Source organism: Malania oleifera, chromosome 8, assembly GCF_029873635.1.
Source record: "Malania oleifera isolate guangnan ecotype guangnan chromosome 8, ASM2987363v1, whole genome shotgun sequence".
In the NCBI taxonomy this organism is placed as follows: Eukaryota; Viridiplantae; Streptophyta; class Magnoliopsida; order Santalales; family Ximeniaceae; genus Malania; species Malania oleifera.
The window spans coordinates 71403592-71475680 of NC_080424.1; positions in this window are offsets into that span (position 1 = coordinate 71403592).

The window sequence follows — 72089 nt, forward strand, 5'->3', positions numbered from 1 at the left end:
TTTGAGAGTTTTCATTAGTTGATGAGGTTTTTCTAAGAATTCGGGCAAAGTAGTTGTTTAGGTTGCATTGCATTCATGCATAGTCATGCATGCATAGTCATAACCAATGGATCCTTGCTCATGTTCCAGTTGCCTACAAAAATAGTGTGCCAGGATGGTAAAACTAAATTCTAGGGTTCTAACATTGAGTCCATTGTGCATCCCTACAATACCAGAAGAAAGACCAAAATCATGAGTGAGCACTTAATAGGCCTAGAACAAGGTCGTGAAGAGATGAGTAATGATGTTAAAGAGATCAAAGAACAAATGAAAAAGATGATGGAGTTGATGGTCACAACAAATAAAGGGAAGGCTGCACAGATTTCGCAACCCAAGATAAAACCAAAACCTCTATACCTATCGGGGTTCACTCCAGCTTATAGGCAACCCTCTGCCTAACCCGCTAATATACCAAAAGGCCTAGGTCCGAGTGCACAGTCGTTTGTGCCCACCACGCCTACTCTGAGGTTCCCAACTGCGAGTACAACCCCAATTGTGTTCCCAGATTCAGGAATAGCTAAGGACCCTACTATCAAATTAGAAATCTAGTGGATGTATGAGGTACTATAGGAGCGCCTACAAGTGATGGAGGGGACCAATTTTTTTGGATCAACCGACGCTTTTAACTTACCTAAAGCGGTTCCACATCATCACTCTCCAATAATCTCACTGACCTCCACCAGCGCTTTGCTTCCCCAATCAATTTAAATGTAGCAAATAACACCCTCTGCTTGTCTGTACATGAGAGGACTACCAGCATGTCCTCTATGTCCTAGACCCAATCCTCTACTACTAGTGGGTCCGCTCCTCCAACAAATGATGGGGGTCACATATGCGTGAACTGCTCGATCGTGCAGCTCTGCTCCTCCGAGCTACTAGCCATCTCAACCATCACCTACTGGGTGACACTATGCAATACTGCGTTAAGGTCTCTGTCACTCATACTGGAAGGTCTTGCTCCATCACCTCCCACACTCGTGTTACTATTCCCTGGATCCATTCTACAAAGGGAACAACTAGTCTCAGCATCCAATTACTATCACACAACCAACACACTGCTATAATTCATAAATTACTCTTCTACGACCATTTATCTCCACATCCTCAATCTCCATTTAAGATTCAATCCTACCACTCAAAAACAAGACCAAGTGATAGTATCCATTGTTTTCCTGGAATTGTTACCCTAGGAAAAATAAAGAAACAACCCCGGTACTCCTGTATCTAGGTCGCAAGATAGAACCCTAAATTCTCATCTCATCCTCTAACAATAACTAACTCATTTTCCAATCTACCCGTCTCCTATTTTCCTCAAAATTCATTCCTATACTCTGGTATTGTATTCCACTGTTTATTAAGGTCTGCAGAACCTAGCAACCTAGGCTCTGATACCAAACTGTGACGCTCCAATTTTTCATACCATTTTTTTTAATAAATAGCAAATATTCATCAACCATCACATCGGCCACGTCAACAATTCTGATACCACTCACATGACCCCACCCGCATTGGGTACCAGGTAAATAGGAATTTTATTTATATTAACCTAACAGTGAAAGACATAACATACATACCATCTAGAATACAATACCCAGAGTATCAATATCCATATACATACATTTCTATCTCATATCCAAAACAATACAACCCTAAGGGAATCACACCTCTCTAGTCTAAAAACTCACCTTGTATATCAGGGTCCTAGCTCCCTACTGTTTCAGAGCTCTATCACCTGGCCTGTCTCTATTCCTTGAAGATAATTTGGATGAGACACATCTCAGTAAGATGGAATAAATTATTTATAGTGTGTGGCAATATGAGCTCAGTTATAACACATTTTACTTTTCAAATCATCAATTAATCTGAGAAAATACACTAATATATATATATATATATATATATATATATATATATATGCTCATAATCATATAGATATAAAACACAAGCTTTTATAAGCTTTAAAACCATTTCTCAAATTCATTTTTACACAACCCATATTTACTAGCAAAGTTTCTGAGGATAGGGAAGATTGCACACCCATACATGCAGCTCCCCTCTGCTCTGATATCGTTTGTAACCTTACTCGATTAACTCGGGTTTGACTATAACTGATACTTATCGGGGCACTCACCTTACTTGGTAAACCCTCAGGCAGAGAGTTTTACTTCGCATCAATTATTTATGTTATTAACTCACACATATTCGTTTTACTATCCAGCACATGAGTATCCTTGGTTTCCAGTACCAATATCGTGTCTATAACTCATAGCTGCCCTAAGGATCTCTTTTCCATGCCATACTTCCCCCTATGGTCAGGGTTTTGCGGCCTAAAGGCTAAATCTAATCGTGGTTGGCCGACCCGGTTAGATCAAAATATCATATCATATATCCAGTGTCTGTAGTATAACTGGCTGACCTATTGCCCTAATTCGAACTCAGGGAGCACAACAAGTCAACTAAACGGCTTAGTCGACTGCCATGCCACAAGCTCCAAAAGTTTGTTTGGTTGCATTATCACCACTAGCAACGGTACCATGCTCAATATCACTACCCATCATTAGGGTTTCCATAAACATCTGTCAAGGTTATCATTACCACATACCCGAAATCATTATGCGGTATTGGCATTTCATCATTTACATTTCAATGATCCCATTGCAACTTTCACACTCTGCAATATTCACATTTTCCAGAATTTACAATCAGTATTTTTAATTTAATCATCACATTTCAATTTCCATATGACAATATTTACGTTACATTATTCACCTTTCTTTGTTCTCGTTTCAGTATTCACAGTTAACCTCATATCAGTATAATTTAATTCATCTCAATAAAAATATTCTCATCATTTTCTGTGCACATTTCATCATCTCATAATTGTATATATCATGTTTCACGTGTTTCAACATTTCTCAATAAAACATATCAATGTTTCACATAAGTTTTTCTCAGAAAATACTCGTTAATATTTATCACTTTTCATCACATCTTTTGTTTCAAAAACCAAAACACCACAATTCAATATAAATCATATGCCACACAATTTTATCTAATATTCATATCATAATAATTTTAGACTAAATATCATATACTCATTCCCACGTATTAACTAAATCAATAATTCTCAAAATAATTGTGATAATTTATTCCCCTTACTTGATTTCTTGAACTACGCTTGCATGGATCCCCAAATTACACCCGCCGCGCTCACCCGAACCCTAAATTCAATAACATAGTTCAACCCCAGAATGCCTAATATTCTAACATTTCCAAATTCACATTAATTAAATAATAATTATTCTCTAAATAACCCCCTTATCCTAGTTTTGGGGTTATGCTTACAACGATCTCATGAGAAATCCGCTCTACTAGACTTATAGAGAATCGTCCCTAAATTCTCATAGTGGTGTCCGATTGTCAATTTAACTTAATATTTAAGAAAAATTGAGGTAAGAGTGAGAATTTACCTTATTCCAAGAAATATGTCTATGTCGCTCCTACGATAAATCCACTCCAGTAGAAATGTCGGTGGCGAAGAATGGAGTCTAGTGGTATTTTCCGATTTTCAATTGGCGCCCGTTTGGCCGAAAAGAGTCGAGGAGACTAGGAGAGAGACAGGTGGAGATGAGAGAGAGAGGGAGAGAGAAAGAGAGAGAGAGCGTGAGACAAAGTGGGGGGGGTCATTCTGCTTGCGTATATATGTTATATATTATTATATTATAATAATTATTATATTATATTATATTAATATATATTATTATATTGTATTATATTATTTAATTAATAATTATTATTCAAATTAATTATTTAATTAATTTAACATAATTTATTTATTTATTATTATTATTATTATTATTTTATTTTTTTTTCTTTTTTTTATAATCACTGCACCTAAATATTTTTGGGTCATTACAAGTATAACTAAACAAATAATTAAGACTAAAAAATTGAAAATTTTATAATTCTATCACAATTTCACATCAATTTGAAATTTTTTATGTTACGTTCTTTTGCAATTTCTTAACAAATTTCTATTGTATTCTCTATAATTTTTTGTTGCAGCTTTGATGGAAACAATTGGATTGTGTTTGTAAATCAAGTTATGTAAAACAATAGCCCTTATGTGACAAATTTTTCATTTCCAAAATACTCATGATTAATATTTGTTATCCCCACACATTCTTGATATTATTTGATAAATTTGATGAGCCTTTTCATCTCCCTTTAGTTAAGAGCCCACTAATTAATTTTCTCTCTTTTCTATCATTTTGGCCTTTTATAATCCTCTCTCTCTCTCTCTCTCTCTCTCTCTCTCTCTCTCTCTCTCTCTCAAACTAGAAACTAGAAAAATCAAAAAGACCCATTTTAAATATCTTCTCTTACAATGTTTTTTAGGTAATTTTATTACGTGAATTTGATGCAAGAGACCTTGATGAAATTTTTCTAAAATGTGTAGGGAGAAAAAAATTTATTCTATGATCTGACATGAATTCTAATTTTAAAATATGATATTGACAGACTTAGGTGAAAATTCCCTTGATATATGATTAATAGTTTATATTTTGTGAATTTGAAGTAGATGGAGCTTTTAGGTATGGTTCCTTGGCTTCAAACCTTTGGTGCCCCTACCTTTACAAAAAATGGAGTTGGCTATGGTTCGTGTTTTTAGGTATGGGGAGATTTTTGGTTAATTTTGAATATAGGCATTACTTTTATAGTTAAGGTACAAAAAACAAAGCTTAATGAAGATTAGAAGATAGTAACATCATTCTATTCAATCGTAATAACAATTACAAACAAATTTAAAACATAGCTCTATGAAGAATAGAAGGCACTGACAATATTTTATTCTTGACTATGGTTCATGAGGACGTAAGTCATAACATTTTAAAACAAGAGAGTATGATGTTTATAGACACCCCAAATTGTCCGAAGTCTTATACAACAAAAAAAATAGAATATTTTTTATTTCATAATACAAACAAAAAGAAAAGAGAAATGTAGAAAAAGAAAAAATATATTTCACATTGGAAATTTTTTTACAAAAAAAAAAAAGAGAGAAAAAAAAAATGGAAGTGGGCCAGCAATCTTGAGTCTTTAATTTGGACTTGCAAAAAAAATAAAATAAAATAAAAATAAAATCAAAGACATGTGCAAAATCAAAATTGAAAATTAATTTTCCAATAAAGCTTGATTGAAAAAAAAATTGATTAATCAACTTGATTTAGCAAATTAGTTTTATTTTAATTGTTTAATTTGAATTTGATTGATTAATCAAATCACAACTTGATTTAGAAAATTAATTTTTTTTTTTATTGTTTGATTTTAATTTGATTAATTAATCAAATCACTCATCAAGCTTATAAATAAAGAAGTTTGGAAGCAAGAAGGGGACTTGAAAAAAAAATACAAGAAAAGAGGAAGAGAGAAAAAAAAAAAAAATTTGTGTTAAGAAAGGGAGAGGAAGAAAAAAATTTGTTTTTTTTTCTTGAAAAATTAATATTTGAGGTGTCTACGCAGTCAGCTTGCCCTACACTATCGGATAGTGATTTCTTATCTGATTGAGCTGATATTTTGATAGTTGCTATATGACTCATCTTTCTTCACTCTGTACGGTCTGATTGTCATTTCAAGCTTGGAAACTTTGGTTTTCTGACAACCTCATTGCAGTAGCAACTTCAGGATTGGGGGTGCCTGCATAATCAACTTGATCTAGACGATCGGGTGGTAATTTCTAATCCAATTGTGCCGAAATATTTATAGGTTATATATGACTCAACCTTCTTAATTCTGATCGGCTAGATTTTTATATAGAGCTTTTAAACTATGGTTTTGTGCCTTGGAATCAGCTTCATAGCAACAGTAGCTTTAGGATTGGATGTGCTTGTACAGTTAGCTTGATTTAGACAATCGTATGGTAATTTCTCGTCCAATTGAGCTGCAATTTTTACAAGTTGTACATGACTTATTCTTATTAATTTTGATTGATTAGATTGGTTTTTAGAACTTTGGAACTTTTTTTTTGTGGCTTGGACAACAGCTCCGTTGCAATAGGAACTTCAAGATTGGAGGCTTGTGCAGTTAGATTGATCTAGACAATCGGGTGGTAATTTCTAATCTGATTGTGCTGAAATATTTACAGGTTATGTATAACTCATCTTTCTTAATTCTGATCAGTTAGATTGTTATTTGGAGCTTACAAAATGTGGTTTTGTTCCTTAGATATCAACCTCATGGCAACTAGGGGTGAGCAAACGGTCAGTTCGGTTAAATTCGGGTAATTAACCGAATTAACTAAAAAATTCGGTTAAATAATACCATTAACCGAACCGACCGAGTTGACGAGGGGCACCGAACCGACCCCGACCGAATTGCCCATTCGAGGAATTCGGTTAACCGATTTTAACCGAAATCATTTAAAATTAATTGTTAGAAATATAATACAATTATAAATTTATTTAAAAACCAAATCCAACTTAATTAAATACCTTATTTATTAATTTTATTAATGAAAATAATATTTTACCATAGAACAAAGAATCCAAATAGGTTAATTAAACTCCTTAATGCACTTGCATAAGCAAAATTTATATTCATAAATTATATTTAAAATCTAATTAATTAGTAATTCGGTTAATCAGTTAACTGAAATTTTTTTTACCCTTAACCGAACCGAAACCAATTAACCAAAATTTTGTAAAATTATAACCGAACCGACCAAACCGGGATTTTTACCCCGAACCGAACTGGCCAATTTCAGCCAGTTAATTCGATTTTTACCGAATTATGCTCACCCCTAATGACAGTAGCTGTTTTAGGATTGGAGGTATCTGCACAGTCAATTTGATTTAGACAATCAAATGGTGATTTCTCGTTCGATTGAGTTGCAATTTTTTACAGGTTGAGCATGACTAATCTTTCTTAATTTTGATCGTTTAGATTGTTATTTCGAGTTTTGAAACTTTTATTTTGTGACTCGAACAACAGTCCTATTGCAATAGCAGCTCCACGATTGGAGGCCTACGCAGTCAGCTTGATCTAAACGATCGGATAGTGATTTCTCATCCGATTGGGCGAAAATTCTTATAGGTTGTTTGATTCATATTTTCTAATTTTGATTGGTCAGCTTATTATTTGGAGTTTTGTAATTTATGTTTTTCTCATTTAGACAGCAGTCTCATTGTAGCAGCAGCTTTATATAAGAAAAAGTCTTTAAAAGTCATATAATTTTTTAAAATATATATTTTAAAATAAAAGGAAGGCCCTGGAGAGTGACATGTGTCATGGTGATATGTATTAAGGTGACATCGTGCTAACGTCACCCTGCTACAGTACTTTTAAAAATAAATAAATAAATAAATAAAGAACAAAAATGTCACGTGTCACAAAGGCATCCACTGGTTTAATCCGATTCATTTTAGATGAATCGGTTCACCATTTTATTTATTTATTTATTTATTTGATATATTATTTATTTAATATTTTTAATTAGTTTTAATTTTAAAAAATGAGAAAAATAGCATAAAATTACAAAAAAAAATCAAGAAAGATAGATAAAAATTTGGAAAAAATATTTTTGAAGTCAAGAAAAATATTTTGAGTCATTTTTACTTGAAATGAATGAAAAAAAGTTAAAAAAAATACCTAAAAATAGAGAAAAATATTTAAAAATTTTAGAAAATTTTAGAAAAATATTTGAAAAATTCTAGAAAATTTTTACAAGGATTTTTAAAAATTAGGGAATGTTTTCAAAGATGATTTTTTTATGATCTTAATGATTTTTGTGTGGGTGTGTCTCGATGATTTCAAAAAGGTTAAAGAGATATTTCAGACCTCACCTATATTAGCTCTTAAGGAATTTATCTAACAAAATCTCCTCATTTGGAGGTCTTATTAGACATTCTTAAATCGCACTTTGATTTTCATTTTCCTTTTTAAATTTTTGTTATATATTTATATTTGTTTATTTTTTTTATTTTAAAGACCATCAAATTCAATTTAAGAATAATTCATAATTAATTAGATACCGTTCGTAGAACAAGTGTGTAGGGGGTACTGGTACCTTCCTCTCGCATAACCGACTCCCAATTCCGATTCTGGTAAAACAAATGAAGATTAAGTGTTCTAACCGTACGAAGGTAAAGAATAGGTTAATGGCGACTCCATTCAAAATTCAATATCTATTATCTCTCGCCATTTTGTACTCTTTATCCAGGATGCTGTGACAATGTTGAATATAAAAAGAGATTTCAAATGTTAGAGTTTAAATTTATTTTAAAAAATAAGAACTTACAAAAGAAATGCATTTTTTATTTTGTGTTGTGATAGTTTTGTTAACCTTCCACAATGAATAATGTAAGAGTAATTTGGTAGTCTTCCTCAATTAATTTTTCTATAGTTTGAACTCTTCATGTTTTTTTATTATTTTTCCTTCACCTTTGAATTTAATAGTTCAATCTATTACCTCATGTATTAAATTTTTTTTTTCAAAGTATGTTTTTGCATTATCATTTCATTCATTTAAGTCTTCGCAAACAAATCAAGAAATTTCAATTTAACGATTTATATAACAACAATGAGTATAATATATGACAACCAAAACTAATATAATTGAAAGTTTCAAAATCCTAGCGTAGTTTTACATCAATTTAGGGTTTTGTATGTTATATTCTTTTGCAATTTTTCAATAAATTTCTATTACATTCTCTACAATGTTTTGTTGCAAATTTGATGATTTGTTTGGGAAGAATTATTGGGGCCTTCTCATAGGCAAGTCAGAAACATTTGGGCTGGCTTTCACCCACACCCATTTGGGCATATCACCTTCACAAACAAATTGGAGATGATTCGTCCATTTAAGAAAGCCCAGATCCACAATGATTGTTCTCCTCTGTCTCCTGGTGGCCCATGACAAGATTGGGCCAGACAGGCCCAAGTAGGCAAAGGCGAGGAGGAGTCAAGTCTATGGGCCTCATCAGCCTCAATCAACTCTTTTAAAGTTGGCAAAATGGGTCAGTGGCTAGTGGATATGAGTTAGGCTTATTTAGTATTAGTAGTATGAAGCAACGCACAACGTTGCACGTGGAATCACATTTTGTTACAAATAATGTAAAGGTAGTAAATTTATTTTTTAATAAGAATCAAATTATGTCATATATATAGACACACACACACACTTTAGTAGGGGTGATCATAATTCGATTTTAACCGAATTAACCGATCGAATTCGGTAGATTCGGTTCAGTTAATTTGTAGTTTGATTCAGTTCAGTTTCAGAATGAGGTAAATTTGGGTATTCGGTTTTCGGCTCAGTTATGGAGAAAATATAATTCAGTTAACCGAATTACCTAAATTTTAATTAATAAACAATTAAATATAAATCAAATTTTTTTCAATAAGTAATTTTTTTTAATTTTAATTTTAATTTCGGCATACAAATTATACATTCATATTTTTTTTTTTTTAAATTTCAGCATTCCCATTTCCATTTCGGCATTCAAATTATATATATATATATATATATATATATATATATTCTATAATTAATTTTAATTTTATTCAGTTAACCGAATTATCCGAAAATTCAGTTCAGTCAAGTATGGTTCGGGTAAAGAGAACAATTCAGTCAGTTCAGTTATGGGGTGGAGTTAACTGAAGAAAATCAATTAATTTGCTTAATTGGCTGAATTGGTCGAGCTAACCGATTGCACAGCCCTACACTTTAGCATGAATACTTAAAAATAAAGGACAAAATATGAAACTATGGATAACTCCATTTCATTCCTCTAATATCAAGCCTCCATTTTTTATTTTTTTTTACCTACCAACTATATTTATTAACATACAAATATTTTGCAACATAAAATATTACATATCAATTTAATTGAGTGTTGTTGGAGTAATTGAGTAAATAATCAATACTAAACAAAAAGGAATAGGGGCAAAGAAGAAATTGCACTTCAAATACAAATTTTGATTTCACTGTGAACAAATGTTAATAGTAGTAGGTTAGTTGTTAATCCTATATCATGGAAGTTAATTTACTGCAAAAGAACAATAACATGGCGTAAGCTATGTGCATAATATTTAACAAAACTCAACCAAGGAACTCCACACTTGAACTTCGTGTCTATTTGATAAACCTAGTAACCACAAATTTATGAGATAAGCCATTTAACCAACATATAAAAATTACAAAATAGTAGAAAAAGTCATGACCATGACAAATTCTAAACCACTTTGAAGCAAAATTAAAAATTGTTCAAACATTTAAAGAACCTAATTTTACAACTAAAAATACTTTTCTTGTTAATTCATCACCAATTTTTTAAAGACTAACTTGATAATTTTTGTAATAATTTGCCATAATTGACTAAACAAAAGAATAGACAATTTAAAAGAAATTTTAAAAAATTGTTAAGAGCCACAATTGATTTGGGAGAGAACAAAAGATAAAACCAATACCAATATAGCTCATGTTATGGAAGGCTAAATAACATTTTAGTTGCATACAAACCAAAAGAACTAAGTACCATAGATATGTTCATCATATATATATATATATATATATATATATATATATATATATATATATATATATCTAAGCACAAGTGATAATCCAAAGAGTCCTAACAAACCATATTATAATGTAAATTAATGCAAATAAATGTACAAAAATTTGCTCAATATGAAGCTTCATCAAATATCATAAAAATACTTTTAATATATTAAATTTGAATGGTAGGTCCCTTCTTTTAAAAAATTTGAGTAATAGGTGGTGAATAGAAATTAAATCTTAACCAGATAAAAGTTATTGGGAATGTGGCTCATATTCAAATCGGGAGCTTTGAGTAATAAATTGAATATTTAAATTCTATAGTTCCAAATTAAGTACATAAATATTGTGAGTGAAGCTACTATGTAGAAAGTCAAATGAATCCACTGCCCACATTTGACTTGATCAAACGGCAAAAATCTTTAATCTGCTGGATGCACGTTGAAATTGTTGACCTCACTGGGCCCACTGTCTTATATCAGCCCGTACTGCACAAATTCGGGTTGGGCCTTTTTTAGCCCATTATCTCTACTTGTTTTTATAGGTGGCCCACTCTTCGGCTCAGTTTTCGGTCCGTCAATTCAAAAGGCCCATCCTCATGCTGGTCAAAGTTTGTGTTGGGTTTGCCCTTTTCACAAGGCTCATGGTCTTTGTCTTCCTTTGCCCTTCTTGGGCCCTTCGGTCAGTGAATTCGTAGAAGGACCCAGCCCTGTGCTAGTATGAGTTTGGGCCAGAATTAACCAAACTATGCCAAAAAGATTAAAGGTAAAATTAGTTGTCAAAGCTACAAAAGTAAAATTTCAATTCTACAACTCATCATAAATTTATAAAATTTGTAGTTTCCCATATTATAATTTGATTCTTTAGTTTCTTCCTCAACTGCACTTCATCACCAACGACCAAAACCCTAAATGCATTGAAAGTCCAAACAATTAAAATTCAAACCTTCCATTTTCATTGGTATTTTATTAAAATCCCACTACTCAATTAACCAATCCAACCTCATGTGCAACCTCACAAGCACACATCAAGGAATGCAAATGTGGTAGTCCACCTTGATTCTTATACTAAAAGCCTTTTTTTCTTTTTTTTAATAGTCCTTAGGTGACAAATTTATCATTTCTAAAATACCCATGATTAATGTTTGTTTCTTCTCCCCCATTCCACATTTTTGGTATCATTTGATAATTTTGTTCAGATAGAGCCTTTTCAGCTCCCTCTGTACTAAAAACATATTCACTTTCTACTGTTCTATCATCTTAGCCCTTTAATCTTGTATACTCTCTCTCTCTCTCTCTCTCTCTCTCTCTCTCTCTCTCTAGCAGATTCAAATGGTAAGATGATTCTTAAACTAGACACTGCAAAATTCATGGACTCAGTTTAAATTTTTTTTTTTTCGTGCAATATCCTATGGGTAATTTTTATTATGGAAAATTGATGCAAAATATCTAAATGAAATTTCTCCTTAATTTGTATGTAGTGGGTAGTTTTTATTTTGTGAATTGAGATAAATTTAATCCAAGAGTTGCCAAATTAACAAATGCAAATGAAATTTCTTTGAAATGTGCATTAAGTTATTTATCTTTAGTGAATTTGATAAAGATGGGCTTGTGGGTATGACTTCATGGTGTTAAATTTCTCCACACGTGTTATGTTCAATAACTTTCTATGTAAATTAGAAGGCACCAACATTATTATGTTCAATCATAATAATAATATCCAAACATACTTGATTCTCAGTAGCCAAGCGATCTCGGTCAATGGCTTGAGAGGGCATGGGTCATGACATTTTGAAATAAGGTAGTGTGATATGGAATATAGGAAGAGATTTCAGCGCTCATTAATTTAAATTTTTGAAAGACAAAAACCCACAAAAGAAATGTTTTTATCCGGTTAAGATGTAAGAATCCAAAAAAGGTTAATCTTTTTATGGTTGAAATAAGAACCAATAGTTTGGTTCCTTTTTTATCAAAATTGTTTAGTTCTTCTGAACTTTCCAACATTTGTACAAGGTGATAGTTTTGTTAACCTCTCACAATCTAATAGTCTCCCTCAATTGATTTTTCTATATTGCAAACCCTCAATATTCATGTTCTATTTCTCTTGCAACTTAGAATTTCATGGTTTGATTTACAACCTCATGTATTAGATTTTTTTTTTTTTTTAAATCTAAATTTGGGTTTGTATGAATTTGGGCAAAACTCAGTACAATTTTTATTTCATCTTGTCTAAATTCAAATTTAATTTCCAAGCCTCCAATTAAACAAAGATTAGTGTTTTTTTTATTAGGTTCTTTTTAATTAGATAGAAAATATTTTTTAATAAAATAAGAAAATCATTCTTGAGAGAAAAAAGAAAAAAAAAAATGCATTTTGAAAATCTCATTTCCCATTAATTGATGCAAGGAAAAATTACTTTACTATTATTATTCTAGAAAGTGTTCCCATGCAACAAATGATATATATGCTCTTGATCTATGCAAGCACCACCCAAACAATAAAATGACATTGTTCACAGATTTCTCTATTTTGAATACACCCAAGATAATAAGAAAAAAAAATTGTTAAAAATTGATAAACAAGGATCAAATTTGATACAAGATTAAAAATATAAATATATTATTGTTTTGCCTAAGCAAACTCTAAAGACTTGCTACAATCAAAGACCTTCGTTTCATCATCTAGCTTACAATGGGAGATCATCCTCTCATCATCTAGCTTCAAGTAAAAGTTTTTCCGAAATAAATTTTCGAAAAGTAACAAACCGTCTATAGAAAATGCAAGACACTTTCATTGATGTAAAGATGTCCTATATATAGAACTTGTACAAGGTATAGTTGTTACAAATTTAAATACAAATTTACTAAATCAAAGAGATTCTAAACTATCAAATACAAACAAGATATTCAAGTAACACAACTGAAGAATCTTAGATTGCCGCAGACTATCGGATATTATTAAATCTTCAACTATTAGGTTTCTCATAAATTCAACAACAGCATAACCGTCGACGGTTTGCAGAATCTATCACGGTTTGGTGAAATCGTCGACGATTTTTTCATAGAAAACATTTTGTCTCAAACCGTCGAAGCAACCATCGAGGGGTTTATTGAAACCATCGATGGTTTTCTGGAAAATGACAAAATTTCCTTTATACGCGCCCTCAATATAGGCGTGCCGTTAGTTAAGCCAATCTTGGAGCATAGAGAGTAAAATTTGTAACGAGATAGAGCCTTAGTCAAGAGGTCCGCAAGTTGATGGTGGGTACTAACATGAGAGACTTGCAACAACCCTTTGGTGACCAAATGACGAACAAAATGAAGATCAATGACAATATGCTTCATCCGTGAATGCATAATAGAATTAAGACTCGCTGGGTAGTACCAATATTAACACAAAACAAATGTGGGGGCTTAGTAATCGGAATACCGAGTTTTAGAAACAATGAGAAAATCCAAACAAGCTCAGAGGTGGCTGAGCAAGAGCTCGACATTCCGCTTCAGTGGAGGAACGAGCCACAACATGCTACTTGCGCATGCTCCATGAAATGGTACAATCACCTAGAAAAATAAGATAGCCAGAGTGAAGGATTTGGTATCCCTATCACCGGCCCAATTAGCATTAGAGAACCCTTGAAGAGTGAGATTCTTAGTGTGCTCAAGGTGGATGTCATGATAAAGAGTGCCCTTCAAGTGTTGCATAACACATTTGACAGCAGTGCAATGAAGCTGAGATGGTTTATGCATGAACTGAGCCAGCTTATTGACTGGGAAGTCAATGTCAGGCCGAATTAGAGAGAGATATTGGAGAGCTCCTATAACTCGGTGGTACTCAGTTGGATTGGTAAGAGAAGAGCCATCTTAAAGCTAAAGAAGATCCTTTGTGGCAAGTGGAGTTATCACTGCCTAAGCACCATCCATCTTGGTGCGAGAAAGAAGATCCTGACTATACTTTTGTTGGGAGCGAAACAACCCACGAATAACTGAAATCACCTTAACATTAAGAAAATAATGTAAGGGACCAAAATCCTTAAAAGAAAACCGATGACTTAGTTGCTGAACAACCTTAGAGATAGCAGCAGAGTTACTCCTGATGAGTAAGAGATCATCCACATATACCAAAAAATAGAGAGTAACATTATTACAAGTGTAGATGAACTTAGAGGAATCAAATTTAGACAGCTAAAAGCCAATTTGAAGAAGACAAGCACTCAGTTCTTGATACCAAGCACGAGGTGCTTGTTTCAAGCCATACAAGGACCACTTTAACCTGCAAACATGAGAAGGCAGATTATGATAAAAAAAAACCCGGAGGTTGAACCATGATTAATACATCCTTTTAAAGGCGTCCATGTAGAATTACATTATTAACATCCAACTATCGAAGGGGCCAATTTTTCTAAACAGTAATGGAGAGGACGACTTGAATAGTCATCGACTTCACAACAGGGCTAAATGTCTCATTATAATAAAAAAAAAACAAACTTTTAATAAAAACCTTTGGCACTAACCGTGCTTTATAACAAGAAATACTACCATTATAATTTCATTTTATACAGAAAACTCATTTGTAGCCAACGGGTTTGATTGTAGAGCACAATGGAACCAACTCCCATGTGCCATGTTTAACCAACGTAGTGAACTCTTTGGACATAGCATGCCACCACTTGGGATCTTTCAAGGCCTAAGACAAACACGTGGGCTCAACAGGATGAGGAAGAGGGTGTCTAGTGGCGCAAGGTAAAGATGTTTGGGTCTATGAATATTATTCATAAATCGGGTAGTTATACCATGAGTACGGTTGGATCGGGCCAAAAATGTAGGTGTGGTGGATGAAGGGATTACCTCTGTTGAAGAATGTGCAGAAGAGAGTGGTGAAAATCGGGAAGGGGAAGCCAGAGTTGTAAGGGCATTGTCCGTCACGGTGGTAGGAGAAGAGGGTATCCGTCCAATGGAAGGCACTACTGGTATGACAAGATCCTTTGTGTTATCACCTCAAACTGATAGAGAAGGCACATCGACATGGGTAGAGGAACAAAAGGGAAAAAGACATTCATCAAAAATCATATGCCTAGACAAGTAAATGCGAGAGGTAACAAGATCCATACACCTATAGGAATTATGAGAACTTGAGTAACCAAGAAAGAGACAAGGCGTAGATTTTGGTTAAAGTTCACCAGTGGTATATGGTTTGAGCCATGGGTAACAATGACAACCAAAAATACGAAACTTTTTGTAATTAGGGAGACGACCAAACAAACATTTGAAAGGGCTTTTATTTTTCAAAATAAGAGTGGGCATACGATTTATTAAATAAATTGTTGCTTGAAACGCATAGGACCAAAAAGAGGGAGAAACTCTGACTCAACATAGTGAGACTGGTTTCGACAATGTGTTGATGACAATGTTCACTTATACCATTTTGCTAAGGTGTATGAGGAGCAGCGATAAGCCAACTAATGGAATTAGGGGAGAGAAAATGATGAAAAGCTTGATATTTGCCCCTATTATTGAAGTACAAGTGTTTGATATGAAAACCAAATTGTTTTTTAAGTAACCCTTTCAATTGATAGAAAAAATGTTGCAAACATCACTTTTTCGTCGGATGGGAATCAACCAACAATATTTAGTAAAGTGATCAACAAACAAGTCATAAAATCGAAACCCATCAAGTGAAGTAAAAGTTGTAGGCCCCCAGACATCAATATAAATATATTCAAGGGGATGAGTGCTGACAAAAGAAGTGGAAGAGAAATGCAACTTGTGACTTTTATTGCATTAACAAATGTTGACTTTTTGAGTCCGATCCCTAATTTTGATAATGGCAAACCGCAAGTTTCTTATGTGTATCCAGTATTTGAGTAAACTTGATATGTTAGCGCACACATAAGGAGACTGAAAATGGAAGCCAGAAGAAACTCAAAGGACATGTACATCAACTGACATATTCCAAGGAAGTCACTAGAGCAAAGAAGATTGAAAACATTTAAATGTCACTTGTATTGCATTTAGTTTTTCTTTTTGGTTTGTAATATTGCATTTGCATGCATGATATGAATATAGCTCAACATGACCATAGTCTAACCATAGGAAGCCACAGGACCTTAGGATTCAGTCAACTGATGTCGGATTTTTTTGGTGTCCTCAGAAAGACCTAGACTGACCTTAGGTCCCCTATGCAATGCATAAAAGAGTGCCCTATTAAAATTAAGTTGATCATTATATGAATAGGAAAAATATTTTAAAAATGAAAGGACCGAAAATTCTGAAATTGGCATGTTCGGTTGACCGAACTCAATTACACTAAGCTCCTCAGTCGACCAAACTCCCACCGGGTCAACAGGTTGACCTCTCGATCGATCGACCATAAGTATATGGGCAAGCCCTGGTCGACCGAACCTCCTAGGGTCAATAAGTTTACCACTCGGTCAACCGAACAGAATGATATGGGCAACGCCCTGGTTGGCCAAACCCGCATGTGGGAATTGCCAATTACCCGATTGATCGAATCTCATAGTTCAAATTGATCCGGTCGATCAAACCATGTGGATTTGGAAAATAGGCCTCGAGCCTTTCAAGTTCAGTCGACCATCCTTCCAGCTCAAATTTCTCCCGGTCGACCGAACCTAGTGACTTGGTCAACCGAACCTTAAGATCGGTTGACCGGTGCTCTCGGGTTGGCAAAAATTACCGAGGTTAAAAATTTGTTATTTTTTAATTAAACTCATTTAAACATTTCCAAAAATGATAAAAAGGTCCCTAACGATTAGATTTTCTAAGGAGTCTATATATACCCCCTCATAACTTAAAATTAGTAAGATGATTAGTTAGAAAATCCTCTCAAATTTTTATATCATTTTTTTCATCTTCCTAAGCTTGTTTTTCATCCTCTCTTTGTTATATATTCGAAAAAATATTTTTAAGAGAGTATTCTTTATCTTGGGCATTTTATTTTTACAAATCATATTACTTATACTCTCATATTCTATTATTTTCAAAATCATTATCTTGAGAGTAAATCCTAAATTTTCTCCATATATTTTCATTGATAAATATCTTTGGAGAAAAACTTGTTTTTGAATCTTGCACACATATTGCAAGACTTCAAAGGCTCATATATTCTTCATTGCAAAATTATTTTTAAGCAAGAATCCTAATTCCCCTAAGTTTTATTTGAAAAACTAGTTTTTGGGAAAACTCCTAACATATTGAAAAGAGTACCTTGAACATATTCTTATTTTAATATCTTTGCTTGTAAGGTCTCTTACTCTTGTTTGTAAGAAAATCATTTTGCACACTCGGTCTTTCTTGAGAAATAATTTTTTTTAGTGAAAAATATACATTCTCACATTGAGCTTTAATTCATATCATATGTGAGTGCATTATTTGGTTGAGCATATTGGTACAAATTTGCTAAGTGTTAGAAGCACTTTACTTGTACGCAATTTATATTAAATTTGTTGTATTCCAGGCACGGGCCTGAAGAGGGAGACTAACCCTGGTAAATAGTCCCAGATTGGCTTTGACTCGGTTAGGAAAGTTAGGTGTTGGTTCTGTTATGGTGTGTGTAAGTTGAGGTCAGCCCCGTTAATTGACTTGGTTGTAACTGGTGCCGCTCCACCCGTTAAGTGAGCATTAGTGAAATCCTTGTGTTGGTGAGCCAAGGCGGGGACATAGGCATAGTTGGCCAAACCCCGATAATATATCCTGTGTCGACTCTCTCTTTCCCTATACACTTTATATTTCTACAATTTAATTTATGCACATGTATGTTTATATTTGAATAGTTATATGAATGTTGTGCATGCTTTGAATACTGTGAATGATTTGAAAATACAAAGTCTGCTGCATCTATTTTATATATCTGCTCAGTATTATTCTGTTAGGGTATTGGTATGTGCTTAGACAGACCCTAGGTTTGGAATTACTGACTTTGGAATTGAAATCAACCTAGTAAATTTTAATTACCCAATTCACCCCCCTTTTTGGGTATACATCAAAGTTAACAATTGGTATTAGAGTCTTGTTGCACTAGACTTAAACCTTTTTGCAAAAAGATCGCAATGACTCGATTTGGACATGATTACTAAGAAAAAATATTTTGGAAAATGTTCACTCATTTTGAATACTCTTCTGAACTCAATAATGATTTTATTATTAAGAGTGTTTAAATTATCTTCATAAGCTCTCAAACTTTAAATCAAATAATTTAGAGCTTCATCTTTGTGAACCTTAAATGGCTGATATAATTGTTATAGGTTTCAACATATATGGAAATGCAAATGACGGAGAAACCTATGAATGAATTTTAAAAATGAAAAGCCATAAGAACTCGTGCCTCTCACATATAAAATCATAAGAAAAGAGGCAGACATTGGCTTATCACTTAAATGAATATTCATTGTGACTTTTTGGTCCGATAAGCCTAAAGCATTCATGCCAAGTCTAAATTCATTGAAAATCTTAGGAACCTTGGCTAAAATATTTAGAGATGAAAAAGATATAAAATGAATAAGTGCATAACTCAAGGGGAGCATTTCTTTTCAAAATTTCATGACTCTTTTGAATGCTCTCATTATTATATTTCTATATGCCTTTATGAAAAGCAACACAACACTAAACTCATAACTATCTACTGTTGTTCATTGTTCATATTATATCTTGATGGATAGTAATTTGTGATTATCTAGTATTGTGAACTGTTATTGAATATACTGTCTAATAATACTGGATTGCATGGAACGCCATCTGCAAGTTTGTTGCAAAAACTTATTTACTTGCATACTTGTATAGAACGCCAACTGCATGGCTGATGCAATATGTTGTGTATTACATGCTAATAGTAAAAATAGGTTCTCGCATGCTCAAACTGAATTATTTTGAATTGATTGCTTGAATCTATCAGGTCTTGGTGCATAAAAAATTTGAGAAATGTTCAATTTACAGTTGGCATGCTACCAAAATTTCGGTGGAATTTTCCCAAAACAAATCCATGTACATAGATGATTATGATGATAAAAAAGTTAAAATATTTTTGAAAGGATGAGTGAAAATTTAAATAGAAATATCAAAATTTCATCCTAGCATAATCATCAAATAGTTAGAGGAGCTCAGCTCCATCCCTAGAGAAAGAGTATAAAAGAATTCATATGCATCATGCTTTACATTTTGAATATTGAGGTTCTTCTAAGAACCCTGAACATCATATCCCGCTTCTAAAGCTCTGTGTTTTGATATGGATTGTTCTTGGTTAGGTGTTTTATCTCAGGCCTTAATATATATTTTCTGATGCATGTTTGACCTATAAGGATGATTATATTGGTCGAACGGTAGAATGAATAAAGCTTAATCCAGTATATTTTTTTTTATAAGACTTTAAAAGAAAATTGATGATTGCTTATACTACTTGGCATACTTAATGAAATTAATCCGTATTAAGTATAAGCAGTTTGTTTCATCTAAGCTTGGATTCAATTTGAAAGGGGGAGCATCTTAAACTAAACTCTTATCTTTCTATGCTCACCACTATTGTAGGCTTAGATGTGTTTTGAAATTATCGTGGCATGTGCTTGACTGTTATGTTTATTGAATACCTTAAGTGAAAAATATTATACTTGTCATCATATAGTTTTTAATTTTACCATATGATCTTGCATGTGATTGATAAATCTTTAGGATCACTGTGGTTGTGCTTTTCTGGTTATACTTAGTGATTTGTGCCTAAATGATAAACCAGAAAAATATTGTTTGCTTGAGTTTTAAATTAAAATTTCATTTTCAGCAAGCATAAGCCCCCAGTATTCATTGATAATCATAAGGGGAATATATATATATATATATATATATATATATATATTTATTTACTTATATATATTTATATTTTTATGGCAAGAAATGATTTTAAATGATACATATCTTATTTTCTTACTTTTGGGCCTAAACGCTATATCTTTAAAATTGTTTTATATGCCCAAACACTATATAATAAAAAGGGAAAAATGTTTTGTGCTTAAACGTTAAAAAGGGGGTAAAGATTTTTCAAAAAGGGGGAGTTGTCTTTTGCTAAGTTTGTTTTAAATGACAAATCTTTATACTTGATCCTTTTTGCTGATGCTAAAAGGGGGAGAACTTTTTATATGAGCAAAATGTTTGAGTAAATGGGGAATTTTTTTGGGGATAATATTTTAAATGGGGTAAGTATCTGAGCTGCATGCATGTTTGTATTTGCACCTTATTGCTAAAAATTGAATGCATATAAGTTGAAATGTCTTCTTTGGTATTTATGCTTGAACCATATTGCTTAAATTTAATTTATACATATTATTAGGGGGAGCCTTTTCAAGGCTAAACCTCATTTTGCTCTGATGCATTTGTCATCATCAAAAAGGGGAGATTGTTGACTTTTTGAGTCCGATCCTTGGTTTTGATAATGACAAACCGCAAGTTTCTTATGTGTTTATCTAGTGTTTGAGCAGACTTGATATGTTAGCGCACACATAAGGAGACTGAAAATGGAAGCCAGAAGTAACTTGAAGGACATGTACATCAGTTGGCGTATTCCAAGGAAGTCACTAGAGTAAAGAAGATTGAAGACATTTAAATTTCACTTTTATTGCATTTAGTTTTTCTATTTGGTCTGTAATATTTGCATCTACATGCATGATATGAATAAAGCTCAACATGACTATAGTCTGACCATAGGGAGCCACAGGACCTTAGGGTTTGGTCGACCGATGCTGGATTTTTTCAGTGTCCTCAGAAAGACCTAGACTGACCTTAAGTCCCCCATGCAATGCATAAAAGAGTGCCCTATTAAAATTAAGTTGATCATCATATGAATAGGGAAAATATTTTAAAAGGGAAAGTGTCGAAAACGCCGAAATTGGCATGTTTGGTCGACCGAACTCAGTTACACTAGGCTCCTCGGTCGACCAAACTCCCACTGGGTCAACAGGTTGACCTCTTGGTCAAATGACCAGAAGTATATGGGCAAGCCCTGGTCGATCGAACCTCCTTGGGTCAACTAGTTGACCACTCGGTCAACCGACTAGAATTATATGGGCAACGCCCTGGTCGAACAAACCCCCACGTGGGAATTGCCAACCGCCCGATCGACCGAACTTCGTAGTTCAAATTGACCTGATTAACCGAACCGCACGAATTCGGAAAATCGCCCTTGAGCCCTTTAAGTCCGGTAGACCATCCTTCCAGTTCAAATTTCTCCCAGTCGACCGAACCTAGTGACTTGGTCAACCGAACCTTAAGTTCGGTCGACTGGTGCTCTCGGGTTGGCGAAAATTGCCGAAGTTAAAATACTATTATTTTTTAATTAACCTCATTTAAACATTTCTAAAAATGACAAACAAGTCCCTAACAGTTCGATTTTTTAAGGAGTCTATATATTTCCCTTCATAACTCAAAATTAGTAAGATGAATAGTGAGAAAATTCTCTCAAATTTTTATATCATTTTTTTTTCATCTTCCTAAGTTTGTTTTTCATCCTCTCTATGTTATATATTCGAAATATCATTTTTAAGAGAGTACTCTTTATCTTGGGCATTTTGTTTTTACAAATCATATTACTTATACTCTCATATTTTATTATTTTAAAAATCATTATCTTGAGAGTAAATCCTAAGTTTTCTCCATATATTTTCATTGATAAATATCTTTGGAGAAAAACTTGTTTGTGAATCTTGCACACATATTGCAAGACTTCAAAGGCTCATATATTCTTCATTGCAAAATTATTTTTGAGCAAGAATCCTAATTCCCCTAATCTTTATTTGAAAAACTAGTTTTTGGGAAAAATCCTAACATATTGAAAAGAGTACCTTGAGCATATATTTATTTTAATATATTTGATTGGAAGGTCTCTTACTCTTGTTAGTTAGAAAATCATTTTTCACACTCAGTCTTTATTGAGAAATAAATTTTTTTAGTAAAAAATACACATTCTCACATTGAGCTTTAATTCATATCATATGTGAGTGCATTATTTGGTTGAGCATATTGGTACAATTTTGCTTAGTGTTAAAAGCACTTTATTTGTACGCAATTTATATTAAATTTGTTGTATTCTAGGCATGGGCTTGAAAAGAAAGACTAGCCCTAGTAAATAGTCTCGGATTGACTTTAACCCAATTAGGAAAGTTAGGTACATCATCCTGTTAAGGTGTGTGTAGGTTGAGGTCAGCCCCGTTAATTGACCTGGTTGTAACCGGTGCCGCTCCACCCGTTAAGTGAGCATTAGTGAAATCCTTGTGCTGGTGAGCCAAGGCGAGGATGTAGGCATAGTTGGCCGAACCCCGATAACATATCCTGTGTTGGCTCTCTCTTTCCCTATGATTATTCCATAATGTTCTAGAACATTGTTTACGGTTGAATGTGGAAGCGGGAGTGCGGCGTGAGTGGTGTTCGAAGTGGCAACTAGGACGAAATTGGAAGCATTAACATTTGTAAGCAACTTCCATGGCCAACTAGCATGTGATGAAGCTTCTCAAATAATAGAGAAGTCTCACGTGCCTAAATTGGCATTGCAATCTCACGGAATTCAAGACCAAGACCGTTTAGGACATACATAGTAATGTCATCCGCTAAAATGGGAGAGTCAATCATAGCAAGTTCATCAACTAAAACCTTGATGGCATAGAGATACTCCGAGACCGAGCAAGACTCTTGCTGAATGAGAGTTAACTCCTCTTTAAGTTACATAACACGAGTGCGCGAACGATTGACATACAATCGTTGCAACTTAGACCTAGTATCATGAGCAATGGTTGAAGTGGCAATGAGCAACATAATCAATTCAGAGACAGATGCAAGGATGGCATGAAGGATTAACTAATCTTGCCGGAGCCAATGCCAGAAAGCCGAATTGGAGGCACCTACTGAAGATGAATAAAAAAAGGAGGTGTTGGTAGAAAGGGTTCGTGATAGACATATGGTGGTACCGTCAAGATAACCCTGGAGATTATAGCTACTAAGCAATGACATTTGTTGGGTGCACCAAGAAGGGAAGTTGGAAAGGGTCAACTTCAAAGGAAGCCGAGAGCCGACATTGATGGCAATAAGAGGAGAGTTGCCATTGCTAGGAAGCTCAAGAGTGTTGACAATAGCGGACTTAGAAGAAATGACTAGTAGGAAGAGAAGAAAAAAAAAAGCTTGTTAGAGAAAGAGCTCTAATACCATATAAAAAATGCAAGACGCTTTCATTGATGCAAAGATGTCTTATATATAGGACTTATACAAGGTATAGTTGTTACAAATTCAAATACAAATTCAAAAATATTTAAATACTAAATCAAAAAGATTCTAGACTATCAAATACAAACAGATATTCAAGTAATACAACTGAAGAATCCTAGATCACCGCAGACTATCGGATATTATCAAACCTTCAACTATTAGGATTCTCGGCAATTCAGCAACAAGCATAATGGTCGATGGTTTCACCAAACCATCGACAGTTTTATCACAGCAAACATTCTGTCTCAAACCATCGAAGCAAATGTTGAGGGGTTTATTGAAACCATTGACGGTTTGCTGGAAAACGACACAATTTCCTTTATACTGTCCACCATTGATATCAAGAATTTCAAGGTTGTAGTAAGAATCATTTTTTTGCTTTTTCACTCCTCAAAATAAATTTGTTTGTGACTATGATATTGATTTTTGGACCCTTTATATAGAGTTTTAAGAGTAGGCCATATTTATTATTAATTAATAATATTATAAAAAAATTTTCTATAAGTGGCATAGTACATATATATACCGTAAGTAACCTATTTCTTATCAACATAGGTGTGCATCATCAAATATTTCTATTTAAGAACATGGTATCATTCTAAAAAATGTCAATTGCATGTATATTCTCATATTTAGGTATATTTTCATTAAAATAGTTACTTACGTTTGTTGGCTATCAGAAATTTGTGTTAAAAAAACTTCCTTTACCAATACGCAAAAAGAATGTTAAAATGTTTCCTATTTTTTTTAATGTTAAAATCAAAGAAATATGATATAAAATATAAGATTTTAAAAAATATATAAATTTATTACAAACATTAAAGTATTTGCAAACATGTACGCATATGCACATAAGCACTTCATCATTTTGAAATTTGTTGCTTGCTTGAACACAAAAGTGTCTAAACATATATAATAATAAAAAAAATAAAATATGAATTCATTAAAACAGTGATTACATAAAAGTGTAGAACAAATGCTCATCAAAATATAGTTGTATAATTGTTAGAACCAATCTCCAAAATTTAATCTCTAAGGACAAATAAAGAAGGTAAATTTTGCATTAAAAAATATTTTTACCAAGTATCTATTTTCATATGTTTCATGGTGATTACCGCAAATTCATTATAGTGCATTTTTTATGATTTTATTAAGATATTTATGATTGGACGAAGTACAACTTAAAGCAAATCAAATTTTAGAGGTTTTGTAGAAAGATTTAAGATTTAGTATTTCACACAAACACAAAAGAGTTTAAAAGATATATTTAAAGCATCTATTTCTTATATTATTACTTAGTACAATATAATTTTTCCCCAAGGCTATAAAACATATAAAAATTAGAAGGCACCAACATTGTTATGTTCAATCATAATAAAAAATATTCAAACATGTTTAATTCTCAGCAGCCAAGCGATCTAGGTCATGGCTTGTGAGAGCATCGATTGTGACATTTTGAAACAAGGTAGTGTGATATGGAATACAGGAAGAGATTTCAATGCTCATTAATTTAAAATTTTTAAAGACAATAACCCACAAAAGAAATTGTTTTGTTGATGTTCGTTCAACTTGAACACATGCAGCAGAAGCACACAATCACACACGAATTATCAACAACCTAATGCAAGCACTCGAAAATGAAATATACTCGAGAAGCAATCAAACAATACTAAGAAGAAGCAAAAACACAACTATAACGCACAAGATCTACATGGTTCGGCAATAGCCTAAGTCCACGGGAGCAGCACTTGGGTTTCCACTATGATCAATGTCAAAAAGCTTACAACTTTGAAGCTTACTTGAAAGTTAATCTTATCTAAGGTTACATAATGATGTTTATATAACCATCTAATGGCCACTGAAGAGTTATAGTAAACCTAAACTACATTTATAGTTATCCTCAAAGGAAAATCCTCCAAATAAGCCAATCTACAAGCCCTCGATTTGAATATGAGCCACATCCCCAACAATCTCCACCTTGACGAATATTCACCACTTTGGAAATTTGAAAGCATAACTGCTGCTCCACCAGGGTCTGTAGATCAAAACTCGCCTCCCCTCTAACAACTAGAGACATAAACCAAGTTCAAGCCATGCTTGAACTTGACCGTAGTAACAGGAACTTCACTTAACTGAACATCTAGCTCCTTGAACAATCCTTCAAACCACAATACTACGTTGGCAGCCACAGCTTATGCCAAGAACTCCGATCAGTTGTAACCAAAGCACCCTAAGATTGTACCCCAAACTTCCAACAATTAGGCCTTCCTACAACGTACCCTGTTGCAAGCCTCATGTCATGTAAGTCCCCCGTGTAGTCTTTATCTACAAACCTCACAACTGATGGAACCCTCTATTGCATGCCAAAGTACCCAATTGCACTGGCATAGGAACCCTTTGACATGACCTGAACATTACTGTTTGTCTTCGAGTACTGAGCACTAGACTATTTACCTAGATTCGCCAACGGTGTATCGGTGTCCAATTTAACATCAACCATGATAAACTTCACCAACACCTAATCCCCAAAACCACCCCTAATATAATCACAACCTCTGTGTAGTTTTTTCTATACAATCGCCCTAAGATAACACCAATCTCTCCATAGCTACAAAGTCACCCTAAGATAATCCTAATCTCCCTATAACTTTAACCTTGTGAATCTCCAACCCAAGAACACTCTTGGCAGCACCCAAAATCTTCATGTCAACTTCCTTTATCAACAAAGTCCCCAACTGATTTACCTCAGTTGGAACCTTTCTAGCAATCGACATGTCACTCACATAAAATAACAAAATACTTGTTCATTTGCAACCTATCTCCCTCTCCCTCTCTAGGAACACCACCAACCCCCCCGTCTGATTCTTATACAATACCTCTATCTCCTCCACTATGCCGCCTGTCCACCTACCCTTCTCCTGGTCGTGCACTACCTCTTGAAAGGTAGTAGGAACCTCCCTAATAGTAATGGTTGAATAAGACATCATATCACACCTGGGCGGTGGCCTAATAGTTCCTCTGAGCCCATTGTGATCCCGTTGGTCTCCCGAGTTTGAACTCCCTACATTTTTGCCTTGAGTCTGAAACTCCACCTACATCACAATCTCCTTTCTGCTCCAGTTTATCCTGTGACATTGTAGGTCTCCTGACCCAGAACTCCCTACACTTTTGTCTTGAGTCTCCAACTCTACCTGCACAATATGCTCATTGCTGCTACTGTAGCTTTTTAACACCCGTTTCTTTTCATCTACCTGAGTACGTTGTCCCATGGTTTTAACACTTAAAACCATGTCTCCACCAATCGCCACTATGTTTGCCATTGGATCACACAACTTGAACCCATCTTTTTTATATATTAGAAAAATGCAATGTCTGGACATAGCACCAAGCCTAGATCCCACCTTACTAGAAACGTGCATAGTTGTACCTCCAAAGTCTACCACATAACCAGTTCAAGCCTCTCCTGCAACTCTTCATCTAGTGATACCTTTGGTGAATGATTAACCGAGAAAAACATCATACTCGTTGACTTCACCAAGAAGTTCCTTGCAAGTCCTGCATACACCATGCCCTGCTCACAAAACTTCTTGAACACTAGTGTACTCAGAACCAACATCTCTCCTGGTTTGGTACTCCATGTTAGCCACAAGTTACACTTGGCAAACAATTCCAACTTGTGCTGCATGAGGTACCACCAAATCTTTCGTGATAACCTCACGAAATACCCATGTCCCACCTGTGATGCTGCCCTCATCAGTCCCCAAACATCCATACCAATGCAGTTAAGAATACCCACCATTTTGTGTCTGGTTAGATTACACAAAATAATATTTTTTGACTCAAAACTCTCAACTGTAGCTCCACATACAACTGTGTTACCCTGTAGTGCATAGAGATTCCCTACTATCATCTGTCCCTTCATCGCCATCAATACACCATCACTCACCATCATCATCCTGCCTTTGGACTTGTAATAACTATACCTGTCACAATCCAAAGAACCCAATGATATCACATTCTTCCGTAGATTGGGTACATGCCTTACCCCACACAATGTCTTTACCACACTATTATACATCTTGATCCTGATATCCCTTATTCCAATAACTTTGCAAATCGCACCGTTTCCCATTAGAACGGAACTAGGACTCACCAATCTGTAAGTGATGAACTAGGCTTTGTTGGGCGTCATGTGAAAAGAACATCTTGAATTTAGGATCCAAAAACCTGTGAAGTGTTCTGAACCTAATGAAATGAGCCACCTATTAGATTGTGTAATTAAAGTAAACTACTTATTAAACTATTTGGAAAAGCATAAAGGATTTCAAATAGTATAAAGGAAAATATTTGGTAGTATTCTAGGTGTCAAAAATTAAAATATCAATGTAGTCCTTTTTATTTTAATTAAATTTAAAAATATTACGGGATAAAATTGGTGATAACCTGCGACGTTGCTCTCCAACTTCTGATGACCTGAAAAGGATGAAAACACAATAGGCTTGGAGGACCGGAGTGTATTTCGGGGGATCACTCCAATGCCTAAGTAAGGGAACGCTTTAAAGAGGTTGAATGCAACAGTAAAGTGGGTTAATAGTGAGTTACCTTAACTTGTTTGCATCACCCTTCTTTATAGCGGTGAGATTTGACCCTTGGGGTTATCCGTCATTATGACGCGGGGACGTGGATCACTCCAAAGGTTTAAAGCGCTAGCGTGGATTACTCTAGGCATTTAAGGCGTCAACATAGATCTCTAACTTCATTATTGGATTAGAGCTAATTGCTCTTACCAAAGGATTTGACTTGGGTAGTGTTAGTTAGGATTTGACTTCCTTTTATAAGTTGATATATTTAGGGTATGTCAGTTGTCCCCCCCTCCTTTAGTTTCGAAGTTTTGAATCATCTTCCCAAAGTTCAAAAGTTGTTCCTGTTGGGCTTTTGTAGTGCCTAGTTGTGTTTGATCTAGGTGATGACCCGATCTAAGGTAATGATGTGTGGTTTCTTAATGGAAGATTTCTTACTTGGGCATAGTCCATGGAGCGAAGGCTTGGGCCGGACGAACATCCTTGGGGTCCGGGGGCAACTCCCTTGGAAAATTTTTTTTAACTCCCTCTTCAACTACTTCTTTATCTATAGCTTGCTGAGCCGGATTTGGGGCGTGCTCGGCTTACCCGAGCCAATCTTGTGGCACTCCTGGCTTTGCCAAGCCGAACTCGAGGGGGCATTGGCTAGTCCGAGCCAAGGTGGACGCGAACATGACTTTGCCGAGCTGATTTTCCAAGCCAAATTTTCATTGAGTATTTGTGCCGAGCTACTCTTGTCGAGCTGTTTATGCCGAGTTGTTCTCGCTGAGTTGTTTTTGCCGAGCTGTCCTTCGTGGGCAACTTTTGCCGAGCCGCTCTTCATGGCAATTCATGCCAAGTTGCCCTTAATGGGCGACTTCTGCTGAACTGCTCTTCAAGGCACTTCTTGCGAAGTTGTTTTTGCTGAGCTGCTCTTCGTGGGCAACTTCTGCCGAGCTGCTCTTTAAGGTACTTCTTGCTGAGCTGTTTTTGTCGAGCTGCTCTTCGTGGGCAACTTCTGCCAAACTGCTCTTCAAGGCACTTCTTGCCAAGTTGTTTTTGCCGAGCTGCTCTTCGTGGGCAACTTCTGCCAAGCTGCTCTTCAAGGCACTTCTTGTCGAGTTGTTTTTGTTGAGCTGCTCTTCGTGGGCATCTTCTGTCGAGTTGCTCTTCAAGGCACTTCTTGTCAAACTATTTTTGCCGAGCTACTCTTCGTGGGCAACTTTTATCAAGCTGCTCTACGAGACACTTCTTGTCGAGTTGTTTTTACCGAGTTGCTCATCATTAAGACTTTTTTGTTTAGTGAGTCATGCTCACTTTTCGGGGGTTATATGGCCTCACGAGCTGTGCTCGTCAGTTGGGCCTTCTTTGCCTAATGAGCTGTGTTCATTTGTTGGGCATTCTTCTGGCCTCACGGGCTTTGCTTGTTAGTTGCTCCGATTTCGCCTAATGAGCTATGCTCATTTGTTAGGCAGTCTTCTGGCCTAACGAGCTTTGCTCGTTAGTTGGGCCAATCTCGCCTAATGAGCTATGCTCATTTGTTGGGCAGTCTTCTGGCCTCACGAGCTTTGCTCGTCAATTGGGCCGATCTCGCCTAATGAGTTATGCTCATTTGTTGGGCAATCTTTTGGCCTTACGAGTTTTGCTCGTCAGTTGGGCCGATCTCACCTAATAAGCTATGCTCATTTGTTAGGCAGTCTTTTGGCCTCACGAGCTTTGCTCGTCAGTTGGGCCGATCTCGCCTAATGGGCTATGCTCATTCGCTGGGCAGTCTTCTGGCCTTACGAGCTTTGCTTATCAGTTAAGCTGATCTCTCCTAATGAGCTATGCTTATTTATTGGGCAGTCTTCTAGCCTCACGAGCTTTGTTCGTCAGTTGGGCCGATCTCGCCTAATGAGCTATGCTAATTTGTCTAGCTAAAATCAAATAGCGTGAGAGAGAATGCAGTTATAGGTATGTATGAAAATTTTGATAATTTAATAAAGGCACACAAAATGTTCGAATACGTGACTGACAGAGATGCAATTTTATGGAACAATTTTCTTGGGCATGCTAGATTAGGTCAGAACCCCCTAGGGCATTGTTATGCGAGACATCTAGGGGAGTGTAGGACTGGAACTTACTTGTATGTCTTAACCCCCTAGGGTTGCTATGCAACTTGTTACTCTCTTGCCCCTTCCTTATTTTGAAGGCCTCCACCGTATCCTTCGAACTCTTTCTCTTCAAATAAGTTCGCTATTTTCTTGTATTCATTACCTCTTCCAGATTAATATACTTCTGCGCTCTTGCCATCAGCTCCCCCATGTCAGCTGGGGGTCTCTTTCCTAGAGAAGACAGGAAGTTTCCTAGCTGAAGAGTTGTGGTCAGGGGTGCCAACGCCACTCCAATGTCTAGGTTGTGGATCTCCACGGTCGTAGTGACAAAGTGGTGCATGAACTTTTTTAGTGTCTCCCTTTCTCCCTAAACCATGCTCATCAAATGAGCCGACATTTTGATGATTCTCTAACTATTAAGGAAATGGTTGGTGAAACATTGCTCCATCTCCGAGAAAGAACCAATTGGTCCAGGCCGTAGGGTTCGGTATCAATCTTTGGCACTGCCTTTAGAGGTTGTAGCAAATGCCTGGAACGTGATGGCATTAGGTGTGCCCTACAATTGCATCAACACCTTGAAGGTGTCCATATGATCGACCGAGTCAGACAAACCCATGTACCTTTCAAAGGTTGGCATTTTGAATTTGCTGGGGAGCAGGACCTCCATCAGTTCTTTAGTGAATGGCAGCTCTGAGGATCTTAGAGAGGCTTCCCCATAGAAGGGGTTGGTCTAGCCATATTTCATTATCTTCTCAATTTGGTCTATCTTTTTAATCATTTCCTCCAACTCGGTCGATCCTTGCTATTCGCGTGTTCCACCTTCTCAGTGAGGTTAGTTTTTTCCTCACTCTCCTTTAGTTCCTCTGCTTTCTTAGGTGGGTTAGGGCTGACCTGTTGTTGGTGGGGGGCATGCTCTTCCTAACTCTTTTGCCGCAAGAGTATGTTGAATATATTCTCCATCTTCTTTTGGAAGGCAAGAAATTCCTCCCTGGTGACTCCTGAATGTTTTGCGGGTGTGGAGTGGATGGACTGAGGTGATTCTTTTCCAGCAGCAGGGCCAGAGCTAGAATCGTGAGTGGTTGGCATTATTTGAATGTCGGAGGTCGAGAGCAAGATGAGTACCTCTTAGAAGCAAGTTCCCACAGATGGCGTTAACTGTTGTGGGATAAAATTGGTGATGACCTGCGACGTCGCTCTCCAACTTCTGATGACCTGAAAAGGATGGAAACACAGAAGGCTTGGAGGACCGGGGGGATCACTCTGATGCCTAAGTAAGGGAACGCTTTAAAGAGATCGAATGCAATAATAAAGTGGGTTAAAAGTGAATTATCTTGACTTGTTTGCATCACTCTTCTTTATAGTGGCGAGGTTTGACCCTTGGAGTGATCTGTCATTATGACGTGGGGGCGTGATTCACTTCGAAGGTTTAAAGCGCTAGTGTGGATCACTTTAGGCATTTAAGGTGCCAGCGTGGATCTCTTCCTTCATTATTGGATTATAGCTAATTGCTCTTACTAGAGGATTTGACTTGGGAAGTGATTGTTGGGTTTTGACTTCCTTTTATAAGCTGATATATTTAGGGCATATCAAAAAATAATCTCTTCCATGTCCTAAAACACAAAAGTCATTCTTCCTTTTTTGCATTCTTGTGTTTAGTGATCTAATTACTCATATGGCCTTTCTTCTTCCTTTGGTCGTAATGCTCTAACTTCATCTTCATCTATTCGTTATGCTTTTACTCTGTCTTCCTCAAACTATTGATCTATTCACATGCCCTTCCAGCACTTTTAACTACTCGCATGACCTACTGTCTTCCTCCAGGTGTCATGTTCCCATAAATTCCCTTCATCCAATCAAGTATTTTAGGCATATATAAAGAAAGTTTTTTCTACATCAATCAGTTTCCATAAAGAAATAATGTCAAAAGTTTCTCTGGACAACAAACACATACTCAATTAGCCCAATTTTTAAGTTTCAATTTTGTAATTCCCTCTAGCCTCCTGTATGAGTTTACAAAGGAAATAATTTTAGGAGAAACCATACATGAATACCAAAGACATCAAAATGGACATCGTTATTTTTGTACAATATAATTTCTAGAATATGAGTATCATCTTTGTATTAAAGCATAATATATTTTCACTATAAAATTCATGATTATATATTTACAATGTTTATCATATTTGGGAATGAAGAAATGTGTATACGGTGTATAATAAAATGCTTATGAGAGGTGGTATGAATGACTATATGTTTGAAATGCAGTTAGAAATGCTTGAATTTTGAACACACCAAAGCCAAGTACCTTAGGGATTGGTACTTGGTTATATCCATCAAAGTATAGTGGTTGTTGGTCTCTTTTTATATTTGGACTACCTATGATTTTCTCTATAGTTTATATGGAAATTATGGTGTTTCATTGTTCTTAGGAATATATAGTGAAAACTTTTGTAAACTTGTCATTTTGTTTTTTTTAAAAAAATGATTTTCTTACAAATTTTGGGAAATTCATTTGTAGTTCAATTCATATAAGTCTAAACAATTTGTAATTTCTTCATTTGCATTTTTTATGTGTATATATATATATATATATCCAAAGAATAAGAAAGAACTTTCATAATTTCATCAATTATTCTTGATTTTCAATGAAAGGAGATTTTTATGTGTTTTAGTAATTTGGGCTGTGTTCATAAGCAAAGGTTAGGAATATTGCCAAAGCTAGTATGCTATCACATTTTCTTAGTAATTCTAGGAAGTTGTTGCAATAGGGCAAGTGAAAATGGTGGCATATAGTTAATTACTTATCATTTTGAACTTTATTTAAAGGCAGAATGATAAGAATATATAAATAAAAGTTTCCCAATTTATATACATCTACCTTTATTATTTTTTTCCCCACTTGTCTTCCCTCAACTTCAAATGGTGATATTAAAGTCGACCCATATTATAACTCCTTTCTACCAAAAAAAAAAAAAAAATGATTCTTTTTAAAATTTATACTCTCGTCTTAAAAATAGTTTGTTACTATGTGATCATTTCTTTTGTCCTCTTACCATTGGCGATGTTTTTTGAAAATAAGTTTGAAACTATTCCACTTAGAAACTTCTTGTGAAGTTGATAAGATTTTTCAATTTTCCGCTGGTTATCTTATTAAATTAATTATGCCACTTAATAATGAGGTTGATAATAATATCATATTTATTTATTTATAGTGTGTCTTTCCAACTTATGTTTATTTTTTTTTTTAGTTTGTAGGACAATCAGAAATCACTACCATAAATGAATTGAGTTTATATTGGTAGTTTCTCTTGAATAATTCTTTTTTTTAGACTGTTTTGAACTTTTTAAAGCATTATTTGTTAATTTAACATAAAATACTAATTTTTTATGACCTAATTACTCATTTGCAAAGTCTTCATTGATACATGTGCTCGATGGTGGTGTCTTAAAATAGAGGCTTATTGATGAACTCTTTTTTCTTTATATTGTTAAAATAATTCATTTCTAATTCTTGAGGTTATGGATATATTTGATTGTGAAATTATATTATACTTGTTTATATGTATGCTTTTAGATGAATGAAGTGATGTAAGAATTATGGTTGTGAAAATTATAAATTATATACAATTTTTTATAAATATCTCTAAACTTTCAAAAAAAAAAATAAAAAGAGACCAAAAGATTATCAGCAACTTATGAAAAACTATCACAAATAACTGAGATCAAGAGTAGCGATTAGCGACTCATGGAATTTGTCATTAATAGTTAGTGTTAGTGGTTTGTTTCCCTCTAAAACCCAAATGGTTGTTTATCCATTACAAACGGTGACTAATAGTGGCAAATTACGAAAATTGTCAATAAATAATTATTAGTGGTAGTTTATTAGTGATCATTTTTTATGGATAAAAAATCATAACTACTAATTATTAATAATGCATCTGCATTTTTTTAGAGGAAGGTAAACATATATATTAGCACAAAACGAGGATTGCAAAAGTGACAATACAAAGGAAATGCCAAAAAAAAAAAAAGACTAAACCCTATGGGGAGCTTCTATGGAGTTTACTATTAACATTAAATAGAATTTTGCTTACTACTATTTGTACATTTATATCATTTTTACCATATAAAAGATCATTTCGAGCATTTTGCAGCATCCTAAAGAAGTTTAATTACCAATCTTATGGAGCATAGTGAGGACAATGAAGATAATTCCTTATCCCAACTTAAGGAGCTCCTTTCTAGATTTATGGAAGAGAAATTTTTTAAATAAACTTTGAGAATTCACAACTGAAGAATAAGTGATTCTGATCCTCTAAGAAATTATTCCACAACATACGAGTGGAATATTAGACCTTACCCTATGATTTTAACTTTTCCAAATTATTCAATCTATTGAGAGCTGTAGATGCCAAGCGATTTAATTAATTTAATTATTTATTTTTTGTTTTATTTATTTTTTATTTATGTCCTTATTTTACATTATAATTCTATACATAGATATAAATTCGAATCATTTTTTTTTTTTGGAGTAATATAAGGATAAAACTTCTTATACATTTCTAGGAGAGTATTGTTCTCAATGAGTTGTCTATCAAATTGTTGCAATTGATGTTCAATCCCAAATTTAAACTAGACCATTTTGCACTAACTTGTCGGATTTTTTTATTTTAGTGTAATTCCAAGTTGAATTAAAAGTAAATTTTCTTTAGAAGAATTATGCCAAAAAATAGGGTTTTCTTTGTCAAAGTTTGGGTATAGAAAATTAGATTCTTGAAACTTTCAACCTTGGTTGAAAGTTTTCTTGACCATTTACGTATACAATTGGTTATAATATCACTGACTATGACTTCAAGCTGAACTCAAAGATAAAAAAAGAGAAGACAATTTTTATTGGTGACAAATTTTTTTAGGCAACTAATAGTCAAGTTTTTTTATAAGTGTTATAAAGGGTAATGATATCGATAAAAATTTTAAATTTAACTAGAAAATGTGAAAATAAGTATGGCTAAAATGATGAATCAGATTATGATTATATGTGAGTTGGAAGTTAAAAATGTAGATTAAAATTGTATGATTGATACAAAAAAATGTTAAAATTAATAGGACTTAAATGATGGGATCATACCAATAAATTTGGTCTCTTGCTAAACAAAGTAATGTTACAAAGGGTTCAAATTTATAATTTCTATTTTAAATTTAGGTTTCATGATTCATTTTATGGAAAATTGTTAGGGATCTAGGAACAATAATCACACACACAAGCAAAACAAGCACATAAAATAAGAATACCAGATTTATGTGGTTCGGTCTAATCTGACCCACGTCCACAGAGCACACCAAATTTACTATAAACTGGGAGAAAAACAAGAGGAGGAGACACACACTCAACTCAACTCTTCTCACACTTTTCTCTCTCTCGCCTTCAACACTCTCACACTCCTTGCTCACTCACTTCACTTGCACACTTCACACAACACAAATGTTCTTATTAATAGATACATAAGATAAATATAGAAAGAAAAGAGTTATTGCACTCTAATGGAATAATGAGCACGTGTTATTTAATGAATTATTTTAGCACATGATAATTGTGTTTTTGATTGAATGCATTTGGCACGCAGCTGCAGCTCATCCTCTTTAAGGTGTTTCCATTTCAGCTTAACAATCTCCCACTTGGAGATGAAGATACTATCTCAACCAGTATATAGATAATGATGTGCTCAAATTTGTCTTCAAGCATGAAGCCCAACTGAAGTTGAGTACAACTTCAGCTTTTCTGTAATCACCACCTTTGTCAACATATCTGCCGGATTCCCGCTACCTTGGATTTTTTTCCAGTGTCAACACTCCATCCTCTAACAGAGATTTGATGAAATGATAACGTAATCCAATGTGTTTGGCTCTGGAATGAAATGCAGAGTTCTTTGCCAGATGTATCGTACTCTGACTGTCGCTATGCAAGACATTTCTCTCCTGCTTTATTCCGAGCTTTGTCAGGAAACCTTGAAGTAAAATCATCTCTTTACTGGGTTCTGTCACTATTACATTCTCAGCTTCTATAGTGAATAGAATAACAATCTTTTGTATTTGTGACATCTAGCTAACAACTGTTGTGCCAACAGTGAACACATATCCGGTGGTGCTTATGTAATGATCAATTTTACCTACAAAATTGCCATCAACATACCCTCGAATTTTCAAATCTCATTTTCCGAAACATAGACACTTATCAATAAAGCCATTTAGATATCTCAAAATCCACTTCACTGCTTCCTAGTGAGTTTTCTCTAGATTTGACATAAACTTGCTGATAGCTCCCACTGCTTGACTAATGTCTAGTCTGGTACCAACCATGACGTACATGAGACTTCCAATGGTGGAGGCGTAAGGTACCATAGCCATGAAGTCCTTCTCATCATCTATCTGGGGAACCTGATCCTTGGAGAGACGGAAGTGACTGATCAATGGCATATTTACTGCCTTGGCACTGCTCATGTTGAATATATGTAAAACACGACTAATATACTTCGATTGAGATAATCGCAGAGTTTTGTGTTGCTTATCTCTAGAGATCCACATCCCAAGTATCTGCTTGGCTGAACCCAAGTCTTTCATGTCAAACTCCTCTGACATTTGCTGCTTAAATTTCCTGATCTCTCCTATATCTAGTCTTACAACTAACATGTCATCGATATATAGCAATAGTATGATATAGCTAGAATGATACCTCTTGAACTAGTAACGGTGGTCAGCATTGCACTTCTGAAAATCTTTTCTGTGCATAAAACTGTCAAATTTTCTGTACCATTGCTTGGGAGTTTGTTTGAGACCATACAAGCTCTTTTTCAATCTGCACATAAGACCCTCTTTACCTTTTATTGAGAATCCTTCTATTTGGTGCATGTAAATCTCCTCATCAAGATCACCATGAAGAAATGTTGTCTTCACATCGAACTGCTCGAGATGTAGGCCCTCTAAGGAAACAATGCTCAAGACTGATCTAATGGTTGTTAACTTCACAACTGGTGCAAAAATTTTAGTGTAGTAAATTCCTTCCTTCTGCTCGAAGCCTTTGACTACCAATCTGGCTTTGTACCTCCTAGATCCGTCATGCTCCTTTTTGATCTTATACACCCACTTGTTATGAAGAACCTTCTTAATTTTGGGAAACTTAGCTAGCTCCCACATTTTGTTGGAGTTCAGGGACTTCATCTCATCCTTCATTACAAGATCCCACCTGCTCGAATCTCCTACCTGACATGCTTCATCATAGCATTCGAGTTCCCCTCCATTTGTAAGAAGTAAATAATTCATATACCTCTTATTTAGTACATGCTTCCAAGAAGGTCTCCTAAGCTCTGGAGTTGGAGTAAGAGGCAGTGGTGGGACAATCTGCTCCACAGGTTCCTTTGCCTAAGAAATCTTAGCATTTTTCTATTGTGTCTCGACACCTTCTAGGACATCATCCAAGCATACATAAGTTGTTTCATTTTGAATTGGTTCTACGGGTTCTGTTGGTTCTATTATGTGTTTGTCTTTGTACATCACCTTTTCATTAAAGATCACATCTCTACTTTTGATCACCTTCTTGTTTTCATCATCCCAAATGCGATACCTATACTCATCTTCACTGTAACCGATGAAGGTGAATTTTAGAGACTTAGGATCAAGCTTGTTTCTGACATGATAATTAACATGTACATATGCTACACAACCAAAAACTTTCAAAAGTGAAAGTCTCACCTCTTTTATGCTTCATACCTCTTCTGGTAGATTGTTGTCCAATGGTACTGATGGACTTCTGTTAATCAAGTATGCTTCTGTATTGACTTCTTTTGCCCAAAACTACTTTGGTAAGCCTGACTGCATACGCATGCTTCTGGCTCTTTCAATCAATAATTGGTTCATCCGCTTAGCTACGCCGTTGTGCTAAGACGTACCTGGAACAATTCTTTCCATCCTGATACCATTCATAGCAGAATTTCTTGAACCTGGTGTCATCATACTCACCACCGTTATCGATTTTCAACTTCTTGATTTTCAAACTAATTTCATTTTCAACCATTGCTTTCCAAATCTTAAAAGCATCAAAGATGTCAAATTTGTATTTCAGAAAGTAAACCCATACCTTCCGAGAGTGATCGTCAATAAACGTCACGAAGTAATTCCTTCCACCTGGGGATGAGACGGTCGTCGGTCCCCATACATATGAGTGGACTAGTTCAAGTCTCTCCTTCTTTGGGGTACTGGTGTATGTATGGAAACCGAGTCTCTTTTGTTTTCCAAGTATGCAATCCTTGCGCATATCAATCTCTATTGACCGTAGATCACTTAAATTTCCCTTTGAGTGCATCACCCTGAGTCCCTTCTCACTCATGTGACCAAGTTGTTGATGCCAAATGTTGCTATCAAAATTTCCTATAGTAACTGAAATAGAAATACATGCATTAGAAGTCACATAAAGTGTTCCACTTTTCTTACCTCGTGCAATCGATAGTGCACCCTTTGAAATCTTCCATTCATCGCCAATAAATGTTGTGATGTATCCTTATGTGCCAATTGAACAACTGAGATTAAGTTCTTTCTCAGGTCTAGAATATATCTAACATCCTTTAGCTTCAATATTGTTGACTTTTTGAGTTTGATCCCTGTTTTGATGCTGACAAAACATAAGTTATCTTATGTGTATTTAAGTATGCGAACATGTCTTAATTTCAGTACACATAAGATCAATGGAATTGTCAGGTAGAAGAAACTCCAAGATCATATGTATATGGTGCATTCCATGAAGACACACGAGCAAGAAGATTGAAGACATTTGTTCTAATTGTAAAATGCATTTTGTTTTATATTTTAGGTCTGTAATATTTGCATGGCATACATGATGTGAATGACAAGCTCAAAGACCATAGTCAGACCTTAGGGACCAACATCATTCATTGAAAACCTTTTCTAAAAATACTAAAATCATAATAGGGTTTTCAAAATGAATTTAGGGCCAAAATTAATTATACAAAGACTTTGGTCGATCGACGTTGGATTTTTGGGTTTAATTAAAAAGCTTAGGCCATAGACTCCTTAGGACCTCATGCACATAATGAAAAAATCTCTTAAGCTTAAATGTCACATTTATACAAACAGGGATAAAACTTAGGGTCATAATTAGGGTCAAAATTATGTTTGTGAATAGCCCCGGTCAACCAAACCATTCTAGTAATAACTAGCTTGGTCGACCGAATACATTGTAGGATGAAAATACTATGCCTCGGTCAACCAAATCCCTGGCAGTGTAAAAGCCTTGGTCAACTAAATCAGATAGAAGTCAACATGTTGACTTCATGCGGTCGACCATTATGAAATGAATGTATCATCCTAGGTTGATCGAACCAAAACGTGTCTGACCCCCCAACTGTCTGGTCGACCATGGTTGACCAAACCTAGATGAGTAGCCGACCGTCCTTTGTCTTGGTTAACCGAACCTATGAAGGGTTCAAAATCTACTTGAGACGGTTGACCATATCTTCAGTTCAAAATTGCCACGGTCGAACGAACTTGTTAAAGTGGTCGACCAAGCCTTGACTTGGGTCGACCGTACCTCTTGGGTTGGTCAATTTTTTTACCAAGATTAAACGAGGTTAATTTTATTAATCGTCATTAAACTTTTTTCGAAATGCCTCCTATGTCTCCAACGGTTATATTTTTAGCAAAATCTATATATACCTCCCCATTTGTCTTAATTAGCATAAGATTAGCAAAAATTATTAGGAAAAATCCTCTAAAATTTTTATACTCGTACTCCTTTTTTTGCTCAAATTCTTTCAATCTTTCAAAGCATACTACTCATTCTCCTTACACATTGATTTGAAAATCCTTTTTAAAGAGAATTCATTTGGGCATTGATTCTTCATTCTAGGCATAATACTCTCACTCATATTTATTTATTAAAAATCCTTTTAAGAGTATTGTTAGAGGTTACCCCATATATTTTACTTGATAAATATCTTTAGGGTGATTGTGTTCTCATTGCAAAATTATATTTAAGCAAGAATCCTAGTTCCCCTAAGCTTTATTTGAAAAATTAGTTTCAAAAAAATTCTTGGCATATTAAAAAGAGTACCTTGAGCATATTTTTATTTTAATATCTTTGCTTGGAAGGTCTCTTACTCTTTGTTAGTAAGAAAACTATTTTTTGTTTCACATTGAGCTTTAATTCATATCATACGTGAGTGTATTGAGCATATTGTTGTACATCATCTGCTTGTATTAGAAGCATTAAAACTATACACAAATTATTTGATTATCTGTTGTATTCCCGATGGGTGGTCGAAAGAGGGAGACTAGCCCTGTGAATAGTCTCGAATTGCTCAGACTTGGTTAGGAGAGCACCGGACTAGTTTAAACTCGGCTAAGAGAACTAGGTGCACCATCTTGGTAAGGTGTTGTAAAGGTTGGAGTCAGCCCTGTTAATCTGACCTGGGGTGATCCTGTAATGCCCCAACCCTTTAGGTGGGCCCGAAGTGCTACTAAACATACGTAACATACATTTCTCTGATATCATACATATACAACCTACGCAAACAAAGGGAACGGGTGTTCTATACTGATCTGTATAAACATACACAGCAGAAAAACATACATCCTCTAAAAAGTTACTAGAGTATCTAACTGTTTCCCAACATACATACATACATACATACATACATACATACATCTATACTCCGCTATTACAACCCCAAAAAGAACATAGCTACTGTCTATGACTCACCAGCTCTGAAAAACCAAACAACATTCAAAACCAGCTCGGTGGTATGCTAAACTCGATCCCTCGAAGGACCTGAAACAAGAATTGTATGATAGGGTGAGACACCTCTTAGTAAGACGGATTATATTATCATTAGTGTGGGGTTAACATGAGATTTCGTGCGTACATAGTACTGCTAACTTTTTAAATCATTTAACTGACATTTTAAAGCTATACTGAACTGTATATCTAAAAATACATGCTTCTGGTTCAAAATAGTCCTTTCTATAGTAAATATGCCCATATATGCCTAGAAGATACAATCTGTATTGCTGACTTAGCGTCATCACACTAATCATAACATATGACATGCTTCCCCTTATGATGGGTTGTGCGGCTTGAAGGCTGGACATAGTATATAGCTAGCCGATTATAGCTAAGTCAAACATAAAGTAGTACGATGGTGCTTACCCTAAGCCCGAAGGTAGAGTTATCTAGAATTACTGCATCAAATGGAGCCTCGAAATTTCTGCATCGGGGAGTACTTTACCTAGGCCACCAGTCGCCTTTCCTATATCCACACTCTATCTCAAATGTGTGGTCGCACCCTTACAATATATAGCTACGGTACCGTGCTCATAACATAACATCATATTAACAGGGCTCTACAGTCATTTATGGCAATTTACATCGTATAAAACTAAAAACATAATTCATTTTCATGAAACTACATAAAACAATAGCTGTTTGTAGTCCTGTAAAAATATCTGTTGTATACTGTCGGCATATCATATGTAGAGACCTGAATAATTATAGTAATTAAATTATAAAAGAAAGAAGAGAAAAGGAATTTAGGGATTTCAACAGGGTCTCCTCGACGAGTAAGAAGTGCTCGTCATCGAGTAGGGCTCTTTAGCTCATCAATGGAAACTCATGCTTCGTCAACGAGAAATTGCTGAGAGAACTTCTTCTAGAGCCTAAAACTCATCAATGAGAAGAAGGCATTCGTTGACAAGACTATCACTTGGACTCGTCGATGAAGAGATGTGACTCGTCAACAAATAGGAGGTTCATTTTTACTTTTATTTTCTTTTCTACTTGTTTCTCATTTTTTAGGTTTCTTTTTATTAAACTTTCTAGGAAACCCTTTATTTTTCCTATAGAATTTGCCTCATATTTTAGTGATGAATGCTAATTCATCCTAATCTGAGTCGCTTGATTCGCTTTCCTCTTCACTTGAGTTGTTACTAGAAGCTTTTAATGCAATGGACCTTTTATGCTTGGGTTCAGGATTTCTTTCCTTTAAAACCATTTCATAGGTAAGTAATGAACCTATGAGTTCATCTAGAGAGGTGGTCTTAAGGTATCTACCTTCCGTGATAGTAGTAGCCTTTGGTTCCCATATGGAGGGAAGGCCTCTTAGAATTTTTCTAATCATTTCGGAGGTAGTATAAATCTTTCCTAAGGCACTTAAGGAATTGATTATGTGGGTAAATCTGGTATACATACTATAGATTGTTTCATCTGAATTCATTTTGAATGCTTCATACTCACTTGTAAACATATCTATCCTGTTGTCCCTAACATCTACTATTCCTTCATATGTTACTTCTAATTTGTCCCATATTTCTTTAGCCGTCTTGCAGGCCATGACCTTATTGAACTCATTAGCATCTAAAGCACAGTATAGGGCATTTATAGCACTTGAATTTATTTGGAGCATCTTATAGTCTATATCGGTCATATTTTTTTCTCTTTGGGAATTTGTTTTCCATCTACTATCTTAGTAGGGATTAGGTCTCCATCCATAACAACTTCCCAAGATTTCCAATCCATGTGTTGGAGATATATTTGCATTCTCTTTTTCCAAAAGGTATAGTTGTTTCCACAAAAGATTGGTGGATGGGTTAAGGATTGTCCCTCACCGAAGGGTGCTACTCCTATATTTGTCATTTGATCTTTTTATAGTCTCTTGTTAGGAATTACTATAACTAGGCTCTGATACCAATTGATATTAGGATAGCTTCCCAAGAGGGGGGTGAATTGGGGTTTTTTAAAATATTTATTCCCTTTTTTTAATATTTCTGTGTTATGACAATAATCAACCCTCAACCACAATCACAAAATTGATTCAGAGTTATCACAACCAAAACAAAATAATCAATCACTTAATAATAGCCCTATAGTAATGTGTAAAGGTTTCTAAATTTATATAAGCCCTGTTGTTAAATTCCACAAACAACCTTATTCCCAATGTCCAGCTTTTAAATAAACTTTCAGTTAAATAAGTTAAGGATGATCAACCAACGTAGTCCCTTTTGGTTTTCGCAATCAATGTTGATCAAATCAAAACAAACTACCTTCAGGTCTATTTAACAACCAAACACTTCGAATTTAGATTTTGATAAAGCATCCACGCAATTTATAAATTTTTCTGAAAAGTAAAGAGTAGGGAAGAAATAAGAACACAAGGTTTTACGAGGTTCGGCTTCAACACAACCTACGTCCTCACCCTTGGCAAAACCACCAAAGGATTCACTATCACCGTTCCTTTACCAGGCAGAACAATACCGATTACAACACTCCTTGGTTAAGGTTAGAGTCCGCCTTCTCCAAACAATATTCCCTTGTTTAGTCCAATGATTCAACACTCGAACCGTCTATCAATCTGCTACAAAGATTTGAAATAAGATGTACAAGAATTGCTCCTCAAAGAGCTTATTAGTACAGATAAAAAAAAAACTATATACTTCAGTAAATGTACAATACGAAATTCAGATTGAAGCTCTAGAGTTTTATCACCGTAGGAATCTTTCAATAGATGAAAGAATTAACGATTGTAGCGCAATATTAGTGAGAAAGTCAGCAGAACTTTAGAGAACTTCGTGGATGTTGTGAGCAACAAAGAACTTTCAGAATTTCAGAATGCTTGAGAAAGAGTTTGATTGCTAATTTGAAATCTTGGTGTATAAATCAATGTAACTTGAGGGTATTTATTAATGTATAAAGGTTTCTAACTTGTTTCCTAAGTTTACTTGGAGTAGGGTCCAAGTTTTAGATTAATTTGGGCTTCAAGTAATTGAAATTTTAAAAATATGCCCCTTGAGTATTTTGAGTTTTGCTGCGAGCCAGACGACTGTGTGCTCTCTGGCAGTCATCTGTCCATGTATTTCAAATACAATTTTCACAAACAGAAAGGTGGTAGTCGTCTGTCCTCAGGGTGGCAGTCGTCTGTCACTGAACAACTTAATTTTTGAACACATACAAAAGAGTGGCAATTGGCTGACAGAATCCACACAGACGTCTCATTTTGGACTGACAGTCGTCTGTCATGCTTCAGTCTCTTTGTTTAATATCCTTTAAAATGTCAGTCATCTATCCATAGGAAGACAGTCGTCTTCCAAGTGGTTGTATCTCATTTTAAGACATTTTTTATTTCTCTCTAATTTGTTTATTTAGACTTAGAATCTCAATTTGGTTTCCTTTGAAAAATAAGTTCCAAGTCTTAAAAAAAAACTAAGGTCTCTAAGTCTCTTTGCCTAATCAGCTTCAAAATGAACATTCATACTTGAATCAACTTGAAATTCTTACAAAGCTTTGATCTAAAAACAAATTTGACACTTCTTTGCTTTGAGTTCTTTTTGTCACTGCTCTTTGATCTTTCAATCTTCTCTGGGCTTTCATTATGGATCACTTGCATTTATGTGAAGCTTTCCTTGTTCCTTGATCCTTGTGAGATTTTAAGATATGTCATTTGAAGTTTGAGCTTTCAGAATTTTCCTTTTTATTTCTGAAATCATCTTTTCCTGAAATAGTATCACTTGGAACAATATTAGATAACCTTACTTTGTTATCATCAAAATCAAGAGTTGTAAGCCTAGCTAGGCCAACAGTTATGCTAGGCTCTGCTGGATTTTTGGGTTATGACCATAGGGCACTTTTTGATTTTTTTTTTTTGGGATGTGTATATGTATATGATAGATTTGGTAGAACTCTGGTATTGTGTTGGTTGGATAGTTTGATATATATATGATTTAATGTTTTTCGCTGCTTAGGTATCAAAGTTGTGTTTCAGGTATATCCCTAATACCCACGAGTCCAAGTTGACTATGTTTTATCAGCTGAACAAGATATCAGGGTTATTATATTAAATGTTATAAAAAATTTTTTGGTAAAGTAGGCAGGTTATTACATCATATTTGTCATAAACTGTCTCGGTAAACACCAGCATATCATAAACTTGGCATCTAGCCGTCATATTACATATCGGCATATAGCCGTCGTATCTTATTAGTATTACACAAAACTTGCTCATTTATGCCAATTAAAAAATGTACTCATGCCACACAATTTTTCATCAGGTAATTCATAAATACACAACTTCTTGAGAGAATAAATATTGTACTGAAAATAAGGGTATGATTATCTCCAAGTTGTTATTTTACTAAAAATACATATACGTAGGTAAGTAAAGGAAAAACGGAGACAATCAACCCTACGACCTTTGGTTTGTATTAAAACACGCCTAAGGTTTTAAATCACAAATTCCAACCAGTGAAAACGTTTAGAAAATCTAGTACTTTAATCCAAAAATATCATAGTCAAATTTCATTGATTGGTTTTGAAAATAACATCGGTTAACCGAACCCTAGGCTCCGAAACCCTAGAAAAGTCGTACTATATACACATAACATATCTTAAATTTTCAATCCAGTAGAACTCATAAGATTAACTGATATAATATAATCCCCTTACTTGTTTCCTAAAAAACGACCCGAGAAGCTCGAAAATCGAAACCCTCGCTTTTCCCGAACCGGCCGAAAATGTGCTCCTACAAGCCAGAACGAAAGAACCGTGCTCGGAGCATATGCACGTACTCCGAGTAGCCTTAGTAGAGAAAGAGAAACCCAAGAGAACCCTTAAAATTTGAAACCCTAGTAAAGATAAGAGAGGGAGTTTGAATTTTCTAAAAAAAAATGAGCCTTCCTCTATTCATAGGCAAGTAGGCCCGGGAGAAAACCGTCGACGATTTTCTTGAAATAGTCGATGGTTTGGCCATTTTCCAAAAAAAAATCTTCTTAAATCACTCTTGTTAGTTTGCCTAAATGAAAACTGTCGATGCTTTTTCTGAGCTTGACAAAACCATTGATGGTTTGGCAGTTGACTCGCCCAGTTGACTAAAAACCGTCGACAGTTTGGGCCCTGCTAAACCAAACTCCTTCCTTTCCTTTGATTTTACTTTATTTCTCACTTTTATATTTATTTCCTTTTGTTTTCCAAGTTCGGGTTACTACAATCACCCCTATTTACAAAAAATTTGGTCCTTGGAATTTGCTAACAGTTTCTATCACATCCACTGAACTATCATTGATCTAACTCTAGGAAGAGCCGGCGGCCAGCCACATAACTGCCTCATTCCAAATTTATTACCTACCCTAACTTATTGCGTAGGAATACCATGTTTACATACAAGTTCTCTGGAGATTACAATACCCATAAAAAAAAACTCTCCCAAAGGCCAAACATACACTAAACTATAAACAAACCTATTATAAACCCTATATATACAAACCGATACTTACTTACTGTTCCACTCACTTGTCTGGCTCTGAACATCTCTAAATAACTGAGGATACTTATAACGTATATCTGAATCTAACTCCCACGAAGCTTCCTCCACTGCGTGGTTACGCAAAAGTACATTTACTAGTAGAATCCTCTTAGAACGTAGCTCATGCCCCTTACAATCTAGGATCTGAACTGGTATTTCCTTATATGATAACGTATCCCCGAGCTCCAAAGACTGGTAACTGATCATATGCCAAGGATCTGGGACATATCTCCTAAGCATGGACACATGGAACACGTCATGGATCCTAGACAGTGCTAGGAGTAATGTTATCATGTATGCCACCGGACTGACTCTTTCAAAAAACTCAAGTGGTCTGATATACCTAGGGCTCTGCTTTCCCTTCCTACCAAACCTCGTCACTCCTTTCATTGGAGAAATCCTCAAAAATATTGCATCACCTATATCAAACTCCAACTCCCATCGGCGCGTATCTGCGTTGCTCTTCTGCCAACTCTGCGCTGTCTTTATTCTTTCCCTAATAAACTAAACCTTCTCAGAGGTCTGCTGAATAGGCTCCAGCCCTAAAATTTATCACTCACTGACCTCATCCCAATACAACGAAGATCAGCACCTGCGACCATACAGTGTCTCATACGGTGCTACCCTGATACTGGTGTGATAATTGTTATTGTATGCGAACTCAACCAACAACAAATATTTAATCCAACTGCCCCCGAAATCTAGTACACACGCCCATAGCATATCCTCTAGAATCTGGATGGTCCTCTCTAATTGACCATCGGTCTGTGGGTGAAACGCAGTACTGAACGTGAGTTGAGATCCCTATGCTTCCTGTAGATTTTCCAAAATCAGGAAGTAAACTATGGATCCCTATTCGAAACGATAGACACTGGCACCCCATGCAATCTGACTATCTCCTGAATATAAAGCTTTTTCAGCTTATCCATGGAATAATTAACTTTAACCATAACAAAATGGGTAGTCTTTGTCAGTCTGTCAACAACTACCCAAATAACATTCTGCCCGTGAAGTGCCAATGGCAATCTCGTGACAAAATCCATGGAAATGTGCTCCCACTTCCACTTAGGAATGAGAAGTGGTTGCAACGGTCCAGCTGGCCTCTGGTGCTCAGCCTTCACCTATTGGCATGTCAGGCATTGCTTTACAAAACAGGCAATCTCTCCTTTTATATTAGACCACCAAAAAGATTCCTGCAGATCCTTGTACATCTTCGTATCTCCTAGATGCATTGTATAAAGCGAACGATGTGCCTCCTCTAGAATGACTCGCTTGATCTCGATGTCATTCGGTACGCATATCCTGTTATGGAATCTCAATACCCTATCATCTGAGATATTGAAATCTAGTTTCAATCCATTCTGCACTCCTTCTATAACTTCTACCAGCTCTGCATCTTTTGTCTGAGCTGCCCTGATCCTTTCTCGTAAGGTAGGTTGCAAAACCAGGCTAGCAACAAACACCTAATGATTTCCTTTCACTAATTCCACGCCTAACCTTTCCAAGCCCATACTGATCTGATACTAAACACCCACTTCTAAGATTGACACATCCACTAACTTCCGACTCAGAGCATCAACTACCATATTTGCTTTTCCTGGGTGGTAACTAATGGTATAATCGTAGTCCTTTATCAGCTCAAGCCACCTCCGCTGCCTCATATTTTCCTTCTGGGTGGAAAAGTACTCAAGACTTTTATGATTAGTAAAAATCTCGCACCTTTCACTGTATAGGTAGTGTCTCCAGATCTTTAATGCATAGACTACCACTGTTAACTCCATATCGTGTTTCAGGTAGTTCTTCTCGTACTCCTTGAGTTGACAAAAGCTTAGGCAATCACCTTTTCCTATTGCACACACCCTACTCCTATTTTAGAGGTATCACTGTAGATAGCAAATCCACCATCTCCTAATGGAATGGTTAACACTAGAGCAGTAACCAGCCGCTGCTTCAGTTCCTGAAAACTCTGCTCGCACTCATCAGTCCACTCAAACTTCATGTTCTTCCTCGTGTGAATCTACGGTAATATCCTACAAGACCTAGAAAACTCCTAACCTCCTGCATGTTCTTTGATTTTTCCTAGTCCATTACTGCTTCTATCTTACTCGGGTCCACCGATACTCATTCTCTGGACACAACATGCCCTAGAAATGCCACTTGCTCTAACTAGAACTCATATTTCTTAAACTTCGCAAACATCTTATTCTCCCTAAGCACTTGAAGTACCAACCTCAACTAAGTTGCATGCTCCTCAGGACTCCTCGAATAAACCAAGATGTCGTCAATGAAAAAGACCACGAATTGATCTAGATACTCATGGAACACCCTATTCATCAAATCCATAAATGCTACAGGAGCATTAGTCAATCCGAAAGGTATAACTAGAAATTCATAGTGGCCATACCTAGTATGGAATGCAGTTTTGGTACGTCTTTTGATTTCACCTTTAGCTGATGATACCCAGATCGTAGACCGATCTTGGAGAAGACCTGTGTGCCCTATAACTAGTCAAACAGATCGTCAATCCTAGGTAACGGGTATTTATTCTTCACTATCACCTTGTTATTCTCTCTGTAGTTGATGCAAATCCTCATCGACCCATCCTTCTTCTTCACAAATAGCATCGGTGCTCCCCAGGGTGAAACACTCGGTTGGATGTAGCCCTTATCAAGTAACTCCTGTAGCTGCTCCTTCAACTCCCTCAGTTCTTCTGGAGTCATTCAATATGGAACTTTAGATATCGGTGTCGTCCCTGGAGTCAACTAAATAGATAACTCCACCTCGCTGTCAGGAGCCAATCCCGGTAAGTCCTCTAGAAACACATCTGAGAACTCCATTACTATGGGATTATCCTCCTTTCACAAATGCAAGGTACCCCTAGCATCCCTCCAGAAGTAACCTCCTTACCTAAATGGCTGAAAGGATTCGTGGTATAGAGCACACACACGACCCCACATACTTGAATTCTTGCTCCCTGGGAGGCTTAAATACTACCTCCTTCCTATGACAGTCAATACTTGCATAACTGGCTACAAGCCAATCCATTCCTAGAATGATATCGAAGCCTTGCATATCAATCACAATTAAATTAACTTACAATACTCTCCCCTGAATCTCCACTGGAACATCCCGAATCACCCTACTACATACAACTACTGACCCTGACGGTGTAGCCACTACTAATTCATCATCTAATAGCAGTATCTCTAACCCACATAGTTTGACGAATCCCCAGGAAATGAAGAAATGCGTCACTTCTAAATCAAATAGTACAAAAGTTTTATTCGAAAGCATATAAATATTACCTGTCACCACATCTCCTGCGTTCTCAGTGTCACTAGGAGTTAAGGAATACACCCTCCCCTGAGTCGTAACCCTTTGATATCCGCCTCGTGGTGCTTGATAGCCTCCTTGTTATGGCTTTTTTGGGGGTGCGTTGCTCCCCGGCGTACCACAATTTTGCACCAGATGCCTTGACTTACCATACCATTAGCAAACACCTAAACCCATCATGCACTTCCCTGGATGCCTCTTGCCACAAGTAGGACAAGTATAGGAAGATGTGGTACCCTAAAATGTACCACGACCCGTCTTTTTCCACTGGCCTCTACCACCACCATATTTCTTCCAAGGACCCTGCCTCGCACCTGAGTAAGAACTAGAAGGTGTCGGGCTCTTCTTCGGGTTCTAGACCTCTGTATCTTCCTGCAGGCTCTCCTCTGCCACAATGGCTTTATCCACTAGAGTAGCAAAGTCCTAAATCTACACTATCGCCACCTAATTTAAGATTTCCTTCTTCAGACCGCTCTCAAACTTCCAAACTTTCCTTGCCTCATCTGGTACCATAAAAGAAGTAAAGCGGGACAGCTCAATGAATCGGGCGGCGTGCTACTGAATTGTCAGCTGCCTCTAAGTCAAGCTCATGAACACCTCCATATTTGCGTTCCTAATGGAGGTCGGAAAGTACCACTCAAAGAACACCTCTCTGAAACGGCTCCTTACCAGTTTTTGCTCCTCCAGCATCCTTACTGATTCCCACCACCTCTCGGCTTCTCCAGTCAACTTAAACGTTGTGTAGAGCACTCTTTGCTCATCCGTGCAACACAGAACAACTAAGATCTTCTCAATTTCTTGAATCTAGTTCTCCGCACGAATCGGGTCTATACTCCCCACGAAGGTAGGAGGCTTCAATATAGTGAACTAATCAATAGAACCTCCCAGCTCAGTGGTGGGATGGTCCTGCCCCCTAGAATTTTGTATAACCTCCACCATAAACTACTAGGCGAAGTCTCGAAGTACCACCATAGTGTCACTGCCAGCCTCATGGCCACCCCCCTCACTACTACCCCTTTAGCATTAGTAGTATTGTCCCTAGACTCCATTCTGAAGAGACAACCAAGAAATTTGTTAGAATCTTGGTACCCTACATATCTACTACAACTACAATACCATAAGACTTACTCTAATAACTTAACAGCCCTAATGATGACATACTCCACCAAATTATTACTCTCATTCTAGCTCAAGTTTCGTCTCTCCACTTGGAAACAAAACCATAAATGGATTGTCGCAATTTTCTAAACCCGTTGACTGATCCAAAAAAATACAAAAGTCCGTCAATGGATTTCTGTCTCCAAGATTCCAAAGCCAAACTCAAAAGTCCTATCATACCCATTCCTATCTTTGTTCTACTCTGACTCCTATGCTCTGATAAGACCATTTGACTTAGTATGCAGAACCTAGCAACCTAGGACTTTGATACCAACTGTAACGCCCCGACCTTCTAGGTGGGCCTGCAGTAGTACTAAACATACATAAAATACATTTCTCTGATACCATACATATACAACCGGCCCAAACAAGAGGAACGGGTGTTCCATATTGATCTGTATAAACATACATAGTAGAAAAGCATACATCCTCTAAAAAGTTACCAGAGTATATAACTGTTTCCCAATATACATATATACATGCATACATTCATACTCCACTATTACAACCCCAAAAGGAACATAGCTACTGTCTATGACTCATCGGCTCTAACAAACCAAACAACGTTCAAAACCAGCCCGGTGGTATGCTAAACTCAATCCCTCGAAGAACCTAAAACATGAATTGTATGATAGGGTGAGACACCTCTCAGTAAGATGAATTATATTATCATCAGTGTGTGGTTAACATGAGATTTCGTGCGTACATAATACTGCTAACTTTTTAAATCATTTTACTACCATTTTAAAACTATACAAAACTGTATATCTGAAAATACATGCTGCTAGCTCAATATAGTCCTTTATTTAGTAAATATGCCCATATATGCCTAGAAGATACAACTTGTACTGTTGAATTAGCGTCTTCATGCTAATCATAACATACAACATGCTTCCTCCCATGACAGGTTGTGCGGCCCGAAGGCTGGACCTAGCATATGGCCAGCCGACTATAGCTAAGTCAAACATAAAGTAGTACGATGGTGCCTACCCTATGCCTAAAGGCAGAGTCATCTGAAATTACTGCATCAAATGGAGCCCAGAATTTCTGCATCAAGGAGTACTTTACCCAAGCCACTAGTCGCCTTTCCCATATCCACACTCTATCTTAGATGTGTGGTTGCACCCCTACTATATATATAACCACGGTACCATGCTCATAACATAACATCGTATCAACAAGGCTCTATAGTCATATATGGCAATTTACATCATATAAAACTGAAAACATAATTCATTTTCATGAAACTACATAAAATAATAGTTGTTTGTAGTTCTATAAAAATATCTGTTGTATACTGTCTCAATAAAAACTGGCATTTCATATCTATCATAAACTATCTCGGTAAACACTGACATATCATAAACTCGATATCTAACCGTCATATTACATATCGGCATATAGCCATCCTATCATATGAGTATTACACAAAACTTGTTCATTTATGCCAATTAAAAGTTATACTCATGCCACACAATTTTTCATCAGGTAATTCATAAATACACAACTGCTTGAGAGAATAAATACTGTACTGAAAATAGGGGTATGAGTGTCTCCAAGTTGTTTTACTAAAAATATAGACATGTAGGTAAGTAAGGAAAAATGGAGACAATCAACCCTACTGCCTTTGGTTCGTATTAATACACGCCTAAGGTTTGAAATCACAAATTCCAATTGGTGAAAAAGTTCAGAAAACCTAGTACTTTAATCCAAAAATATCATAATCAAATTTCATCGGTTGGTTTTGAAAATAATCTGAACCCTAGGCTCGAAAACCCTAGAAAAGTCATAACTATATACATATAACATATCCTAAATTTTCAATCCGGTAGAACTCTTAAGATTAGCTGACATAATATAATCTCCTTACTTGTTTCCTGAAAAACGACCCGAGACGCTCGAAAATCAAAACCCTGACTTTTCCTGAATTGACCGAAAACGAGCTCTTATGAGTCGGAATGAAAGAACTGTGCTCGGAGCATATGCACGTACTCTGAGTAGCCTTAGAAGAGCGAGAGAAACCCAAGAGAACCCTTAAAATTCAAAACCCTAGCAGAGAGAAGAGAGGGAGTTTGAATTTTCTAAAAAAATGAGCCTTCCTTTATTTATAGGCAAGCAGGCCCAGGAGAAAACCGTCGACGATTTTCTTAGAAACCATCGATGGTTTGGCCATTTTCCAAACGAAAACCTTCTTAAATCCCTCTCGAGAAGGAATCAAAGAGTCTAGTAATAAATGCCAAAGACCAAACCATTACCATTGAAGGTTTGTAGAGACAGGTGCAAGAGTTACAACTGGCATTAGAAGAGAGAAATTTGCATCTGTAGGGGGTACACCAATGTATGATAGGTGTAATGGATCAATTTCTTGGGTTTTTCATGAATTTTTAAAGTCTAAACATGATTTCATGATGTGGTTTCATAGTTTTTCCATAGAAAACCAACTATTCATCTTCTAAAGTGTTTTTTTTTTTTCAAAGGACTTTAAGTGCCTTCAAGTTTTTCAAACTAAAATTTGGAGGGAATTCCCATGATGTGGTTTTTGGGCATTCTCCAAAGATTTCAAGTCATCTAAAAAGAAGTTGTAGGTTTGTGGTTCTCCCACCAAAAATCAAACTTTTTCAAAGTTTAAGAGAAGTAAATTACATTTTTTAAAGTAATTACTTATGAGGAGGCTTGAGGAAAGAATGTTAATTTTGTAAACTTGGTTTCAAGGCTTTGTTTTATTGTAGAGAGTTCATTAAAATGTCAAAAGTTTAAGATAAAATGGAGATTTTGTTTTAATTAAAACTTCAAGTTTTCAAGGATTTCAAGTGTTTTCAAGGATTTTCAAATGATTCTTCAATAAAAACTCATTTTTTGATAATTTTTTTTTAACTACATATGGTTTGATTCCTCTCAGAGGATATGTAGGCAATTAACAAGTGTAGACTCAACCATACCAACCAAAACCAAAAGTTTTTCTCATTTCCTTTTATCTTCACTTTTTTCTCCTTTTCTTTTAAGGTTTTGCATGAATGTCGTCGACACCTTATTTTCTCTAAGATCAATTTAGCCAAAATCTAAGTTAATTTGGAGTTTAAAGTGGAATTAAGATTGACTTTGAGTTCAAGAATAATTAATTGAAAGCATGTTCTTTTATGCAAATCTTGCATTCAAAGTATTGCGGAACCTTAATTTCATGTTTTGAGACTCACTTAATCAAGAATAGGAGTTTATTATCCTCATTTTATTTGAAATTGGATAAGAATAGAGTAAAAAGAGGGCCCAAACACCCTCATTGGACATGAAAGGGAGATTCTTTTAAGTTTAAGAGCATTTTTGGAAAAAAAGAAATAAAAAGGGCAAGAAAACTTAGTCTTGCTCTATTTAAAGAAGGTTAAGGCTCAAAGAAAAGGGAAGATTGAAGGTAGGAAACAGATGTTGAGCACCAAGGGCAGCTGCTCCAAGAATAGTCTTTTGGTGGTTTTAGAGAGAGAAGAGAGGGTTTGCTAGAGTTTCATCAGCCATAAAAAGAGAGGGGAGAGGAGAGTTAGAAAAAAATTGATTTTTATGTGCACAGGGTGTCAAAAAAAAGAGAAATAGCTCAAACATTAATCGTAGGGCCAAAATAGGTAAAGAACTAGGTTGGAAAAGCCCTAAAATACCCAAAATCTAGTTGTCGCCATGGTCGCGGCAATGACTATCCCAGTAAATTACAAGTTGATTTTTGAGGATTTTTTTTTGGTGTCTTTTTGGTTGAAAAAAAAAAATTGAGATCTAAAGGAGTCAAATGGAGGTGACAACGCTCAATTTGGGTTTCAAACGAAGGAGAAATGAAGGTTTAAAGTTTTAATATTATGGTGTCAATGTAGGCGGGTTGCTAGAGACGATGCCGAAATAGTAAATCCAACGACATCTTTATTCCTACACGTGTGTGCATGCCACACCCCCTTGAGTTGAGAGAAGTCTCACAACACTGACAAGTTAACAAATTGTTGTGAGGTGGAATAATATTTAAAGGAAAGGCAGTCTAACTTAACAAAGATTCAAAGACTCTCATGATTAATGTTTGAATGTCTCAAACTTACCATGATACCATTCGAAATCAAGTGCGTACAAGGGGTGCTAGTACCTTCTCCTCACATAACTGAACTCCTAAATATGACTTTAGAACATAGACCTCTACTCAGTTCCTGGACCCTAGGATTAGCTAGAGACCTATTAATTGACAGTAATTTGGTAAACTTCATGAAACTACAAAGTACAATATAAAAGGCATTTAACACCTTCTTTGGATAGTCATCCTTGTCACGGCGTCAGATCCCGGTCCACACATGTTAACAAATGTGTGTCTATTTTGAAATGACATAAAGTAGTAGGATCACAATGATGTTAACTCCTCTACATAAACACTATGAAAGCCTTTTCAAAAAAGGGGCTTTGGGTACAACAATTTTTTGCAAAGAAATCAAAAGGGGTGAAAGGTTGTAGCAAACGGTTGATCGACCTCGCAAACGATTGATTGACCATTGCTGCAACTTATTCACTATGTTTTAAAATGAACTATTTTTGATAAAAAAAAAATTTTTTTAAAGGGACACACACACACACACAAGGTTAGCACGATAATCATTTATGGAATGGGTATTATAGGGTGTTAGTTCTTTCACATTCTAGTTAAAAAGAATTTAAAGAAGCTACCTTCCCTATTCACAATGATACTCCCAAACCAAAATCTCTTTTCACAAAATTTTCCTATATTTACCTTTTCTAAACTAAAATGAAGTGCCAACTCCATTTCCTAAAACAAATAGTTAAGTTAAAGAACCAATGACTTGATTGTCTACTCTTATTTAATTTTCAAATGGTTACCCAATATGTTGACAACCAAACCGGGCCACCTGAGTTCGATGATGGCACCATGATATTGTAAAATTCAAGGTCAAATTTATATTCCTAAATACGCTGCATTTATGATAATGAATTTAAAGGTTTGAATTTTGATTTAAGGGTATTTTGGGACTATATATATCAGTGAGTGTGTGCACATGTGCACCAAAGGTTTAGTCATAATAATTGGTATCAAAGCACCAATTTTGTGTTGAGATTTTCTATGGTTGAAATGTTAGAAAATTTCTATAAGAAGGATCGTAAGCTTATTTTATGAATCCTAACCATGTATGCATATAGAAAATAATTCATAATATACCTTAGATGTGTCCACCAAGATAATCGAGCTTTAATATTTAAATATATTTTCTTTTCTTCTATTCATGTTTAGAATTTCTTCAATCCCCTTACTTTTATGTTTGGTTTAGGGATGAAAATTCTACAAAACTTGGTTGAGTGCTGAGAGGAACCAGGAGCCCTTTATATAGAAAATCATAAGTGACTCAATCCATATAAAAAATCATAAATTCATATATATGGTATTTGCCTTCTTCCAAGGTGAATATATTTTTGACTAAAATCACACTCCTTAATGCTACATTAATTAAGGAAATTTGTGACTTTGATCAATGTACCTCCATTCTTCCAATGTATATTGGGAAACTTTTTATTAACCATTAGTGATACATGACTTTGGCCATGCACCTATATTTATGAATTAGAATGTATTTAGTTCTTAATTAATTATTTTGGGTAGACACACATGCCCCATGTAATCATGAAGATCACACACACACACACACACACACACACACACACACACATATATATATATATATATATATATATATATATATATATACTTTCCAACATGGCAAAGATAAGCTAGCTCAAAAACGGAGTTCAGTGAGTTCAATGGAAGAAAACATGCAATAGATAGGGTAATTGATATGTTAGTTTGACAAAAAATTTACAAGGTGTTATCATGAAGGAAATAGGAGTATATATTAAATTCCTATTTAGCAAATTTACTTGTACTCGATATGAAGGAAGAGGATGACAAAGAGTCTATGGACAAAACTAATGAGATTGTACATGGAAAAAAGTAGTGCCTACAAATTGCTCTTTAAAGTAGATATATGAATCAAGACATAAACTAGTTTATTAATCTGATTCTTAGAATTTTGCTCAAATTGGATGTGAAGAGTTGAAGCAAAGCTATAACATTGATGTTGCTTCTTTTTCTACCTTGTTTGAACTATGGATTGTGATGCTACTCTATAGGAAGTCCACCATACTTTTATAGGTTTTTGCTCTTAAAGAAGTCATTTTTGGTTCTTTGTATGCTAAAGTTAAAGATTTAAATCAACACATAAATCAATTTAATATGACTTTTAGCACCTAAATTGAACGTGAAGATTAATGACAATATGGCATCATGCTGCTAGCCTCTCTTTTTAATGTTTGAACAATAGGGTTATAATGTTGCCTAATAGGAAATCTTCCTTATGCTACAAAATAATTTTGGGTGATTTTAGGTTTGTACAAATATGGAAGGAAACTTAACAAGGAGCAACATGAACCAAAATGCTTGGTCGCAAAGACCAAACAAAGGAGAGGGATATCAAAGCAAATGACTACATAGAATGGTGAATTGAGCTATAAATCAAATGCTAAGAACAAAATATGCTTCTAGTGGAAATGGAAGGGGCAATTCTAAGAAAATTAAGGTGTAATCAAATAATAACTAAATTAAATCAAAGGAAAGAATTACTGTAGAGAAGTTGAGGCAAAGTAGGACCATTGTCCTTAAAACCATTTTGCACTTACAAAGAAAATATCTTGATGCAAATAGTTACAACATGCACAGTTTCTAGGATTATTCAGTGAGACCTAAGTTTCTTTGCACTTACAAATTCCAAAGTTTTATGACTTATAGTATACAGTTACCCAAAGTAGAGGAAGGAAAAGAAACAAAGATAAAATAATAGAAAAATAACAAGATATCCACTAGAGACTATTGCTAGATGATGGAGATAATGAGTATGTAAGAAAGAGAAGAAGGATGTTTTTTGGTTGTATTTTGAAAAGGGCTTAAGTTATCCTATTTATAGGCTACAAAGGAGTAACTTCCAGCTCTAGTTATTGTAGCAAATTAATGGAATTTAGTTGTTCAAATACAACCATTAACAGTTATTTGCTGCAAGAAATTTTAAAATAAAAACAGTTGAAATAACACCAAGAAAAACTCCCGCCATTAACCAAGAAATATAGGAAAAAGAAAACAGTCAGAATTTGAAACATCTCCAACAACAAAGTGGGATTGCCCACATTGAAAGATAGAGGAAGATATAAAGTACCAACCATCAGACTCAATGATGTATGGTAACAAATGGTTTAGATGATGAAGAAGTCATATTGGTTATTTTACGTAATAATTCTTTTCGTGATACATGGATTGTGGATTCATACGCTCCTTTTATTATTGTCTATATAAGAAGTGGTTTGATATCGAGGAAATGTGATGCTAGGCCAACAGTTCTTGGTGATGATCATCTTTGTATAATTTTTTCGTGTTGGTACTGCAAAAGTTAAAATATTGACACCATTATTAAAATATACTAAATGTCAGACATGCTCTAAATTTGAAGAAGAAATTATTTTTATTAGTGATATAGGATAAATCTAATGGAACACTAACTATTGATGGAGAAGTATTTGTTACGTTAGATGATTTCTCTAAGTATTGGTATGTGTATCTTTTAAAATGTAAAGATAAAATATTTATTAAATCTAAGAATGTAACAACCCGAATAATAATGGGATTTAAATAATAAGAGAAGGGGAAATGGAAACGGTAATAGAGGAAGGAAGTCAACTTCGTCGACAAATACAGGGGATTTGTCGACGAGGGTTTAAGAAAATTTGTCGACAAAGACTAAATTTCGCCGACGAAGAAATACCGAGAAAGTTTTGAGCCGACTGAATTTCATCGACGAGGATTGAATTTAGTCGACAAAATTATTGAAGGATTCATCAACGAATGACGTGGCTCATCGACGAATCCAGTTCTATAAATAGAAAAATCTGGATTTTTAACTTCATTATTAAGCAACCTTCGCCCTCTCTCTCTCCTCTTCGGTTCTCTCTCTCTTTCTCTCTCTCTCTCTCTCTCTCTCTCTCTCTCTCTCTCTCATCAATTTTGGGCCGGTTTTACGCCGGTTCAACATTCCGAAGTCACCATGACGCTCCTGGAGAAGTTCTCTCCAAATCTACCAGAGTGGATCGTTGGTGAAAGCAAGTTGGAAATCATCCCTGAGTTGAGGTAAGGCTTTTTAAGCCAAATTTTGTCTTACGACAGTTATAGGAAATGATGTACACGTAGAAATACTGGAAGTTTTCAGTTTTAGGGTATTGATCAGGAAACCCTGTGGGTGTGAGATTAGAGTTTATAGGAGCTTTTCTCAGTAGTCAGGTAAGGAAATAAACTAAAGCAGTTACTTTTCACGCAAATTACTATTATTTATGAGTAAATTGATTTCCTGAAAATATATATGATATAAGCATATTATGGAATTAATGTACTTTTGGGAAAAATACTGTTATTATGTTGGAACGAGTATATACGTATGAGATGCCAAAAATCATGATTTTCAAATGCAATGAATAGTTTTAATATAGCAGATGTGTGGCATGAATATTATTTTACGTGGAGAACTATTTTGATATAATAATGATGTAAATGTAGTATGATCTGAGAGGTTATGAAGGTATACAGTACATTATGATTCTTATAAATGCATGATAAAATGATTATTTTCAGAATGACGTATTTATGTATGATATTGGCGTGAGGCCGTAACTATGATATGATTGGCGCGAAATCGTAATTATGATACGATCGGCATGAGGCCGTGATTATGATATGTTCGGCACGAGGCCGTAATTATGATATGTTTGGCATGAGGCCGTAATTATGAAAGATGCTATTTAATCAAGTACTATATGTTTTTAGAACCCGGATGTTAGTTTAGTTCAGTTCAGGAGCTCAGTACCGTAGCTGTATAGATCAGATATCTATGTTCAGATTAGTGCTAACCACCCCACGAGGGGGTGGGAGATGGATAGTTGATGTGGCTTTCAGTAGAGTGTGGACGTCCACCTGGCAGTCCGGACCAAGGTGTGGCAGGCTCATCGTACTTATAGACATATTTGATTCAGCAGTAGTCGGCCAGCCATTGTCGGGTCCCGCCTTCGAGCTGCACAACCTGTCATGGGGGGTAATACATGACATTAGCTAGCTATTCATCCTGAGTATGTTTTCAGTATTATCAGTATAACAGATGTTTTATGTATAATACGACTTACTAGAAAGTGTGAAAGCATGTGATTATTCAGTATGATATGATGAACGTTTACGAAAAAATGAAATGTACTGTATATGTATAATTGCATTAAATGTTCATGTTGCCACACAGTTGTATTTAGTTTACTTTTCCTTACTGAGATTTGTCTTAGCCCCAACATTAATTAATTTTTCAAGAGACCTTGAGTGACCGGCGGGTCGTGGCTGCCGTTGAGTTAGGGATATTACCCCGTTAAGAGGGTAAGATTTTTCTACTAGGGTCAGAATTATTTTGTGTTTGACCTTAGAGTTATTTTGATGTTTATGAGGATGTATAAAATACAGTATTATGATTTTGTTATAAACTCTAGTATTATGCTTGATGAATGGATGGCTTCAATTTTATGATTGCTGCTACTTAGGTTTCCGCTATGATTGACAGGTGTCCCCGTTACCCATGGGTTCGGGTTAATCATTTTATCTAATATATGACATTTTATATTTAGAAATTGAGGTCGCTACATTTGGTATCAGAGCCTAGGATACTAGGTTCTGTAGACTCTAGAGTGCAGCAGTAATAATGCCAGAGTATAGGATAAGGGGATTTGAGGTCTAGTTTTGTAGGCTAGATGCAAGACTTCTTTGGTGGTTTGTCTGATTTTCCCGGGGTGACGATTTTATGAAAGTCATGGTAAACTATCGTCGAGTTGGGTATCTAAGTTGCAGGATTGAACCTTGAATTGAGATCATGAGAGATGAATTAAATAGGAGGATATACTATATGAGTTGAGTGATATGTATAGAGAAGGAGGTTTTGAGTTAAGTTACATGTTTTTCAGGATGGACCTTGGTGGCAATAGTGCCCACGCTAGTGGGAGTGAGGGTGCTGGACCCTCAGGCGCTGCGGGTAGTGATTCAAATGCCGTTTTAACTAGTGTGGCACAGCAGGTTATGACAGAAATTTCCAAGAGTTCAAGGAACTGGGTGGTCCATCGGCAGGCCATGGTAGTTCAATTGAGAAGTTTATTAAGATGAGTCCTCCAGCTTTCTCAGGAGGGATAGATCCTACAGTTGCCAAAAACTGGGTGCAGGAGATAAAGGAAATATTTGCAGTGTTGTAGTATTCATAGGAGCAGAAAGTGTTGTTTGCCACCTACAGGCTGACTGGAGAGGCCGAGAGATGGTGGCCAGCAGTAAGACTTTTAGAGCAGCAGAGGACTATACCTGTGGAGATGATGTGGGAGCGGTTTAAAGGAATACTCTTTAATAGGTATTTTCCAGCCTCGTCCATAGAGGCTAAGATTGAGGAGTTTTGAATCTGAAGCAGGGACAGCTGTTAGTACAACAGTACGCAGCCAGGTTTATCGAGTTATCCCGTTTCGCCCCGTATATCATTCCAGATGAGGTAAAGAAGGTACGACAGTTTGAAAGAGGCCTGATGAGAGAAATTTACGAGCAAGTATCAATATTGAAGTTGCAGGGTTTTCTGAGTTAGTGGATAGAGCCACTATAGCAGAGATTGGTGAGCGATTGGAGGCTGATAAGAAGAGGCATAAGAAGAGATCCATACCTTCTGGTTCCCAGCAAGGGGTTGGACGTGGTTCATGGAAGAAAGGTGGCTATTATAGAGACTAAAGACAGGAGACCGGGAATCGTAGTTTCTAGGGTGTTCAACCATCTCCAGCTTGCCCATCATGTGGGAAGAGACACCTAGGGGAGTGTCGTGCTGGGCGAGGTGTCTGCTACAGGTGCGGGGAGCCAGGATATATGATGAGGGAGTGTCCGACGCAGTTCGGTGCTGCTCCTGATCCTAGACCTACTCGAGGAGGTTACCAGGTGCCACGTGGAGGCCAGTAGAGGAGTATGGCCCCAGTTAGGGTTTTCGCTTTGACGCCGGGCAATGTTGAGGTGACCGGTGACATGGTGATAGGTACTGTTAGTATGTTTTCATTTAAAGTTATTGCACTTTTTGATTCTGGTGCCACACACTCGTTTGTGTCCTTGGGGTGTCTTAAATTATGTGGGGCGGAAACGCAATTATTAGATGTCGGGTTATTAGTGGCTATACTGACCGAGTCAGCGGTGAGATGTAGTAGGATGCTCCGTGGTTGCCCAGTTGATGTTTAGGGAAGAACTTTATCTTCTGATTTGGTGGTGTTGGATATGCACGGGTTTGACATTATCTTTGGCATGGATTGGCTAGCAGCTAATTCTGCTATTATAGACTGTTGTGATAGAGAAGTGATATTCCGACCTCCAGGGAAACCAGAATTCAAATTTATAGGGTCACGAGTGCAATCTGTACCTCAGATGGTCTCAGCTATTTAGGCAAGGAGGCTGCTCCAGAATGGTTGTTAGGGATTCGTGGCTTTTGTGAAAGAAATGTCAGAAAATGAATTGAAGCTTAGCGATACACCTGTGGTAAAATAATTTACAGACGTGTTCCCAGATGAATTACCAGGTTTGCCACCTGCACAAGAAGTAGATTTTCCCATCGATCTACTTCTAGGTACAGCACCGATTTCTAAAGCACCATATAGAATGGCGCCGACAGAGTTGGCAGAATTGAAAGACCAGTTGCAGGATTTTCTTGATAAAGGTTTCATACGACCTAGTGTATCGCCGTGGGGAGCTCCAAAGCTATTTGTGAAGAAGAATGACGGGTCTATGAGAATGTGCATAGATTACAGAGAGATTAATAAGGTAACTATCAAGAACAAGTATCCTCTACCCCGTATCGATGATTTATTCGATCAACTCCAAGGTACACAGGTATACTCTAAAATTGATCTTAGGTCAGGTTACCATCAGGTAAAGGTGAGAGCAGAAGATGTATCGAAGACGGCTTTCAGAACCAGGTATGGGTATTACGAGTTTCTTGTTATGCCACTTGGTTTGACGAATGCTCCTATGGTATTTGTGGACTTGATGAACAGAGTCTTCCACTAATACCTAGACCAATTTTTTGTTGTTTTTATTGATGATGTACTGGTCTATTCGAGGATCTATGAGGAGCACAAGATACATTTGAGGCAGGTTTTACAGATGTTTAGGGAGAAGAAGTTGTATGCTAAGTTCAGCAAATGTGACTTCTGGCTCAAAAAAGTTGTGTTTTTGGGGCATGTTATCTCAAGAGACGAAATTTCTGTAGATCCCAGTAAGATTGAGGCAGTGGTGAACTGGGCTAAACCGATAAACATCTAGGAGATTAGGTGTTTCTTAGGGTTAGCCGGTTATTATCGTCATTTTGTCGAGGGGTTCTCAGCTTTTTCAGGGCCTTTGTCATGACTGACGAAGAAGAATGCTATATTTGAATGGGACGACAGCTGTGAGCAGAGTTTTTAGGAATTGAAGCAGAGGCTAGTCACTGCACCAGTACTGATCATCCCATCTGAGGGTGAGGGGTACACTATTTACAGTGATGCGTTCTTAAAGGGACTTGATTGTGTATTGATGCAGCATGACAGGGTAGTGGCGTATGCGTCTAGGCAGTTGAAAGAGTACAAAAAGAACTACCCTACCCATGATCTTGAATTGGCTGCAGTGGTACATGCATTGAAAATTTGGAGGCATTATTTGTATGGCGAGCAGTGTGAGATTTTCTCTGACCACAAAAGCTTAAAGTATTTCTTCACCTAGAAGGAATTGAATATGAGACAGAGAAGGTGGTTAGAGTTGATTAAATATTTTGACTGTACTATCAGTTACCACCCAGGGAAAGCAAACGTGGTAGCTGATGCATTGAGCAGGAAGTCTGGAGTATCAGCGTTGGCAGCTATAGAGATCTAGCATCGGATTATAATGGATCTGGAGAGGCTCGACATTAAATTGTTAGAGAGTAATACTCCAGTATGTATCACTAGCTTAGTGGTACAATCTACTCTGTAGGAAAAAATTAAAGCTGCCCAGAAAGAAGATCCTAAATTGGTGGAAGTAATGGACAGAGTGCAGAGTGGTCAGTGAGAGGAATTCTGCATTTCAGATTACGGAGCTCTGCGGTTCCGTTCCAAACTGTGTGTTCCTACTGATGTTGACATTACGAGGACTATTTTTGATGAGGCTTATAGATCCTTGTATACAGTTCATCTCAGCAGTACGAAAATGTATAGGGATCTGCGAGAGTTTTACTAGTGGAGTGGAATGAAGAGGGAGATTGCTGAATATATAGCCCAGTGCTTGACGTGCTAGTAGGTAAAAGCTGAGCACTAGAGACCAGCGGGTCAGTTGCAGCTATTTATCCCAAAGTGGAAGTGGGATCATATATCCATGGACTTTGTTTCAGGGCTGTCGTCGACATCGTATGGTCAGAATGCGATTTGGGTGATAGTAGATCGATTGACTAAGTCTGCCCATTTTCTCCCTATCAAGATTAGTTATTCCCTCAGCTGATTGGTAGAGATTTACGTTCAGGAGATAGTTCGTTCTCATGGGGTTCCTGTATCTATTGTGTCAGATTGAGACCCGCGATTCACGTCACGATTTTGGAGGAGCTTGCAGGAGGCTCTGGGGTCTCAGTTATTGTTTAGTATGACATTTCATCCTCAGTCAGACAGACAGACTAAGAGGACGATACAGACACTAGAAGATATGCTCTGTGCATGTGTATTAGATCTTGGGGGTAGTTGGACTCAGTTTATGCCACTAGTAGAGTTCGCGTATAATAACAGTTATCAGTCCAGTATTGGATGGCACCGTTTGAGGCCTTGTATGGTAGGAGATGTCGATCTCCTTTGTATTGGGACAAGAATCAATGCAACTCAAAGCCGACAAAAGAGTTATGCCGGCCATCGCTGCAGGAATTTAGAGTTTGACGTGGGTGATCACATATTTTTTAAGATAGCTCTGTTAAAGGGAGTTATAAGGTTTGGTAGGAAGGGTAAACTTAGCCCTAGGTTTATCGGTCTATTTGAAATTTTTGAGAAAGTGGCGTCGGTGGCTTACAGGCTACCTTTGCCACCTTCATTATCTAGAATTCATGACGTATTCCACGTATCTATATTGAGGAAATACATCTCAAGTCCTTCTCATATTATCAGCTATAGTGAGTTAAAGCTTAGTGACTCACTAGTCTATGTGGAGATACCAGTGCAGATTCTGGACAGGAGAGAACAGGAACAACGTAGTAAGAAGATTCCTTTGGTAAAAGTTCTATGGAGGAATCATGCGATAGAAGAGGCTTCTTGGGAGCTCGAGGAGCAGATCCAACAGAAATATTCACAACTATTCCAAGAAGTTTAAATGTAATTAGAAAATGTGAGTAAATATGTAGTTTTCTTTTGCAGGTATATGTAATGTTTTAGCAGTACGAGGAATTTTAGTATGGGGGAAATTTATTTTGGTATGTGTAATCTCCCAGAACTTGAGATGTAACCACGGTATTCCTCCGCCATAAGTGAGGGTAAGTAATAAAATAAGTAGACCATTTTTGCCTAAAGGATGATAAACTATGTGAATAGTAAATTTTGTGGACGAAATTTTATAAGGAGGGGAGAATGTAACAACCCGAATAATAATGGGATTTAAATAATAAGAGAAGGGGAAATGGAAATGGTAACAGAGGAAGGAAGTCGATGACATTGCATTTTGGAAGGAAAAACCAAAAAAGAATCATCAGGGCTTCGTCAACGAATACAGAAGATTCGTTGACGAGGGCTTAAGAAAATTCATCGACGAAGACTGAATTTCGTCGACAAAGAAATACCGAGAGAATTTTGAGCCGACTGAATTTCATCAATGAGGACTGAATTTAGTTGACGAAATTATTGAAGGATTCGTCGACGAATGACGTGGCTCGTCAATGAAAGATGTGGCTCGTCGACGAATCCAGTTCTATAAATAGAAAAATTTAGATTTTTAACTTCATTATTAAGAAACCTTCGCCCTCTCTCTCTCCTCTTTGGTTCTCTCTCTCTCATCGATTTTGGGCCAGATTTACGTCGGTTCAACATTCCGAAGTCACCACGACGCTCCTGGAGAAGTTCTCTCCAATTCTACCAGAGCGGATCGTTGGTGAAAGCAAGTTGGAAATCATCCCTGAGTTGAGGTAAGACTTTTTAAGAAAAATTTGGTCTTATGACAGTTATAGGAAATGATGTACACATAGAAATACTGGAAGTTTTCAAGGTATTGATCAGGAAACCCTACGAGTGTGAGATTAGAGTTTATAAGGGCTTTTCTCAGTAGCCAGATAAGGAAATAAACTAAAGCAGTTACTTTTCACGCAAATTACTATTATTTATGAGTAAATTGATTTCCTGAAAATATGTATGATATTAGCATATTATGGAATTAATGCACTTTTGGGAAAAATACTGTTATTATGTTGGAATGAGTATATATGTATGAGATGCCAGAAATCATGATTTTCAAATGCAATGAATAGTTTTAATACAGCAAATGTGTGGCATGAATATTATTTTACCTGGAGAAATATTTTGATATGATAATGATGTAAATGCAGTATGATCTGAGAGGTTATGAAGGTATACAGTACATTATGATTCTTATAAATGCATGATAAAATGATTATTTTCAGAATGACGTATTTATGTATGATATCTGCGTGAGGCCGTAATTATGATATGATCGGCGTGAGGCCGTAATTATAATACGATCAGCGCGAGGCCGTAATTATGATATGTTCGGCATGAGGCCGTAATTATGATATGTTCGGCACGAGGCCGTAATTATGATATGTTTGGCACGAGGCCATAATTATGAAAAATGCTATATAATCATGTACTATATGTTATCAGAACCCGGATGTTAGTTTAGTTCAATTCAGGAGCTCGGTACCGTAGTTATATAGATCAGATATCTATATTCAGATTAGTGCTAACCACCACACGAGGGGATGAGAGATGGATAATCGATGTGCTTTTCAGTAGAGTGTGGACGTCCACCTGGCAATCTGGACTAGGGTGTAGCGGGTTCATCGTATTTATAGACATATTTGATTTGGCAGTGGTCGCCAGCCATTGTTGGGTCCCGCCTTCGGGCTGCACAACCCGTCATGGGGGGTAGTATATGACATTAGCTAGCTATTCATCTTGGGTATGTTTTTAGTATTATCAGTATAACAAATGTTTTATGTATGATACGACTTACTAAAAAATATGAAAGCATGTGATTATTCAGTATGATATGATGAACGTTTACGAAAATATGAAATATACTGTATATGTATAATTGCATTAAATGTTCATGTTGCCACACAACTGTATTTAGTTTATTTTCCCTTACTGAGATATGTCTCAGCCCCAACATTAATTAATTTTTCAGGAGACCTTGAGTAACCGGCGGGTCGTGGCTGCCGTTGAGTTAATGATATTACCTCGTTAAGAGGGTAAGATTTTTGTACTAGGGTCAGAATTATTTTGTGTTTGACCCTAGAGTTATTTTGATGTTTATGAGGATGTATAAAATATAATATTATGATGTTGTGGTAAACTCTGGTATTATGTTTGATGAATGGATGATTTCAATTTTATGATTGCTGCTACTTAGGTTTCCGTTGTGATTGAAAGGTGTCCCCGTTACCTACGAGTTCGGGTTGACCATTTTATCTATTATGTGACATTTTATATTTAAGGTCGCTACAAAGATTTATAGAACTAAAGTTGGAAACCAATAAAAAAAGAAGATCTAGATTTTGAGTTGTGATAGATAAGCAGAATATTTTTGATTGAAGTAAAGGAAATTTTTAGAAATCATAGAATAGGAAATTAAGAAACATAGCCTTATGCACCTCAATCTAAAATATAATAATAAAGTTGAGAGAAAAAAATATAACCCTAATTAATTAAATTTTGGGGCGCTTGAGATTTTGGCGAGGGGGCATCGTTATTATCATGTTATATTTTAAATCTAGTAAGAGAAGATATTAATAAGGAACCTTTGAATTTTGGAAAAAGACATAACTTTTTAAATTTGATATTCCCTATATGTGGACGGCGTTTGGTTAAGATACTTATAACTTGAAAGGGAAAAAATAGTAGGACCTAATATAGATATATTTTCAAGGTATGCATAGAATAGTTATTCCAACAAATATTTAGTAGCTATACTGAATATAGGAATATCTTTAATAAGACCATAATAATAGTTAAGGATGCTGCATAGCTTGAGAATTTTCCTTTTAAAACTAAAGTTCCATAACAAGTAAGTTACAATAAACCATCTACCGGTTCCTCAATACAAATAGAATAAAAAATCTATTAAATGGTAAAAAAAAAAAATATTCCAATGAATTCCACAAAAGTGAATAAGCACACATAAATTGAATTATGATAAAGTGAATAGTGCTTCTAGCGATGTGTTTAACATATATGTATTTAATAGGATTTTCACATAAACAAATTATAGAGGAGACCAACCCTCTATGTTATCTTTACACTTGTTATTTTAATTTGAGAAACTTGACATGTAAAAATACATATTTTAAATACATAATATGCATGTATATAATATTTTCATATACTAATGGAGTGTCGAAGGATCCTGGATATCATCATTTAAAAAATATATATTTTATATATTTATAGTAATTGGTTTAATTCAATTAATTAACTAAAGTCGATGAACAAACCAAACCTAACCAAACTTATATTTTAAAAATAAAAATTTAAAAATAAAGACCAAATAAATGGTATCCAATTTATAATTTCAAATTTATTCAACTCTTCTATTTAATTTAATACTTAAATTTTTTCTTACGCTCCCCCTCGGGCTTGACACACTTAAAAATTTTTTCTTAGGCTAAAGGTTAGGGTATTGGGCCCATAGATTGTGGGATTGCATAATAGGAGTGACTTTGTGTCTAGAGGTGAATCAATACTAAAATATTTGAATTCGAGTTGAATAAAAAATGTAAAAAATTTAACTTGAACTTGGTCGATTTTAAAATTATTAAATTCGAATTCGATTCAATTATAAATTTTTAAGCCTCAAACTCGACTTAATTATAAAATAATATTTATTTTGTGTATAAATATATAATTTACAGAATATATATAATATTAAATATATTTTATATGACTTATATAATATAAAATAATAAAATTAATAAACTTGAAATATGATTATGGAATTCAATTAAAATATTCAAATCTAATTTAAATTTGAATGGGCAACCCCTTCCAACGGAATGGGCCAGGAGTCCCACGTCAGCGGATGCTAATACACCGTAAGATTTGGGTCTAGATCCGCGACGTTGACTGGACTGCAACTTACCTGGACAGGCTGCGCACCACCTTGGTCCGGTGGGGCCCATAAACCGTACGGACTCCGTCCCCTCCGTCTTCTCCTCATCATCATCCGTCTTATCAGATTCCACAGTGTCAGACGCGTCATCTTTAAACAGTTGTCGTGGTCTCCAGTCTGGCAGTCTGCCTCTTTTTATTCCCCTGCTCCTGCCCCTCACCCGTCTTATCCTACGCCCTCTCCTTTTTTACTTTTTCCAGTCCACGCTGCGTGGACTGCCCCTCTATTTTTATTTTTAAATATCAATTTACTTTTCAGTTTTTAATATTTGTGTTGAAAATATCAGAATTTTAAAATAATAAAAAGAAATTTAAAACTTTCTTTAGATTCATTTTTAAAATAAGAATGATAGAAGTCTGTATTATGGAAAAAAAAAAAAGCCTTCTAATACTTAGCAATGAAGAAAGAAAGAAAAGAGATAGAAAATAACCTAAATATGAATTTTTGTTTAAAATTTTTTGTCATAAAATAAATGAGATTGGATGCTATGCGAAAGTTAAGACTAGTTGTCTCGAATATTTTTATATTGAGCTTATGACAAGATCGTATCGGGGGAGATAGGAATGTATCCCACTTTTATCATAGGGATTTCGGTTTGATTTTTAATTTTTTGATAATTTTTATATACTCTTACTTTTATTGGTATTAGATGACCACTTTTTTAAAGCAAAAAGAAATTAATTACATTATGATATTTTTAAAGAGTCAATTAAATTCTTGAATTTTGTTTATCAACATCATTTACTAGCCCTTACTTCTTCTGTTTTTTTAATGTAAAAATTCAACTAAAAATGATGCTATCCATCCATTTTTATTCAAAGAAGAAGAAACCATTGATCATTTCTTAAGATTAGTTCATATACCTATGTACTTACACACGCTCATACATCATTTATTCAGTGCTTTTATTTACGAATTGGAAGTTTGGTACGTAAGATTAAAATGATATCAAAGCAGTAGAGTTGAATTATTTACTTGGATTTTATCATGCTCTACATTCAAAATCTCATTACATTCATTTTTTGCTCCATTTCATCCCATAAACCAAAGGTCGTGTAAGATTTTTACTTCGCCACTATAGTTTTCCTTTTCAAAATAAAAATGCTCCATTTTTTAAAAAAAAAAAAAAAAAACCTTAGAATCATTTTTTTTTTATTGATTGGAAGGTTTGAATCTGGACTACATAATAGAAGGTAGCTATCTCCCATTCCGTACCCTTTCTTGCTCTTTCTCGAATTCGAACCAAAGATTTCTAACATAAAAGTTTCAAGTTTTAACTATTAGGATATCCCCTAGGACCTTACATTTTTTTATAAATAACTTTGAATATCTGTATTTTAATATTTTTAAACTTAATTGTTACAATACATTATTATTTATTTGAAAGTATCCAATTTTATTAATTATAAAAATATTGAATACACAATTATTTTGTTACATATACACGTGATATACTTACTAGTATCCTAAATGCACTTATCCTGTTCTTGAGCACTTAGAATTATAACACTAAATTTAAGTTTATTGGAATTTGCATAAAATGTAATACATGATTATGCTAAACTTTGTTTAACTTTAAGGCCCAAAATGCAATACTCCCAATTTTTTTTGTTTAAAACAAGTCAATTTAAGGCTCCTATTATTGACCTTTTGAGTCCGATCCCTATTTTGATTATGACAAACCATAATATCGCATATGTGTGCTAAGCGTATGAACATGTTCACTTTTCTAAAAACGGATGACAAATGAGAAATGGAAACCGAAAGTACTTAAATGTGCACACCATTCAGTGCAATCCGTGAAATTGTAAAGGAGCAGAGCATGAAGATTTTTGTTTCAAGTTGTATTGTATTGTGTTATATTTTCTTTAGGTCTGTAATAATCATCATATGGTCTATAATAATTTGCATGTATTTATGCTCAAGATACCTTAGAGTGACCATAGGAACCATCACCTCTCAAACCTAAGTGCTATAACTTATTCACGTCAGGTTTTTAGGTTAAATTAAAAAGCCTATGCCAGCTTTGGGCAACTGAACCTAGAGTGTTAAATATGGTTCAGGCGACCAAATGTGCAAAGAGTCAACAAATTGACTACAGCCTGGGCGACCGAACCTAATTTGAACTGAAAGTCTATAGTCGACTGAACATAAGAACAGTCACTTTTTACCTTCCCCGGGCGCTGAACTCTAAGTTCAAAATAGCACTAGGTGACCGAATTATGAAATTCGGTAGACCTAATTAACCACCGGGCGACCAAACCTCAAGCGTT